At 37.3% G+C, this 72,089-nt stretch overlaps 2 protein-coding genes across 2 annotated transcripts; both read right to left on the bottom strand.

Moving 5' to 3' along the window:
* Positions 1-17,941: 17,941 nt before the first annotated feature.
* On the bottom strand, positions 17,942-18,796 carry LOC128864689 (piggyBac transposable element-derived protein 3-like). The gene has a single exon (XM_054104442.1). The coding sequence runs from the start codon at positions 18,794-18,796 to the stop codon at positions 17,942-17,944; it is 855 nt and encodes a 284-aa protein (XP_053960417.1).
* Positions 18,797-33,740: 14,944 nt separating this feature from the next.
* Positions 33,741-34,529, bottom strand: LOC128864691 (uncharacterized). The gene has a single exon (XM_054104443.1). The coding sequence runs from the start codon at positions 34,476-34,478 to the stop codon at positions 33,741-33,743; it is 738 nt and encodes a 245-aa protein (XP_053960418.1). The 5' UTR covers positions 34,479-34,529.
* Between the last annotated feature and the right edge of the window lie 37,560 nt (positions 34,530-72,089).

The raw sequence follows: 72,089 nt of genomic DNA on the forward strand, positions 1-72,089 counted from the left end.
TGTTTTTTTTTGTTTTCCACTTTTAGGTTTTTCTGTATTTTTATTCCATTTCTAGTGTTTTTTCTTCTCTACTTTTTTAAGCGCTAGTGCTCGTGTCAAACCGCAATTCGATTTTGGTTCGTTTGTGCGATTGCAGATTGATTGGGTGTTACAACACAAATTACAAAATCCCACTTGCCAACCTTTTTTCATCGCACATCTTTTGCCATTTATTTTGTTTTATTTTTGAGTAGCACACAAATCATTTAAACGATTTATTGGCCGAAGCAGGTAAGTGGATTGCACGCCCCCACTATTTGAAGGTCTTTGCTTTGCCGCCTGTCCCCTCCCTCTACGTCAAACAAGCACATGCTCAAAACGCCAATTGGTTCAATTTGTATCGTAAATTCAATTTATTTCCTATGTTTAGCAAATGCGCGCAAAGTAGTTGGATTAACAACTAATTCGAATAATTCAACATTTGCCCCGCACATCAAACATAATGTGTTTTAAATCACTACAGGCCGCACAGTGGTTCAAGAACGAAAATTAATTGAAATTTCTCAAAGCCGCAACAGCAAACTAAATTAAGAGATTTCCTATTAAATAGCTGAGATATAACGAAAAATGTAAATTTTCTTGTACTTCTTGGTATTTTTTCAATATGGCCTCAGCAATTATAAACGCCTTTAATCGCTCGCTACGAATTTGTGTTTACTGGATGTCATTTCTTTATACGATCCTTATAAACCTTACTTTAATAACCACCTTAGTCTTAAAAACTACTTTAGCTGGAAGTCCTGATACTTCTGTTTCATGATCACAAAAAAATTGTATCTAAAATTTTACAAAGATGGCCAAATTGAGACGTGACATTTATCCGTTATAGCCAATTTTCTCAATTTTCGTCAGACGAGACCCTACTGAAACATTCTGGGGAACATTTTTGTGGAACATTTAAACCACCCACCAACCAAAATTAATATTTTACAGATTTTTAAAGTAAGCGTCAAAATGACCCGCACAGGACAGAAATATTGCGTTAAAATGTTATGAAATTTCAGTTCAAATATCAAAAGTCAATATACATATGTAGTTGTATTCAACTTCTTGTCAAATAATTTAGATCAACTTCAAACTTCAAAACTTTAAAGCACAGTAAAAAATTGTGACGATTATTGACAAATCTGTTGGCCTTATCAACGATTCTCAATCAACAGGATTGAGAAAATCCAAAAGGTTATTCTAAAGTATGATTTGCGGTCTTTACGATTTACTGAACCTCTTCCATCAAATAATGCTCGTTTCTCTTTTTAATTGGTACGATAACCGCTTACGCGAGTTTGGCCGAGTTTAACAAAGCGCGGCAGTCGTTTCTCTCTCGTGCTAACCGGCGCCAGTTGGACGCACCCAGTCAAGCCAAGTCCTCCTCCAGCTGATCTTTTCAACGCAGAGGATACCTTCCTCTTCCTCTGCTACCACCAGCTGCTACAGGTCATCGTTCCATCTCCTACGATATTCGCTGTCGCCAACATGCTCGGTTACTTCTTTCAAATCTAACACGTCTAGAAAGTATGTATGTAGAAGATCTGTTCTCTCCTTATTTTTGTATATGTAAGAGTGCTGCTCTTCTGGAAACAAAATAAGTTCTAATGTTCCAAGAAGAGAGCTTTGAAATTTCAACCCATTTTATGCTAATAACAAAACAAATTATACCCGAAACGCGGCAGTTGCTCGCTGTCTTAATGAATTTAAGGAGTACCCATGTAACCCATGTAATGGCTTAAAAAAATTGATTTTGTTTTGGCTTATTAATTTCTACAACATCTCAAGAATATTATTCGAAATTTTCAAATCGATCCGAGATACAGCCTTTGGAAGGTGTGCGCTCCAAGCCACTTTTATTGTTACTCAAAACTTTAAACGCGTTTTTCTCGGAACCGTGTTTTCAAATTCGGTTGTCAAATGTTCTCGAAAACTACTCAACCGATCTTGGTGAAATTTTACACAGGTGTTCGAGATACAATTTACTCGTGCTTGAGTGAAGGATTATTTTTCAATTACAACTATTTAAAAAAAAAACAAAATGTCAGGCAAATTTGACCGAAATTTTCTTTTTTTGGAAAAATGTTTGCCAAAATTTTTACTTTTTGTTCTTTTCTTCGTTCAAACACGTTTATTAATTTATTCAAATATTGCACAATTCTTACAATTAAGTTAACAAGGAAGAGGTTAAAACTAATGGTGGGAGAGAGTGCAAAATGTTGCTGTTGTTACGTAAGAAGAGATTGGTTTAGATAATGTTAAAGATCAGTTAATAAGGGAGCAAATTAAGAAACGTGAAGAAGAGATGTGAGAATATAAGTACGAGAGGTAAGGAGATAATGAGTAAAGAAGTTTGTGTTGTTCGTAGTGGGAGCATTAGTATGTAACTATATACTATAGGAGATGTAGGGTGAAGCGAGACTTATGCGTTCAATCGATAATCACTTATTGTCGATCTTAAGTGAATTTTTCAATGATGCAATGTTGAAAAAGAAGGACTTGATGAACTCCCAAAAACCTCCTGGTTATATTTTCAGTTTTTGATCACAAACCAAATTATTTCTTTCTATACTATATTATTATTTTTGGTTATATGTTCATGTTGGTAAAATAAAAGTCCAATCGTGAGATATTCCACGATCTTGGTGGCCAATTCAGTGGTCCGAGACGAGAGATGAATTGCTCACCGAAGCGACGACGCACTAAATCCATTATTTCACAGGCTGTATGGCAAGTAGCCCTGCCTTGTTGGAACCAAATGTTGGGGAGGTCCTGGGCTTCAAAAACTCCAGTACCAAAAAGTCGTTTATCATGACGCGATAGCGTTCTTCCTTCACTGTTACATTGGCGCCTCGCCTGAAGAAATATGGGCCTACGATTCCTCTACCCCATAGGCTCCATCAAATGGTTGTTTTCAATAGATGTAATGGCTGTTTTTGAATGGCTTCGGTAGCCCAAATATGGCTATTTTGCTTATTGACGTAGACATTAAGCTGAAAATGGGCATCATCGCTGTACACCATAAGTTAGCCTAAGTGCACGACGAACAGTTTTCAGAGAGGATCGATTTTCGTAATACATTTGTACGATTTGTAAACTTTGTTAAGACGTAAGTCTTTCCATTATGAAATACCAATGAATACTGAGAAAAATGTGTATTTAGTTTGACAGTAGTCATGCATGATCTGTCAAAAACACCCTTTTGGAAAAAGTACTTTCAATCTGATCACCCTTTACTAACCCGGGATACAAAAGTAAGTAAGTTCCACATAATGGCATTAGCTGTCATTTTAGCCATTTGAGTTTTGCTGGTACTATAACATCTTCGTTGAGATCTAGCAACCAGCTTGGAAATAGTACAGTTTTATTAAATAATAAAGAAAAACAAAACAGTTGTATATTTGCAAGCAACAAAAATACGAAATACCAGTGCAAGGAAGCCGGTGCACAATTTTTGAAATTTCCCTAGCTTACTTTTGCCAGCAAACATAGCTACAGACCAGCAGTGTGATAGGAGAAAGCCTTCTGGAAGGAAATACGCATCAGCCAAAATAAACCTTTTTATTTATGACGTTCGGATCTGTTTTAACATCGCTAAGTTTCTGCTCTATGCAAATGATATTAAAATTGCCAACACAATCGCTTATGTCTCCGATATTTCCTTATTACAAAGTTATTTAAACAGTCTGTCCGAATGGAGTAACAGAAACAAATTGTCGCTTAATACCAGTAAATGCTTCCAAATGACTTTCGCTACAGTTCAAAATCCAATTGTCTCTACTTATACCATTTCTAATGATCGTCTTTCCGCAGTAAATGAATTTTCGGATCTAGGTGTTGTTTTTGGCACAAGGTTCTCCTTTATTAATCAAATTAATTTCATTATTCTTAAGACCTGTGCCAACTTGGGCTTTCTGCAAAGTTATGCGTGAGGCTTTTAATGGTCCTAGGGTTTTAGGGATTAAGGAAAATGCATTATAATCAGGTCAATGTACGAATAAGCATAAGTAATTTGAAATCAAATTGTTTATGTTTCTTCCCAAAGGATCGAAATAGTTCAACGTGGCTTTGTGCGGTTGCTCTGCAATAACGAGGCACATCCCTCTTAAGGGCCCTCTTTTTTTATATTAAGAAATTTTAAATGACTTTGCTCGGGGCGTACAAAACACTCACTGATGTTTATCTGTGACCCTGCCCGGTGTACAGGATAATCTTTAATAGGTATTCCCCAAAGAGTTTTGCGTTTAGATTTTCCATTGCGGGTTAAAATTTGTAAATCACCTTATTTAATTTGAACATCTTAACATAATTAATATAATTTTTAATGCCTGGCTGGATCTTGATCTAGTCCTTCCTGGGATCTCTATTTTTATCTAAGTAGGAATCAAGTTATTTTTAAGTTTTATCTTTAAATATTATATTTCACAATTTTTTACCTTTAGACCGCCAGATTTGTAACCATAGACTTAGGCCCTCGCCTCATTTGAAATGCTGTTTTTCAGTTGCTTCTTTAAAAGCATGTACAACGGAAGCGAAAAAAGATTTTTTACTTTTGTATTTTATTTTGTGATCCATTTTTAAAAAACGAAATTTTTTTTTTACCATACAGGTTTCGTCCAAAAAGTTGTCAGACTTCAACAACTGGTCTTCACATGGAAAATGGGCATAGATATAGCCGGTTCTACTCAACCGATTTTGATGGAGTAAAATTTAGATGACGTACAATTGTTGCCGTTATCGTGTGAATTACGATTGTTTGGAAAAATATTTTTAGTATTTTTTCCGACCTTTAAGAGGTTAGAAGTTAGAAGGCCGAAAAATGCGAATTTTCCAGAATTTTTTCTGAGAACACTTTTAAATTTATTGGTCTAAACATTTGTACACATATTTTATATCTTTTAGCTGTGTTTTAAGACTTAGTATTAGTAAAAATATTTATTTGGAAAGGAGCTACAGCTGATCTCTGGGAGCTCCTTTCAAAAATGACGTTTTGCGGTGACCACTATATCTCTTAACTGGATCCTCGGAATTTAAAACAAACAAAACAGATTTCGTTAGAGTAATGTTAAATCTGGTAATTATTTGACGAAATAAACAAAATAATTTTTTTGACAAAATGGCGGTTTCTCAAAAAAAAAAACAGTAATTTTTGACCGAAATTTCGACATTAAATTGTTTATAAAAAAAAAAAAAAATTTATCGGTGAGAAAAAATCTTCGATTAGTTACTAAAAACTATATTTAAGAAGCTCGTGTTAAATTTTGAGACTAATCGGTTTAGCTGTTTTCCAGTAATGTTGGTCACCGACCTTGGAATAACCATTTTGAGAAAAACACGCTGCCGCTCCGGCTTTGTATCAGGTCAGTCCATAAGTTGGTGCGTTTTAAAATTAATAAAAAAGATGTTTAAAGTCTTTATTAAATGTTTAGAATATATATTACTATTTATACTATATTTTCCTTCATTATTTACTATGTCTTCCCAACGTTTTTTTACCACTTTTATTAAAAAAAATACAAAATATGCCTCTTATACGCGTTCGAAGATTACATTTTATTTTTAACAACACGTGCTTCTTTCTATCTGCGATTAAAATCACTTGTTGAATGCGCAATATATCAAAGAAAATATAAATAGTTCCGTTATATTCCGCGAATAATTTTTTGTATGCAAAAATCGTACAAAAGTGAAATTATGGGTAAAATACGTACGAACTTATGAACTGACCTGATACCTTCAAGCACTCTGAAACGCCTTTTCTGATTTTCGTGTAACTTCAAATATATTCACCGGAACGATATTAAATTTTCTGTATGTATTCTTAAATATATGTACCTTAAGAAAAAAATTAATAAAGATATCGATTTTTTCAACATTCTAGCTGTAAAGGGTCAAAAAACGGTTTTTCATCCTTGAACGTCCGCCATTTTGTCACATATTTTTTTTTAAGATCGTCGAATGTTTATTTTTTAATAATGTACTAATAATGGTTTAAGAAAATAGAATACTTAAAACAAAAATAAAAAACCTTCTATCAATTTCGTTTTAGACGCTTTTAAAGAAACACCCAAAAAATGCTAAATGCAATGAAATGACATTCAAAAACTACTCTGTCAAAAAGTGCAGTACTACGAAGTTCAAGGTAATGAACTGTGGACACATTTTTCTTCCAGCACCGGTATTTAAAGTTTAAGCTAAAAATTAAGAAAATTAAAATCCAAAGATGAAGATGAGAAAATGAAAGCTTGATGCGTTTCTTGCATTTACTACTAAAACTATGTATATATTGGGAGGTTGAATTAGTTTTAAAGGTGACACACAGATGGCGCTATTTATCACTTTATCGCGTTGGCAATACTGAATATATATTCATGACAAAGCCTCATCCCTAGGCTTTGTTTATCAGTATCTGTAATTTCGCTGAAGTATAAACAACGCAGTGTTTTCGTGCTCCGAGTATGTCAACTTTCGTACCGTCGAAACGCAATTTGCGGGAAGCTTTGCTTTTCTGCTTCACTTTGAAAAAAAATACAGCCCAATCCCGTGAATTGCTGCAGGAGGCCTACCCAGACCATACTCCGTCGATTTCAACATGTGAGTACTGGTTTCGACGATTCAAAAGTGGTGATTTTCACACCGAAGACAAGGAGCGTCTTGGCCAGCCCAAAAAGTTCGAGGACGCGGAATTGGGGGAATTGGTAAACGAGGACTCGTGCCAAACCCAAGAAGAGCTTGCTGAATCATTGGGCGTTGATAAATCAACCGTTTGCAAGCGGCTAAAAGCGATGGGAATGATCCAAAAGCAAGGACATTGGGTCCCGTACGAGTTGAAGCTGCGCGACGTCGAACGGCGATTTTTTACGTGCGAATTGCTGATCGAGCGACAAAATCGGAAGGGTTTTTTGCATCGGGTGGTGACTAGCGACGAAAACTGGATCCACTACGATAACCCAAAACGCAAAAAATCATGGGGTTTGCCCGGCCACGCATCAACGTCGACGGCCAAGCAGAATATTCACGGCAAGAAAATCATGCTCTGCATTTGGTGGGATCAGGTCGGCGTCGTATATTTTGAGCTGCTCCAACCGGGCGAAACAATCACGGGGGATCGTTACCGACTGCAATTGATGCGTTTAAGCCGGGCATTGAAAGAAAAACGGCCGGAAACGGTAAAATCATCTCGAAAACCATAATTTACATTTAACTATGTACAATGTGGCAACTCTGCTAACAATATGAACAAATTATGAAACTTCCAAAATTCCTATATTTGTCAAAAAACTCGAAGTGAAACTACCCTCTTTTTATCGTATATGAATTAATATTACCCAACTATTCATTTGTGTTTACCAAAGTTTGTTATTTTCACACCTCCTACCCTGTACTCCCTCACAGAATAGCAAAAACTGCGCCACGGCAAAATTACTGCAAATTTTCACTTCAATCTGCATATGTAAAATAATTATTATTCCTAGTTATTATTACTGGACAAGCAGATTCGCCAAAGTGTGTGGTATGCCTGTGCCCAGCAGCCAGATGAAGTATTAGTGTTTATATATATTTGGTATAGGGCCTTTCAAAAGTGACGCCTAGATGTGGTGAACAATTTCTAGACGGTACCTTTTTTATGCCACCTGGACAGATGTACAACAAAGCGTTTCGTAAATGTGTAAGTAAGTAAGTATGTAGAAGTGGTAGTCGGTCTTATAACTCTTTTACCGTTGCCAATTCCTTGTGATATCATAGTAGCAGTTCACCTTATAGGTACTCCTCATGAGACCATTTTGCTTTAAGAGCAAACTTTTACCTCTGACACTTATATCTCTAAGGTCATCGTCATCATTTGAGTGCGATGAGTCAAAGTATCCAAACATAGTGGCATGCCACGCAGGATAGTTACAAAGAAAATGTCTGACAGACTTTTCCTCCTCCTCATTCTTGCAATTTCTGTAATAGTCGAAATGACGTACATTCAATCTTTGGGTATGTCGACCAAAGAGACATTTTTTTTTGTTGGCGGTGAGGTTGGGTTAAAAATACTTTCGCATAGTAACCGTCACTACTACGTGTGTGGTGATTCCAATAAAAATATCCCTCCTCTTCTCTTGGATTTTCCCCTCCACCCCGGGACTGCTTCCGCATTCCTTCTAGGTAGAGGGCCAAGACGGCGTTTTAAGAAGGACACTTACTTACTTAGTATCTCCATATATGCAGTTTGGTTGGCTCACTTTTCCCATTCGCCACAAATACTTGCGAAAGCACCCATGTCCGGACAAAAACTGTGTGAGGTAATACATAGTTAACCTCACCGTGCTTTCTTTCTACCCACTTTTTTAGATCGGGTATTAGTCTCACAGTCCATCTACCGTACCGTTCAGAGTTCCATCGTGCCTGTCAAAATGTGAGCGTTTGAATTCTAATATCGGAGAAGCGTGGTACTGGGATTCCTGAGATTCTTGCCTCCCCATCTCCGTTTGCGCTCTTGCGCTAGAATATCTAAAGGGATGGTTTCGCTGATAACTAAAACCGCTGCTTCAGCTACTGTTCTGTATGAAGAAGCCACTCTGAGAGCGCAGGTGCGTTGCATGGATTGCAGAGTTTTCCGCCGGCATTGCACTCTTAGCGAATCTGCTCATATTTCGCATCCGTATAAGAGAATCAAGTTCGTCGTGTCCATTAAAAGTTTTCGCTTGTTCTGCGTTGGACCTGCAAGGTTTGCCATGAGCTTACTTAACATGCCGCTTACTTTGGCAGCTCTTGTGGCAGCATGATTTATGTGCGCCCAGTAAGTTAGCCTTGTGTCTAATTGCACTCCCATGTATTTGACCACTCTTTTTGTCGGTTGGTTAGAAGGTTTAGCTATGTTTTCTCTGTGGCCGGCTTTAATCCATGGGCCTCTATGTCTGAACTCGGATGAAATGATTTACCTTCCTTTTCGCTTAGACAGTGTTTCGAGCGATTATTACAGCTGCAATGTGACTGTGACTTTTCCAGCTGTAATAATCGCTCAAAACCTAAAAGACGATGGCCAGTGATCAAAGCAACTGACATAGAGACGTTTTTCCATGACCGATTAAGTAGCGCCTTTGAGCTCCTGTAGTTCAATTTTGGCCAAATTGATAACGTTACTTGTCAGAATATCAACCCGAGAAGGCAGACTTTTATGCCAGAAAAGGGGCAGGAGAGCTATTTATTGGACCAACCCCATTTTCTACATTAACAAAAATAATATAAAACAGGAATCCAAAAAACAGATCCAAACAAAAATCAGGGAACACTGGAATGGCACAAACGGCCTTAATTACTTCAGAAAGTGTTTGAACTTGAATGCCAACAGAGCAAAATCTGCTCTAACCCTAGATAAAAAAGGCCTTTAATACAATAGGGTTATCTAGTACAAGATCATGCAGGCTCCGCTGTGATGAAGAAGAGTTTATGGAACACTTGTTCACAGACTGTGAGGCGAAATGCCACAGGAGACACAGGAAGACCTACAATTGCTCCCTCCTAAGGAGCTGGTTTGATTCCTCGGTATACTAAATAATTATGATTAAGTAATTAGAGGCATCCAATATATCAATCTGGTCGTAGTGCATAAAGGCCTTAGCCTAACCCGTACAGCCATTACCATTACCATCAACCCACCTCGGCTGAAGCGGCAATGCTAGTTGTGCCACGCAGTTTGTAGATTCAGAGAGTATACCTACAATCTCCATACCAAGGGAGGTCAGTGGTAGTGTACTTTCTCGCTAATTTGTCTGCCTTACACTTCTCTTATGTCACTATGACCAAGCGCCCCTTGTGCACATTTAAGTGATGCCATTTTTTCACATTTTAATTGTTGAGAGCCGGGTTTTGAATAAAAGTACGGAAGACGGAATGGATCTAAATTTTTGCATGTTTCAAAACAGCATATAAGCGTGTCTTTTGAAAGACCCTTTATATTCATAAGCATATAATTGGCATTGGACCCTTTGTTCCGTGTTATTTGTTAAAAAAGTGGTTCAAAATTTGATGATTAATTTTGCGTCACCTGTTGTAATTACGACTGTGTGTTTCTTAGCTAATAAAATAGAGTTGCTTGTGAAAGCCAAGCTGAACTTCCGTAGAATCAGAACCATTCACTTTTCAGATCTATCACAATTATTAATTAAGGAAAGCTACAAATATATTTACAAAAACATTTTTCCTAAAGAAAATATTCTCTATGCAAGTTTGTAGAAACAAGTTTTATATTATTAGGTGTGCAACTAAGTTCTCGCTGTTTGTCAATAGATGCCGCCAGCAGTGTGTGCTAGTCGATTCTAACATAACCTAAACGTCATAAAAGAAGCTTAGACTTATGATAAACAAACTGCTTCGACACATTGGTGATTTTGTTTTGGTATCATATACTTTTGGTTTTGTGAAAATGGCTGATTTTGTGCCGAATAATCGTCATTTGCGGGAAATGTTGATTTTCCTCTTTCATTCGAAAAAAAACGGCAGCTGAAGCGCATCAAGAGCTACAAAAAGTTTATGGAGATGCTGCTTTAAGTGAAACAACGTGCCGAGATTGGTTCCGTCGCTTCAAAGACGGTGATTGATTGATTTTATTGTTGACGACCGATCTTCAAAGACGCTGAATTGGGGGCATTGCTCAATGAGGATCCCTGTCAAACGCAAGAAGAGCTTGTTTCAGTATTAGGAGTTACCCGCCAATCCATTTCCAAGCGATTGCATGCTTTGGGAATGATTCAGAAACAGGGGACTCGAGTTCCTCATGAATAAAACCAAGGGCTGTTGAACGTCGTTTTTTCGCCTATGAACAACTGCTCCAGCGGCAAAAAAGGAAGGGGTTTCTCCATCGCATCGTGGCGTGGCTGAAAAATGGATTCATTACAGCAATCCGAAGAAAAGAAAGTCATGGGGACTGACCGGTCATGCTTCTACGTCGTCACCTGGGCCGAATATTCACGTTGCGAGTAATGAAGCTATGTATTTGGTGGAACCAAGTTGGAGTTATTTATTATGAATTGTTAAAACCAAGCGAAACCATCACTGGGGATCGGTATCAACATCAATTGATGCGATTGAGCCGAGCACTGCGCGGGAAGCGGCCGCAATACGCGGAGAGGCATGAAAAGTGATTCTACAGCATGACAACGCGCGTCCTCACGTTGCCAAACCCGTTAAAATCTACCTGGAAACATTGAAATGGGAAATGCCACCCCAACCGCCATAGTCTCCAGATATTTCGCCGTCCGATTATCACCTGTTCCGTTCGATGGCACATAGTCTAGCTGACCAGCAGTTCCCGTCATGTGAAGACATCAAAAAATGGCTTGATCTGTGGATAGCCTCAAAAGATGAACAGTTTTACCGCGATGGTATACGAGATCTACCAGAAAGATGGGGAAAAAGTAGTAGCCAGGGGTGGGCAATACTTTCAATGATTCACTTGTAACCATTTTTTCAGAATAAAGCTATATTTTCATCAAAAAAACAGCGAGCACTTAGTAGCACACCTAATATAATTTTATTATTTTCATTTAGTGGCAACCCTAAAACACGCGTTAAATAAGCCTTTTGCAAGCAACTTTGGCTTACTTTAACGAAGACTTTACAATTAAGAGTTCACGGAACATTGCATTAGTCCATATTTCCACTTAGGAAATATCAAAAAGGCATAGCCACAAGCATTGCGCTATTCGCAATCTTTCCACATTTGGAATTTATGTTCGTTGAATGTTCACATTAACGCACTGTGCGACGCTGCGGAAGTGATGCAAAAACGCCTGGAGCCCTCTTTCAATTCTCTTTTTCGACATCGACTTGAGGCAGTGCTTAAGTGCATTAATCTCTATGTATGTACGAGTATGTATGTATATGTAGAGGATTGTGTGCATTATTGTACATTTGATAAGTGCAATACAGAGATTTTCACATGATGAATAATTTATTTGTACATATACCTGGGAATTCGCACTAATTTAATATTGATATACAGAATTATTAAATTATTGCTTTGATAAGTTTTGATGGCAAATAGAATCAGCGGGTACATAAGTTAATTCCTTCGCACAAGTACCCGTGCATTAGTAATGGGGAATTTGAGTCGATGAGTTAACTTATAAATTTAGCGACTAAACTTCACTCATCGTTTATTATTTACACAAAATATTACAATGTGGGCATCTAAGAATAGCCATTTAAGCAGCTTTAATCTGCGAATACTCAATAGTTAGATAATAAGATAAAGTGCAATATTCTGATATATGGGGCTTACACAGTTTTGGAATACGATTTTTATAATTTTTCTTGAAGTTTAAGGATTACTAGCAATATCCGCTTTGCTACGCCCAACAGTGGCTGATTCGCGGCATTTGTGGGAAATAAATTAATAACTTCGTTGAAAGAACAAACTTACAGAGATAAAAATCATTTCTAAATGAATTCGAGTTGTTGATTTCAAAATGCAATTTTTCTCTTGGAGCTTTTCATTATAGTTATAGCTCGTTTTTTGAGATAAAAGAAGGGTAATTTTTTTAGTAAATGTTCGTAACTTGGTTACTTTTTTCATTTCAGTTTTCAAATATAATTTCAAATTTTTTTTCTAATATGAGTTTCATTATTTAGCCTGTAAAATACTTTGGAATATCGAAAATCAAATCAACTAAAAGTACAAAAAAGCAAATTCGGTAAAGTATATTTATTTAGTATGTTAAAGAATAGGAGAAAAGCATATAGGGTCATCTAATAAGAGGTGTTATTTTGATATTCAAAGAAAAATTCTATTTTTTAATATAAATGATCGGATGTTTATTTCATTATAAAGCGGAAGGTAAGCCGTTAATAGTGGGACATAACATCAGGCAAATGACCACCACGACCACGCTTACAGCACAATATCCTTTTCAGGAAATTTTCCATAACCCAATTGCAAAGTGGTTGCCCTACCAATTCCATCTTTGAGGTCTTGAATTGACTCTGGGCTGTCCGTAACCCCAAAGAAAAAGTCACAAGATGTTAAATCACAAGATCTCGGTGGCCAATTGTGATCACTTCTTCGAGAGATAGGTAGGTAGGTAGGTATAGTGGTTGTCGGTTGACACACCTAGGCCTGCTGTAGGCCCATTGTGATACCACCAGGGCTGTCCCCTCTCCTCACTCTACATTGTCCTCATTGAACCAACCTGTGGCTTTAATATATTTAACAAGACTTGTTATTTTTACATTGGCTACTTCTGCCAAGTTATTCAGGGAACTTTTTCCTAAAATATTGAACCTTCTTCCATCCAGAGCCATGCACCCGCATAGAAAGTGTTCTATAGTATCTTCTTCTTCAATATCGTTACAGCTTCTACAATAGTCGTTATAGGGCGCTCCCAGCCTACTGGCATGTCTGCCAATCAGACAATGCCCTGTTAGGACCCCGAGTAGATTTCTCATATTTTTCCTGTTTAGTTTTAACAGTCGGTTTGTGCGGCCCATGTTCCATTCCGGCTACGTCATTTTACTAGTTCTACAGGTCAAGGTCTGAGACCACAGCCTGTTGGCAGCACTGATAGTGTGTTTATCTATAAGCATCTTACAAGTTGCTAAGGGTATAGGAATGTTCGCTTTGTCTGGTTGGATCGGTAACGTGCTCCCCAATCTCGCTAATTCATCTGCTTTGCAGTTGCCTTCTATGTCTCTATGACCCGGCACCCAGAGCAGGTTTATTGCAAAGTACTGTGATAGTTCTGTCAAAACGTCGATACATTCTTTTACTGTCTTCGAGTTAATATTGGGCGATTTTAAAGCTTTCAGGGCCGATTGGCTCGAGAGATAACACGGTCCGGAAACTTTTCCCTTAAAATATCAATGGTTTCTTTGCTTGTGTAACAAGTAGCGCCGTCTTGTTGAAAATAAACATTGTCCAGATCAGTACCATCTAATTCCGGCCATAAAACATCATTAATCATCTCTCGATAGCGCAATCCATTCATTCATAACAGGCTCAAAATCACCAAGGTGCAGAATTGGCTTTGCTAGCAATTTAATGTCTTAAATCTTGACTTATTTGAGAAAAAAAAAAATTAATAAATTACTTCAACTAACCTGTTTTGTGTGTACATCAAACAATATAACTAATTAATAAAGCAAATTTTAAATAAAATCAATATACATGCATGGATAATCATTGCGGGAACGCGTTCTAATGTACAATCTTCAGCAACAAGTCCAAAATTTAATATAAAAATTTGAGGTAAGTTACCCATTTCATTACTTAATACACCGTATTTTTTATACAATATTTAATTTTAGAAAGGATACTAAAAGAGTATTTATTTTTAACTATAAAAATATGTAATAGAGTTTGTCCGATACCGCACAAGTAATTTCAGTGAACGTATCGATAATAAATCAAAAATAATTTTAAGTGAATGCAGCCATTCGGTGTCTAACGTCAGTCGAGGAAGAAAACAATAACAAAGTATTTATCGTCAAATAAAATAAATCTAAGTGGTAAGTACCTTTCAATTCATTATTCGTAGAGCGTACATCAATAGTCCGTCAATTCGTGAACGAAATTATTACATTTAATTATTGATGAAATTCTTTTTTACGACACGAAATAACAAAGTAAACTCACATATTTTCCTATTGGCAAACCCAGATCGCATTTAAGATTGCCGCCGTCTAATCAAAGCGCGCGCTTATTTGAAATCGTCATTTCGTGAACGGTCATTTCGGAAACGTTCCCGGACATGATGGCACGTTCCCGAAATGACTGTTGCGTTCTCGGAATGATGATTATTATTTCTAAGGGCGAATAATTTTCAATTTTTTAATAAATTTGTTTTCTTTATAATAACAGCATAATGGAAACTCCTGATAAAGAAAAAAATAAAAAAAAAAACTCTCAAACAAGGCTTAAAAAGGATAGTGCAGCGCAAATAACCAAAGATAAAAGGTGAATGCTAGAAGAAGAAAGTTTTTTGATAAGATGACTGAAGAGCAGAAAGAAATTAAACGGGCTAAGGAGAGAGAATATTATAGAAAAAAAGGCGAGGCTGGTCATGGTAAAGGCCCAATGGATGGTGTAGGAGGATACCTAAAAAGAACAGCTGACAGACATGTCTTGATGGGTAATGATGTTAGAACAGCCTCAGAATTCGCCGATTTGTTCAAAGATGCTGCTATCGAAGTAAAAGTAACCCCAGAAGACAACGTGATTGAGGAGAAAAACCGCGCTCCAAAGTCTCTGGATGCTATTCCAGGTATAATGGACATCACAAAAGTGTACTCGCAAAAAGGACGAGACGTTTTAATACAATTATATCGATACGAACATTTTCATAAAGAGCTAAAACTATCGAAGCTTTCTAGCCTTTGTAATATGAGTGTAGCTGAACCTGAGAAAGTTTTTATGCCTGCAATTGAATCTCCTGTTGACGAAGAGCCCATGATCACAGATAACGATTTGAGATTTAAAAATAGAGTTAGCATTTATAAATCTAAATACTGGTCATCTTCCTCGGACAATGAAGATTTAGAGACAATATTTCGTCGTCAGCAGATTAAAGTTAAACAGATTGATGTTGAAGCAAATACGTCTTATGGCAAAGAAAATACACATCTCGTACCCCTTGGGACATTCTTGCTTGTTAAAGTTCCTACTGGGAAGCCAATTAGTACCATTTTTGAGATCTGTGCGTAACAATATTAGAAAATTTAAGCTGGAATCTAAGGATATATCATATATCGATTTTGAGCAAATAATCAGTATTATTCCAACACCGACGCTAAAAAAAGAAAAAAGTCAAGAATATTATTATTTTGTTATTGGAAAATCCTTTATATGGGAAAGAATTTTAAACTTTAATACTAGTTTTTAGAATCCAAAGGCTCTAACACATAAAGAGGTAAAGAATTGAGAAGATTAGATGCCATTAATTGAATGAATTCTTGACGCTTGTTTTGAATATCTTTTACAAATCCTAAGTGTACATCAACTCCATGCATTAAGATTTTATGGACGCTTGCAGGCATTAAATACCAATATGTGTGTGTATGTAGTTACGTTCTTTCATTTAAAAAAGATAATTATATACAGTCTGCGTCAGAAAAAAGGTACCGTGATTATTCATGAAATATAAAAGATATATATTTAAATTTTTTTTTACATGAAAGTATGTACAAAACTACGAGTCACACTTACTCAATAAGCCGTGTAGTCTTCATCGTTGTCGAGTATAGCCTGGCATCTTCTCGGCATGCTTTGAACCAGCTTTTCTGCGTAGCTCGTCGACAAAGAGGACCAGATTTTGCGAACTTGACGCACGAGTTGCTTTAAATCGTGGTCTGGCCTTCCGGCAAGATGCGTTCTCATATTTTCCCACACATTTTTAATGGGGTTGGCGTCTGAAGACTGGGAAGGCCAGCCCATTACTGTGATGCCATTTTCTTGTTTTGTTGTTTCCCAATGTGTTTTTCTTAGAGCAGTGGTTTTGCTGATGTTTCACGGTAGGATATGAGCAGCGGAGGTTTGCCATTGCCTGCCGAGGGCGACCGCTATTAGAAAAATGTTTTTCTTAATTTTGGTGTTTTCACCGAGATTCGAACCGACGTGCTCTCTGTGAATTCCGAATGGTGGTCGCGCACCAACCCGTTCGGCTACGGCGGCCGCTTAATATTATTACTTAAACTAATATTAGATAGATCTAACGTCTTTTCACTAAATACTTTAAACGAACATTTTTATTTTGTATATTATATTGGTTTTCGGAAACACCCAAGTCACAAAGTGTGCAGGCGGTAGAAAGTGCATTCTTAATAGATCTCATATTTAGGTTAAGAAGGAAGAAAAGGGATGGAAAAGAGCTACGAAACCTAGCCTCAGCACTCTCAAAGTATATATAAATATGTACATGTCATCATCATCATTGTTAGCTCAATGGCCCCGTCTGGGTCTTGACTTGCTGTAACAGTTGTCTCCGGTTCGGTTTACCACTCGCTTAAGTTCTCCAACAATGGATACCAAATAGTTCTGCATCCGGATCTTTGTTATCCAACCAACGGAGTTTTGGTCTTCCTTTGCCTCTATTTCTTCTGCACGTACCCAGTAGGATTTTCTTCGGTGGGTATGCTTCGTCTGCCTTGTAATGTGATTAGCCATCGTAGACGGTAATCGTAATTGAATCGTATTCTCCAAATACCGTTTTCGCAAACTGTACGCATACATAGTCCATAAAATATACATTCAAATGTTAATTTAAACTAATTTTTTGGGCAGTTCGTAGTTTGTTTCCTTTTTTAACTATCAAAATTACCAAAAGATATTTAATTTTTCCACATTGTTCACCCCCTTTAAATAGGACCTTTTGAAAGGGAGTTACAGAACTCATATATCAAAAGTAAGCAAGTCTTTAACCCTCTAGTGCATAGAAAAGATTTTTTATAATAAAATTATGTTTTGTACTAATTAGAGGCCATAAAACATAAATATAATATTATTTTTATTTATACGACCCGAATTCGCTCTGTGGCCCTGGAAATTAGCACCCCGCCTCTGGACGGTCTTATGCAGGTAGCTTAAAAAAAAATTACTAAAAATACAATACCACTTAAACAAGTAAACAGAAAACGTTTATTTATAAAAATTTAAGTAATATATAAAATAGTATACAAATTGTTAAGTTTGGTTCAAAGTCTAAGAAGAACGAATATATGTACATATACATTTACTTAGAAATAACTTCCCACCATATCTTCAAAAATGTCCTTTATTCAGCATGAAATTCCTTAAAACATGATTTTTTGACAGACATGCAAAGTGGTATGTTGCATTTTTCGCAATAAACTTGAGTCTCCGATTTACATGGCTTGTTACGACATTGACGTTTACTACTTTTATCGCAGAAATTTGGCCAATGATAGAGACAATCATACCTTATATTGGGTGGTGGTAGGTACAGTAACTTGCTTCCCTTTGGTACTTCTTCGGCTTGTTTTCTGCAGTAGTGGGGCGACCTAATTTTTTCGTTTCCGATATGAGCAGGAGAGTTTCGGCGATTTCTTCCCGAAATCGTGGAAGCTCGACACGCTGACGTTTTTCACGATTGATACGATGGTATAAAACGTAAGCATTCACTATTGCCAAGTCGATAACATGATGAAATATACGAGATGGCCATTTACGAGTCTTCATGCGAATTTTGTAGTGACCAATTAGACTGTCCATCAAGTCCACTCCGCCCATGTGCCGGTTGTATTCTTTGACAATGTTTGGACAGCTTACATATTCATACTGTTTTCTATTGCGGTTATAGCGACGGGACAATGTGTTTCGGTCGCTCGGATTATTCGAGTTAAATGGCTGCACACCTGCATACGTTGACGCTAAACGAACTGGTTTGCTGTCCTTCCAAACAACAGTAGAAATATCTACTCCAAATGCGGTGGCAACGAAATCCTCCAAATATCCACGAGGAGCTTTTTTCACCACTAGCTGTTCATCGGCAGATAGTTTACAGTTTTTCAAACGGTTGGCTCGAAAAGTTCCAAGCGAATAAATTCCACGGGAAAGAGAAAGATCAGATACAGAAATGTTGTTTGCTGTTTCTTGTAGAAAGGAATCATTTTGATTGGGGACCACAAAATCTGGGTCATTCACGTCGTTGTCACTATCGAAATCATCGCCTTCAATTTCCTCATCACTGTTTTCGCAAAATTCCATAAAGTCGTTGAACTCCTCATCTGACATCTTCGACAAGTCGTATTTGCGTTTGCGTCCCCACCGCGACATTTTTCTAGTGATAAAAAATATAAATCAGCATAATATGTGAACTTGAAGTTCAAAATAACTGAACATTTTTTTTGAACGCACTGCATACGGCCTCCTGTAGACGGTTGCAGCGTGAAGCACACAGTGGCACAATGTACGTAAAAAAAACTTGGAGAGCACTTTATCTCACTCTACACTTCTACGTCTCACAAAAACACCTTCTCAAAAAAATACTTTTTTCGGTTATTTGATCACTTCTTTTAATTCCACTTGCAAAATTTTTGTAATATGAGCTCATGCAGCTTTTACGATCAAGGGTAAACTGAAGAATATGAATCGTGTAAGCTGCATGACAAACAAAAAAGCACTTTGTGTTTTTAGTTTATTTTTTTTTGCTTTTAAGTGTTGCCCGCCTGTAGGCGGTTATATGCACTAGAGGGTTAATCATTCAATCATGACGGAAATATATTTTCAAGCTGTTAACAATATTCTCAGTTCATACGTCATACATAGATAATTTTGAGAAAATATCTCTTACCATTGCGTATGTCTGTGTATATTTTATATATTGGAATATTATGACATGAAAAATACCCAGCTCAATTACATACTTGTATAAAACGTTAAATGAAATTCACTATCGAAAACTAATATTATTATAGCCTATCGCAATAAAAATTTCATATTGGTGATTTTTTACCTGCGGCGTGTCAAATGCATAAACGAGCAGAATCTGCAATGCAATCGAACACAAGCATTAATTAAAATAACATGTGAATGTATGTGTAGGTTTTGTAATACAGATTTGTATGAATAAGATATCAAAAGTGGAATTATTTATACGCATACATATATATATTATTTTTTGTGCTCTATCCTCTATTTCTATATTCTACTGTATATATTTCAACTGTTTTAATTCTCAATAAAATAAATATATAATATCAATTGAAGAATGATAGAATACGGCAGCCCTGAGAGTATTTCTGTAGTGACGTAACAGCTGAATAAACAAAACACAAAAACGGTGAGCCTACAATCACACGCTCGAAGCGCAAGGCATTGACCGAAACAAATAAGAGTTGAAAAGTCTACTATTCGGTCATAAAAATCATCACCACTTTTGGGACATGTGCTTGAACTTTATTAGGGTGAAGGTTAACTTTATTGGGCCTTCGTTCATTTTCTGAAAACTATTTCTCCAGTCCTCGACTCAAATCTGTATTAGTTTCACTCGGTTTTAGTTATAATATTTATATCCATCACACCGAGTTGATTCAACCAAATATAGACCCATAACCTGTGCCTGTCTTTGACATAAAAATCAGCACTCTTGAGGCGTTCATACGAGTACAATTCACGACACGTTCTTTCACTAATTACAGTAACGCTCTAAGTTGTATTTAAGGGGGGCAGCTCCTCCAGTCAAGGAGTTTTTCAACCATTTTTTGCGAAAAATTTAGAGTTATCTTAAAATAAATTACATATTAAGGTGTCCCAGGTTCCAAAGGCCATTCAATGGCTTCTTGCGTCAAGAAACCTGATGGTACTTGAGCCGCTACGGCAGAAGAATCGCTAGAACTTCTGCTAAGCACGTATTTTCCGGGATGCACCGCTCACGAAAGTGGGAGGGGAAATACATATTAGGCGAAACCAATATAATCGACAGCATCTTGCAAAGGAAGCAATTACCAAGGAGAAAGTTGCATGGGCAATCAAATCTTTTTCACCTTTAAAACTTCGGGGCCAGATGGGATCAAGTAATCTTAATCTGGGTCCCGGGACATCCGAACATTGAAGGTAACAAAAAAGCAGATAATTGGAGAACAAGCAGCCAAAATGGGCATCCCTCAGAATCCATACTGTCGGAGTTGTAAACAACCGTAGAAAAGGGAAACAATCTTCCTTTTTCCTCTGTGAATACCTTGCCCTGGAAGGACAGAATGTTAACCCTGGACAAACCGCTGTTCGAGAGTCTCGAGCAACTGTCTGGCTTAGATGTCAACAGGTTCAATAAGGTTCCTAAACCGCACAGACTGGATATAGTCTTGCTGTAAATAACTGGTAAACAAGTTGTTAACGAGGATGTGGCAACAAAATCGTGCGGAAGCGCTAGTTGGATTCTGGCAGAATCACCACTCCAACCAACCAAACAACCAAGGGGTCCCGGTGGTCTAGAGCTCGAAAATTTAATGTATTTTCAGGAGTTTTTTTAGAATAAAAAAATAAAAAGCGATATATAAATGTTTTTTGCGTTTTATTTAACTTCTTTTACATAAAAAAATGATAAAAAATTGTATTTTTTTTATTTAAAAAATGGTGCTGAAGTTGACGCATGATATGCTAAAAATAAAGCTTCAACCGTTAGTCATGCACGAAATAAGGATTCTTCTTCCACCCTTCGATTCTCGTGCTTATGGAAACTAGTGAAACATTTTCAAACCTTTTTGAGATAATCTTTCTTGTGAAGACTCCAGAAGCCCCCACATCGGATGTTTGTCATCGCGTAAGATTTGCGCGAGGATTAGATGAATATTTGTAAATGTTGTTGGTGTCAATACTCGAGCTGGTGCCACTCAGCTGTAAGCCAATCTGATTGCAAGGCGGTTCAGAGCTAAAAGTATGTTTGACTGCAAGGTAAATATCGTCCCCTTAGTATTAAAATAGCCTATAAATTTTTTGATGTTTTGAGAAAATGAATTTCAAACTTTTTGTCGAAAGTAGCTCTCACTCAAATCTCGTTATGTCTGTAAATATTTATTATTTTTTGACTGACGTTTTGACCCACTTTGTGGAACTAGAATTTGACAAAATTTTGACCACATATAAAATCGACGATGGAGAATCCAAAAATTCAATAAAAAAATAATAGCCTATGTGCTCATAGGCTATTGTTATACTAAGGGGACGATATATACATGTATGTTCATAGGTATGTAAATATGAATGGGTGATGGAGTATTACACCATTTATTTTTGCTCCTGTTTTATAAAGGGTGGTTAAATTTCAAGGGCCGATGTTGAATGTGAACCACACCTAAACGTCAACGACACCGTTGGACTTCTTTCTTTGGGGTTATTTGAAATAAAAGGTGTACGTCGATAAGCCAGCAACAATTCAAGAGCTAAAGGATGAGATAATTCGACACATTACCGACATAGAACCTCAATTATGCCTCAGCGTCATCGAAAATTTGGAGCATCGGATGGAGGTGTGCCGCCGAGGCCGCGGCAGCCATTTGGCCAATATTTTACTCCACACGTAATTGAGCCATACCAGTATTATTATAATAAAGAGAAATGACAATAATTTCTTAAAAAAAATTTATTTTATTCAAAATCAGCACCGGCCCTTAAAACTTAACCACATTTTAGATAAGAAACTATTTGCATTTGGTAGTCTTTGGAGGTGTGCCGCCGAGGCCGCGGCAGCCATTTGGCCCATATTTTATTCTGTGCGTAATTGAGCCATACCAGTGTTATAATAATAAAGAGAAATGGTAATAATTTCCTAAAAAAATTTTATTTTATTCAAAATCAACACCGGCCATTGAAAATTAACCTCTCTTTACATCGATTTTCCTTCCATGTTTGCAGCTTGAAAGCTATCATCAATGCAGACATTTATGATTATTTAAAGCCGCTCATCTGTAATAGACTCAAGTAGTTAAAGTTGTTTTCCGTAGTTTGGGTAAATCGTAGCAACTTGCCTGCTGATATATTATATTTAATATTTTTATATCTTTCAAAAACCATTTATTTGTGTGGGGGGAGTATCGGGCAGACTGCATACGAGTAGACACTGCTTTTGATAATCTTTTTTTATATTCTTTAGTGAACAACAACAATATTATCATTTTGCTTGGCAAATTCCTAATCTTTTACTTCCAAACTGAATATTACCGCTACACTTTGTTGTTGTTTGTATTTATGTTTATTTTAGTATTTTTCGTTGGCTAGCTGACTTGGTTGGCTACATCAACTTCCGGCTTCATGGAAATTGCGCAGTTGTTGCTTCACTCATATATTCATTTTAATTTTCATATAGTTTATATTTTTTGGCCAGCATAAAATAAAAATATAAATATAATAAAATTCATGCAGTGAAACGAAAAACCACGAAACCAGCCAAGCGAAACTTACGAAACTGCAAGCAGCCAAGGCAAACTAACCGAAAGCCCATTGCGTCAGTTCCTGCTACGCCACCATTTGATCATGCCGGCTACTGCTTGGATCCTGTTTACATCCGTTGCCTGTATGCTGCGTTAATATTACAATATATTATACATATTTACATGAGTGTGCACGAAAATGAATATGTGTGACGGTCAACTTTAAAAGTCGATGCTTGAAACCACCGCTGGTTGCAGTTGTTGTCGTTGGTGGTGACTTTTGATGTGTTAGTATGAAAACTAACTACACTAAATTAAAACAAAAACTGATTCACTGCGACAAATACACACATACAGTTAGTAACAGAAGTAAGTATACACCGGACACGTTTTCAATTTTCCCCCAATCGATTCCTTCAAACAACCTAAGTTATAACAAAGTTGTGTTTTATTTACATGAATGAAATACAAAAGTCATATTTGATGCAAATAATGACAACATTTTAAAAAGGAACACAATTATAGCTTTTTATATTAAACTTTATAAAAATTCGTGTCTAAAAAGTAAGTATACAGTTCATCATATTATTAATTTCTGAAATCAAAAACATAATTAAAATCAAATCCTAGTATTTGGTAGGATTACCATTAGACTTTATAATCGCTTTAAGTCGCGATGGCATTGTGTTCACCAAGTTTTCAGTTACAGCTGTTGGTATTTTATTCCATTCCTCTTGAAGGACGTTTTTCAGTTGTTCCTTATTTCTAATCGGATGTTGACGTATTTGTCGCTTTAAATGTTCCCATAAATGTTCGATTGGGTTGGTATCCGGGGACTGTGGTGGTGTGTTCAGATGTTTTCGCACATTGTATAACAGCCACTCTCGTACAATGTTGGATGTGTGCATGGAGTCACTGCTGGAAGATAAACGTTCCTCCAAGGCCTAATATCATAGCGCTTTCTTTTAAATTATTTTCCAAAATATTTAAATAACCATATCGGTCCATAATATTTTCGATAAATACCCAGTTTCCAACCCTGTTCGCAGCCATACATCCCCAAACCATCACAGAGCCCCCTCCATGCTTCACAGTGCCAGTCATATTGTTTAGATCCAATCTCGCGTTAACTTTTCTCCAAACTTTTTCACGGCCATTAGATCCACAGATACTGAACTTACACTAATCTGAAAATGTAACTTGGTTCCAAAATGTTTAGTCATATTTTTCATGATCTTTTGCGAATAAAATCCGTTTACTCCGATCGCCGCTACTCACGAAGGGCATTTTCCTAACATTGCGCCCATGATAACCAGCACTATGCAAAACCAGGCGAATAGTTTGGGTGCTAAATTGTTTTCCAGTCTCATTTTCAACTTCAGATTTCAATTTGGAGGCACATATTTTGGGGTTTGTCCTGATTTTCCGTACGACTAAGCTTTTTTCTCTGGGACAAACGGGACGCCCACAACGTTCTTTATTAGTGGTGCTTCCCGCACTTTTATATTTGTTCACAAACTTTTGAACTGTAGTAAAACTCCTATCTATCAAACGATCGATATCTCGCAATGATTTATATTCCTTGTGATATTTTATAATCAGTTTTTTTAAATCATCAGAAAGCTCTTTTCCTCTTGGCGCCATTACTAAAAATGTCGTAAAAATTAATACAAAACGTACTTCCCTAAATTTTTATACTCACTTTGATTATTTCCTCTTAATAGTTTTAACTTTTTTAATCAATGCGTAAAAATAAATGTTATGCTAACTGAACAATCGTTTGCTGTATACTAACTTTTGTGACATAAATTTCGCTGGCATCAAGGTCAAAGCAAAGCGTGGATAACGGTACCTAAAATTTACAGCTAAATAAAGGCGCATATGAAAGCTTATCCCAGTACACAATTACCATGTGTAAAATATTTGGATTACATATTAAGGAAAACGTTAGCGTCAAACAATTCCATAAATCAGGCTCCTGTATACTTATTTATGTTACTAACTGTACGTGTATATTGCATAGGTGTAGTCGTATGTAAGCACGTTTGTGTGCATTTTCTTTTGTACACGAAAACATTCTGTTTCATATATGCACATTTGCATATGTATAAGTATGCATGCATCACTGGTGGACTCAGAAGCCGGCTCAGATTAAAAACTTTCATCAACTCACTCTTAATTTGTAATAGTCTAAATACTGTAAAACTATGTGCATTTATGTATAAGCAGGAATAAAATATATTAGTTTGTGGAAAAAGAAGCCCATTATTTTCTGTAGGTGGCTTTAAAGTTCGATATCTCGTAAAGTGTCGATCAAACAATTTAAAGTTTATGCTCGTTGTCAAGGTGACGTTTCACAGTAATAAAACTCTATTGCTTTCTTTGGTTTGTTCCACTCGTTCGTGAGTGGTGTTGATGGAAGTCAGCAAAGAGAAAATTCAGTACATATTACAGTTTTTCTCTGATAAAGGCGAATATGCAAGCCAGGCCGCTGAAATTGTGAATGATGTTTATGGTGCGCATACTGTAACCTTTTATTAACACGTTGACTGCCAACTATGAGAAAACTCGTAGTATGATTTCCCATCCAGGAAGCCAACCACGAGTTATCTCGTACTACCTAAAACTACCACTTTTTGTGTAGCTACGAGTAAAACCGTATTATAATAATGTTAGTATCGATAAATGGCTTCTGGGAAAAGAAAAAAATTTTGGGTTTGGCTTCCGTGAGCTTTTTTTTTATTAAAAAAAAAGTCATTCAATATAATGCAAAAATTCGTTCAATGTAATGGAAAAATTAGCTCAAATAGAAGAAATAAAGTAATATATTATTGTTTGTGGAAGTTTTTAAAACCATTTTCCACACAAAGGGCTGGCTTCTCTGGACAGGCTGGACAGAAGTAACGCGTTTCTCGGCGTTTTTTTTCTTCGGTACATACACGACATGGCTTTGTCGGACGCTGTTTTTTTTCCGCCACACTCTAAATAATGGAGCTCTTTAGATCTATTTTTTTTTTAACTGGTTGAAAATCTCCAATCAACGCCAAGACGAATTCTTCTCTGAACTTTATCAGTTTTATTTTAGATGAAATTACTTTTTGGTAATTTCTGTGAGCATTTTGTATATACATATATCTCTATTATATGAAGTGAAACCTTTTTGTGCCATCTAATAGTCTTTCTTAGAGATGAGTAGTACGAAATCATTTGATCTGATCGGTCAATGCCAGACATTCCATTATTGTAATCTCGAATTATATTCGGTTTCATAGAAATTCTTCCATTGCGATTGGGCACCTCTACCATTTCAACAGCGTGCATGTTTGAAATGGAACGGACTTCTCGTTTGTCTTTCCATTTGCATACAGTAACAGGACCATTTGTCTGCCAAAAACACTCCCCTCTTTTTAGTTTACGATTTACCACATCTTTGGGGTTTCCTTTTCTGTTACTTCGCAGGGTTCCACACACATAAGTTTTTCGTGTATTTAACAGTTTTGTAAGACTAACTGAATTATAAAAATTATCCATGTAAAGCGCGTAGCCTTTATCGAAATAGTCCTCAAGTAAATGTAAAACAACGTCAGCAGTGTGACCTACATTATGGGTAGCAGATTTTCCGATGTAAATTATTATTTTAATTACAAGACCGTCGGACCAGCGTTTGTACTGTAAAATTTGATGTATCTAATTTCACACCAACATTTTCTTCGAAAAGAAATAATTCAGGATTGTGTTGAACTTCTGTCCACAAATCATCATTCTCATTTGACGTTGTTGCTTGAAAATCATCGTCATTATTATCAGATTCGGAGACGTCTTCAGGTTCGGAGATGACTTCATCTTCACTATCACTTGTATTCTCAGAAGGCTCATAAATGTCGTTACCACTATCGTTGAAATCATCTTCTGAATCACTTAGATTTGCGTTGTACTCAATTTCACTTTGATTCAGTGACCTTTTCTTATCCATATTGGGTTCTTGATAATTATAACAGTAATTTTAGAGAATGTTTATAAATCTAAAAAGAAAGAAAATAATAATAAAATTATGATAATTATAATAAATAATAATAACTATAAAACAAAATACTATAGAAAGCAAAAATGATGTTTTTTTAGGAAAAAAGACCTACCTACTACGAGATAATTCATAGCGAGTTCTTTCCCAGACGCCAACTACGAGATAACTCGTAGGTCCTTTTTCCCTTTAAAAAACATCATTTTTGAAAAAATCAAAGTGTCATTTCTCAAAGTAGTGGCCTTGGCAGTCAACGTCTTAAAAAGTGCAATTTTGGTTTCGTAGATTCAGTTCAGGCATTTTTGATGTTAAAGGTGCACCTCACCGCATGCGCAGGCCCTTGATTTCATCTAAAAAACTTGTTTATTCTAATGCGGAATTCACAGAATTTGATAAATCTTATATTAGTATTGATATTTTTGTGGAAGTTTCCATACAATTATTAGTTCGTTTATTTATTGGAGAAATATAAAATATTGCACTAACATTTATAGCACAGCAGACCTCAAATCTGCACCTCATATGGGCCAATTTTTTACCACTTTCACTATACCAAGAATGTTTCAACCTTGAGAACAATAGACTGCACTTTAGATTAGCTTTAGACTAGTACGTGAATCATTTGTTGCTGCTTACTTCGTTAAAAAACATCTCCTACAAAATTTCAAAAATACACCTAGGACCTACTAATAAATGCACCAAATTACAAATATTTTTGCGTACAATGTAACGAAATTGTCCCAAACGCAATGAGTTCAAAACTAGTTCTGAAGCTCTGTCGTTAAATGTTGATAGTTGAAAGTAAATCACTTGGGATCTATTATTAAAAAAAAAAGAATTAAATGTTTTAAACATAAAAACAAAATTATAGTCAGAGAAATAAAAAAAATATTCAACGCAGTAATAACCGAAATAAATCAAAATGGGCCTATGTACAACAAGCTGAATTAAAGAGAGAACGAAGTTTATTATCCGATGCAGCTTCGGTTTAACCTATGCATGAACGACCGGAGACTATGCATTCGAAAGTGTACAAGAATTTACCTATCTGAATATCAAAATATCAGCCAATAGGATACATCATTCTTAAGTCTAAATTATTATCTCGCGACCAAAAGTTATGGTTATACAAAACCTTGATCCGCCCTGTGCTTACCTATGGTTGCGAACTATGGATGCCAAAAACACTGACATTAATCATTAAAGAAAAATATATGGACCTGTAAGACTGCAAGACGATACCTATCGTGAGCAGGAGCTATTAGCAAAAAACGAAACTGTGATAAGATTTATAAAATAAGAATAAGATGGCTTGGAGACGTGTTTAGAATGCCCAGGGAGACAACAACTCGGAAGGCATTTGAATTTCGCCCTGTTTGAGGCCGAAGAAGAGGTCGCCCCAGAAGAAGATGGCTCTAAGACGTGGAAGTTGATCTTGAAAGGTTAACGTGTGCCGGTTGAAGGAGGCAACCTTAGATAGAGACAGATGGCACAAGGTTGTGAATGAGGCAAGGGTTCACCAAAGAAAAAAAAATTGTTTGAAATACCTATATTCTACGGCACTCGATTTGGTTGGGGCGAAAGCAAGCGCTTATTTTCGAAAAAAAAGTCAAATTATGATGCCAAATTAAAATCTGCACTAAGCTGTCACTCGCTGGTAATGTATTATTTGTTAACACAACCCTTGAGGTGAAAATAAACTTTATCTGAATGCACGATTTTCGGAAAAAATGCTTATCTACAGCCATGTGGCCTGCAGTCCATTAGGCGAACCTCGAAAAGTGGCCGATTTTGGAAATGTTGATTCATAAACAGTTTTCTAAAACATCATAGATGTAATTTTAGCTGTCGAAGTCAAAAAATCTATAGTTCAAACATTAAATGAGCTTTGAAACTTTTCCCAGAACCAAAATGAACAATACGAGAAGATTTCCTATTGCTTCACGGAAAATAACTACACCTCGCCGTTTCTTTGAGCCAAATTTGCGAGTTTTTGCACACTTGCAGTAACATTTTCCTTTTCTCTCGATCAGATATTTTGCATGACAAACGACTAAAGCCGTCTGCTCCATTCCATTTCCGGATTTTTTAAATTTCGAATTTTTTCAATAATTTTACTCATGACATTTAATATTTTTTGACGACAAACGCTTTCTTCACAAACTCTACACGGTTGCATATGCGTGTGTGTGTGTGTAGTAAGTACGCCCTTCGACAGCACAACATCACATTACGTATACGTCACGTTGTACTCAGTGCAATAAAGTAGCGAAAGCGTTCACTACGCACTTTATATTGACAAGTTAACAGCCAATTTGTCGTGCTATAAACTTGGTGACATGATGCACGTTGTAATCACTGCGATATTCCGTCTTATTGCTCGATAAATATATAGCTACACTGTATTTCTTTTTATTCAGGAATCCTACATTTATCGAAATTGCTCACTCTCTTTTTTATGTCCTTAGAGACCTAATCGAATTAAAACTGTTTTGTTAAACTAAGTAAATTAGTCGGACAAACAAGTGCCCGCACCTCGCAGAAATACAAATTTTACGAAACTTTGATTTATTACAATATATAATATTTAAGCGGCTGCCGTAGTCGAATGAGTTGGTGGTGTGACTATCATTTGGGAGTGCGTGCATGAAACAGCAAAATGATAGAAAAGAGTTGTTCTAATAGCGGTCGCTCTTCGGCAGGGAGTCGCAAGCCTCCGAGTGTATTCTGCCACGAAAAATCTCCTAATCAAATCTGGCATTCGGAATCGACTTGAAACTGAAGGTAACTCAATGTGGAGAAATATCAAGACGCAAGGCCACAAATGGGAGGAGAGGATCGGCCAAGCCTCTAACAGAAGTGTAAGCGTGTACTATAGGTAACTCTCTTACAACGCGGTTCGCAAAATGCGAAAAATTTTCTCTAACGCGGTACTCTTACAACGCGGTTTTCACACTAATGGCAAAGTTACAAAGCAATTTTTTTCTAACACTTACACACGCATTTTTACAGGTCAGCCCATAAGTTTGTGCGTTTTTTAAAGGTGGTTTTAAAGTTAATAAAAAGGATGTTTAAAGTATTTACTAATTAATATTGTAATATATTTTCCTTTATTATTTACAATGTCTCCCCATCGTTTGGGCAAATTTTTAATTTACTGCTCAAAAAATTTGTTGTCCTTGGAGCCAAAATACGCTTTGATATCCCTTTTTACAGCTTCATTTGAGGAGTAGTTCTTGTTACTCACATGGAATTAAAGTCCACGGAAAAGGTGGTAATTACAAGGTGCAAAATCCGGATATCCGGTATGATGGATGCGGCATTAGCTCCCATCCGAGCTCGTTCAGCTTGCCTAATGTTTGCCTTGCGGTATGAGGTCTTGCGTTGTCGTGGTGAAACAAAACTTTGCGTCTATTCACTACAGACGGTCGATTTTTGTTAAGTGCCTCATTCAGGTTTGATAGCTGATGGGAATAATAATCAGAAGTTATGGTCTGGTTTGGTTCCAGAAGTTCATAATAAACAAAACGGGCCATATCCCACCAAATAGACAGGAGAATCTTCTTGGAGTGAAGGGCATCTCTACGGGTTGGTTCTGGTGTTTCATCTTTATCTAACCATTGGCGTTTGCGAACAGGATTATTGCCAAGGACCCATTTTTCATCACCAGTAACGATACGGTTCAAACAACTTTCATTTTCAAACCGTTGCAGCAGCTGAGAACACACATTCACTCTCTGCTGAAGGTTGGCGACGGAAAGTCTATGCGGAACCCATTTTCCCAGCTTTGAAACCTTTCCCAACTGAACCAGGTGCCTGTGAACTGTTCTATGCCATGAATTTAACCTCTGAGCTATCATATCGACTGTCAAATTTGGCTCAGCTTCCACGAGTTCGAAGAAGGCGTCGGTCGACCAGCGCTCCGGGCATCCTCCACGTCGCAGTTACCACTTCGGAATTTGAAGACCACTTTTGCGCAGTCCTTACACGCACGGTATCCTCTCCGTGGACAGTGTTTATTTCTGCAACAGCAGTTGTTGCATTTTTACCACTTTTACAAAAATGCCTTTATACAAAATATGCCTCTTATACGCGTTCGAAGATTCCATTTTATTTTTTAACGACACGTGCTTTTTTCTATCCGCGATTAAAGTCAAAGAATATATAAATACATAGTTCCGCTATATTCCGCGAATAAGTTTTAGTATGCAAAAATCGTACAAAAGTGAAATTATGGGAAAAATACGCACGAACTTATGGACTCACCTGATACATAGATCGCCAAAACTGCAGACATTTCAAATTGATAAGTAGGCACCTAGAATAGCTTATGGGTATGGGGTCATGAAGACAAAGGGAAAGTAGAGCAACGCCAATGAAAACTTTTTAAATATGTTCAATTCAAAATATGTGACAGACATGATAAAGTCTCCAGATGAAGTATTACATATATGGTAATACTATGCAAAATGAATTGGAAAACTTGAATAAAATTTTGTTGGGCTTTCAATCGTCTTACAATCGTATGATTAAAGCTTTCCACTCAGTAGTTTCATATTTTTTTTGTCAAACGAACAACATTTCAATATTTTTTACTCTAGTCAGTATTTGACTGCCTATTTTGCTTCTTCTTATATTGGGTTAATGCTAATCGCTATTTTTTCTGCAATTATAAAGTAGTTATCACCTAGAAGTTTGCCGAATTCGATGGATAGAATTTGATTAGGATTATTTGCACTTTACTTATAGTTGTACTATGACTTGGATAAATCATCATATTGGTTTATTTTTATACAGGGCAATTCAACAACGTTTAGATTTCAATTTAATTTGAGTAAAAATAAAACACGGACTTAGTCTGTGCATTTTTTACTGATAAGATTAAACCTTCAATTTAAAAATGTGATTCCAAGTCAACCAATCCAAATATTTTGGACCATGTCGCAATATTTTCTGAAAGTTGGCTTATTTGTAGGCTTTCGTATAATAAGAAGTGAACTGCAACAATTTTGTACCAAAAATAATAATTTTGAGATTCATACGATGTTGAAAATTTTAGTTAGAGTTTGTTAAAGAGAAATATATTCGGCTCTTTTAACAAGTAATTTTTTTTTTAGTTTTTTAGGATATAATATATTTGAAAAATTATGTTGTTTTTATTTAAAAAAAAAAGTTTTAAATGTTTTGAACACAAAAACAAAATTATAGTCAAAACAGTGTTCAACGCAGTAATAACCGAAATAAGAGCTATAGGAAAGTTTTTCAAAACAACCCTAGTAAAATTCAGAAAAATGCACGCACTTTTTATTTAAATCGATAGTACAGTCCATTTAATTTAATGTTTCAAGACTATTTCATGCAAATATTGACCGCGACTGCGCTTCAAATGGTCCATCCGCTTAGTCCAATTTTGGCATACTCTTTCCAATGTTTCGGCCGGTATCTCACATATAAATGCTTTAATGCTGTCTTCCAATGCGTTAATTAAAGCAGGCTTGTCTGAATAGACATGAGCCCTAACATAGCCCCACAAAAATTAATCTAAAGGCGTTATATCGCACGATCGGGGTGGCTAATTGACAGGTCCCGAACGTGAAATAAAATGTTCACCGAACCCGCCGTGCTGTGTGGCATGTGGCACCGTCTTGCTGGAACCACATGTCATGCAAGTCAAGCTCTTGCATTTTGGGCAAAAAAAGTTGGATATCATTTCACGGTAGCGCTCACCATTCACAGTTACGTTACGATTCGCAGCATCTTTGAAGAACTACGGTCCAATGATACCTCCAGCCCATAAACCGCACCAAACTGTGACCTTTTCTGGATACATTTTTAGCTCTTGCAATTCTTCTGGCTGATCTTCACTCCAAAATCGACAATTCTGCTTATTTACGTACCCATTGATCCAAAAATAAGCTTCGTCGCTGAACACAATTTTTCGATAAAAAAGTGGATCTTCGGCCAACTTACCAAGAGCCCTTTCACCAAAAATTCTGGGTTGCAGTAGGACGTTCGGGTTCAATTCTTGCACCAGCTGTATTTTGAAAGGCTTCGCTCCTAAATCCTTTCGCAAAATTTTCCACGTTTTTGAGTGACAGAGGCCCAATTGCTGCGAACGGCGACGAATCGATGATTGATGGTCATCATTAACACTGTCCGATACAGCTGCGATATTTTGTTCAGTTCGCACTCTACGTAAGCGTGTTGGTGGCTTGACGTCCAATAATGAAAATTTGGTTCTAAATTTAGTCACAATAGCTCAAATAGCCGCTTCAGTGGGTCGATTAAAGTGGCCATAAAATGGAAGAAGCGCGCGATAAACTTTCTTAACAGAACTTGCATTTTTATAATAAAATTCAATGATTTGCAAGCGTTGTTCGTTTGTAAGACGATTCGTGGTTAAATTATAGACCAAACTGAAGATTATCTGAAATATTTGCATCTATCAGATGTGCAAAAATTTTTTCAAACACAACTTAACCCGGCGAGCGTAAGGTTAATATTTATTACATTGAGCGTAAGCTGGGTGTAACAAACCCATATATTGAGCTAGATATTTTAATGTGTTCATAATATTTTTATATGTTTTTATTTACTAGTACAATTATGTAATAACCCATGAACTGATTGGGAAGGAAAAATAAAGCAAACAAATATTTTTAAATCTTTATTTATGAAATTAACAAAAATATTTTCTTTCATTTAAACAAAGTGTAACACTTAGTATTATAATTTTATAAAAAAAAGAAACTAAAAAAAAACAAAACGAATAGCTTTTACTTCTAGCTTATAAAATTAGGAAACATATGAGATCAAAACTTTTACTATATAGTTATTCAGAGTTCTCGTAATCATCTTCAGTTTGAGCGCAATCTTGACACGTGAAAACAGCATGTTCCATACATAAATAGCGATTGCATTTAAAACAAGTGTGTTTAGTCTTGCGATCTTTTTTAGTAGGGCATATTTGACATCTCCTGATAGGCTTAGGAACTTTATTTGGAGGTCGTTGTGAGTGTGAGGGTTCATCCACTTGGTCCAGAATTCGTTTGCGAAGCTCTCGGGGTAAATGCTGATTTTCCTTTCTGTTTTGTAAATGTTCTGAAACCAATCCAATACCCAGGTCTCTAAGAAAATTTCGGCGTGACAAATTGCTACTATTATTGGACTTGTAAACTATTATGCTATTTATACCAGCCATGTTCAAAACTGCATAGAAAATCACCATTGGCCAGCGCTTTGTATTTCGCGAAACATCGTAGTTGGTGCACAGCTCATCTACAACATCAACGCCTCCCTTGGTCTGATTATAAAAAATAATCATTTCTGGTTTTTGTGTGCCATTAGTATCAGCAACAACGCTATCATCGTGATGTAATGTTGACATCAACAAAACAACCTTGTTTTTTTTTGGCACATGGGACAATAAAGATATATCCTTTTGAAATCCAAACACTGTGCTGGGGATCTCTCGGTTACGCGTTTGGAGCATCTGACTTGGAATCTCGGGCTTATTTTTTCGAACAGTGCCTGTGCTTGTCAAACGATGTTCTTTCAATAAGTGTAACATCAACGGATAACTGGTAAACCAGTTATCAAAGGTGACATTGCGATTGGTTTTGGAAATTGGAGCCACAAGTCTGTCCACAACATCATAGGCTTTGTTACTGAGAGCGTAAGGGCCTGTTGGTTGTTTTCCTGGGTAAATTTCAAGATTGATGACGTAAAACGACTTTGCATCAACCAAGGCATATATTTTCAAGCCATATTTGTTTGGCTTATTGGGCATATACTGGCGAAAACTGCAACGGCCTCGAAACGATGGAAGTTGTTCATCTATAGTTGTATACTCAGATGGTGTATAAACAATTTGGCAATTTGCTACGAACTTCTCGAAAAAAGAACGAATGGCAGCCAAATTATCAGTAGCTTTTCTTTCGCTCCGAGTATTCTTATCATCAAACCGTAAACAGTTTTGAATAAATTGAAATCTCTTCAAAGTCATCGTTGTCCTAAAAATCTCAACCCCTGATCCATCACTTATCCACAGATCCTTCAAATTCAGCTTATTTGCTTTGAACTGTTCTGCAAGATACAAGAGACCGATAAAAGCCTTTAATTCTGACGATGACAAGTCTGCCATGATATATTTCTTTACGTGACTATTTTCACAAGCAGTTCTCTTCAGATTTATTTGACTATTTGTATGTAACAATATTTCTTGCAAAATCTCATCAGTAAGAAAGAGTTTCCAACATTCAACAGCTGTCTTTGCATTTTTGCCAATATCTTTTACGCCCTGCCTTTCCCTTATAATGTTTTCTGATCTCGTACGCACGTTAGACCTTTCTGGTACACTAAACCACTTTGTACCATTCTTTCCAGTAAAATATGGTCTGTTATCATTGCTTTCACGTTCTTCAGATCCCTCAGCTTCGTTTTCTTCCTCATTCGGTAATCCTACCTCTTGTTCCGAATCACTTTCAGAGCTTCTTTGGCCAACATTATCAATTTCGAAGTCACTACCAGAATCATCACAAGAATCATCCTGATCAGCTGCTTCGAAAACCCTCAATAATCTTCTTTGGGTTTCTTCGTATGACATATTAATTATTTAGCTGAAAAAAAAAAATAAAAACTAAAATATAACGAATATAAAACAAAAAGTATTTACTCGAATTTGTAACACGAAGCGTAAGGTGGGTGAAACTTACCCGGCCGCAACTTTGACAACATCTAAACACCTCGCCAATCGGCGGTCAACTGCGGCATGAAACACAACGAATGCCTACCTCCCCCCGCGCAGCTACTCAGACGCACAACTTATTTTGACGTACGGAATAGAAAATATCAAACGGTTTATTACAGGCTGGGTGAATTTCACCCAACCTTACGCTCGCCGGGTTAAACTGCCCAATGACACTACGCGTATCACTTCGACAACCTTCAACTTTGTCAATGGTAAAAGGTTTTATCACATCCTTGCCACTCACTCTGCTATCAGCCTAAGTATGTTACTATGTTTTTCTTTTTTGATATGTAAACTTTGTTTGGGTATGTATGTGTGTGTGCATGTTTATGTGCACTTATAATGTCACCAAGCTACAAGTCATAAAAGTGGCAATCCACTCCAAGCGAGAAATTACGTTACAAAATGAAAAAATGCGTGTCCTTCCCGCGATTGATAATAAAAAATACATTAAAATCAACTGAAACTCGCTCAATCTGTGGCACATCACACACGACACAACTGAACGAGCGAATGAGCGCACGAACGAACGAATGAAAGCACGGCAGGAAGTTCAGTTTTGAAGTAGCTATGAAAATTGGTAGAGACTGTAGTTGTGAGTAGCTGACGGAGTGAGTAGCAACAAGGTTGGCTTTGAGCCATGCGATTGTCAGCGTTGTCATGCTTACATCGCAGTCAAGGGCAGGCGGCTGGCAATGATCTGCACGCACTGGACATAAAACGAAATAACTAACAATAAAAATTCAATTTCAATTTAAATTTGTCGTCAACATACAAATACAAACAAATATAAACTGCGAAATGTCACCAAACTGCAACACACACAAAAATGAATTTGGGCCCACCCTCGCATACTTCACTCCTCTTATATTTGTATTCATACGAGTTTTGTGGCCAGTACTTTAATATGATTTTCGACTTACATTTAGTTAGTTGGATGACTGGCTGGCACTTTTATTATTTATTGTGGAAATATGCAAAGTATTTGGACTGAAAAACAAATATATGCCAAATGTATGTGAGAGTGTGGGTGTGAGCGCACATCAATTTACAGCCTAAAATGTCAAAATCCATGCGTACATAAACATACACAAACAAATACACAAACGCATGCACATACATATACATATCCATCAGGTCGGGTCGATTTAAAATCGTATTCTAGGGATCAAAATAAGAAACTTTGCCGAAGGAACCATACCTCTAAAACGAGTTCTGATGTCCCCCAATTTGGGTCGATCGAAAAATCCCACTTTGACCCATTTAGAGTGCTCCAATCGAGTCCAAATGTATGACCGACCCCGACTAACTTTGGGCGGCCGATCCACCCATGCCAGTGGCACACCCCCTGGAACTCTCCATACAATCATTTCAAAATATCACCAATTTTAGCCTTTACATGAGAAAAGAAACTAAAAAGTTCGACTCAAATTGGGGGACATCAGAATTCGTTTTAGAGGTATGGTTCCTTCGGCAAAGTTTCTTATTTTGATCCCTAGAATATGATTTTCACAGAGCAATGGGCGATTTTTTTGCCTCCCCCCAAATCGACCCGGCCTAATATCCATACACCCATATGTACATACAAGTAATCGACTTTGGCAGCAACATTATTTATTTGGATTTTGGCAATTTTTTCCGGCTTTGACTATTTGAATTTCTAATCAAAATAAATGCCAGCAAGTAAGCCAAAAGCACAAACAGGATTTTGAGAAGGGGTCGAGCAGTAAAGGAAAGTAGCAAAACGCTGATTTTCGGTTCCATATTATCTATGAAAGGATTGTGGAAATTTATTCCAACTGCGGGATTGAAGTAAAAAATTTTATGGGGTCATCAAAAATGTTCACGAAATTTCGGACGTCAGGAAATTAAATATTGCTATATAATTTAATTTAATGCACCGATGCTGCGCACTGAAAGTTTTAAGCGCTTATCGCTTAAGGGGTTAGGGGTAGTCAGAGGCCCGAAAAAATGATGATTTTCAATAATTTTTTTTTGCTAGTCAGTGGCTTTATTCTACAAAAACGAAAACATAGCAGTAATACTTCATATTACAACTAACTTCGAAAAGCAAAATTTACAAAGACATTGAAGCTATTGTGTGCTGTGCACCGATAACAGTTTGTAACGCATTAACATATAAATTCCAACCTGAAACACGAGGACGGCGTTCCACGCTGACTGCTAAGTTTTGCGTTTGATTAGGTATTTAAAGAATAATCATTTCGCACCTACTACTCGTACTGCTACCTGAAGGAGCAACTATTATGATTTCGGCGTGTTTTCTGTGGGCAAAAAGTAAGGTGAATTTGGTTGTAAAATGAAAAATCTTTATTTATTCTTGTAAATCAATTTCATCCCCTTCAAAATAATCCCCTCTCGATGAAATACTCGCACACTTATGCCAACGATTTTTCCAATCCCCGAAACATGCCAGTATATAGCCATCCGGTATAGCCATCAGCAGCTTCGTCGATTCAGCTGTTATCTCCTCAATCGACTCGAAACGCGTTCCCCGGAGTGGTCTCTTGAGTTTTGGGAATAGCCAGAAGTCACACGGAGCCAAATCAGGCGAATACGGTGGTTGCGGAACCATATGCGTGGAATTTTTGGCGAAATGGTCACAAAGAACGAGTGCAGTGTGAGACGGTGCATTATCGTGATGCAAAAACCAAGAGTTGTTGGCCCATAATTCTGGTCCTTTTAGACGAATTGCTTCACGTAAACGACGCATCAAATAATATTCCTTATTAACAGTTGGCCAGGTGGAAGGAATTCATAGTGCACCACACCACGAAAATCGAAAGAAACTGTCATCATGACCTTTATTTTTGAACGACTTTGACGTGCTCTTTTCGGTCTGGCCTCGCCTTTAGCACGATATTCGCTTGATTGGTCGGTTGTTGCAGGGTCGGAAGCATAAACCCAAGTCTCGTCTTCCGTAATGATGCATTTGAGCTTGTCCTGATAGTCTGAAAGCATTGTTTCACACACATCAACGCGACGACTTTTTTCCAAGAAATTGAGAGTTTTCGGTACCAAACGAGATTTGACTTTTTGTAGGCTCAAATGGTCTTTCAAAATGGTTTTCATAGATCCTTCTAATATTCCTATCATATCAGTAAGGTCTTTAACAGTCAACCGACGATTTTCGAGCACTAACTCCTTCACTTTATTGACGTGTTGGTCATCTGTTGACGTCGATGGTCGTCCGGAGCGCTCCAAGTCATCTACACGTTCTCGACCCTCTTTGAAGTCTTTGTACCACTTATAAACATTTTTCTGCGACATGGTCGAATCACCAAATACCTTCGCCAACATGCTAAACGTTTCCGCAGCCGAAATTTCATTCCGCAAACAAAATTTGATGGCACTTCTCTGCTCAATCAAATCAGACATTGTAAAATCGAAAAATGCACTCTTGGTCGTTTGGTAAACACAAGCGTAAATATATTACTGATAATGACATTCACATGAAAGTTGGCCCAGATGTTACTAACAGTGTGCCAACTCATGAAAAAAATAACTAGAGCGAAATTTTAATCCCGCGAAGTTTGACAAATAAATTCACCTTACTTTTTGCCCACAGTATATGATATTTTATGGTGTTGAACCGATAAGTGGATAGAGGTAACCATGGCACGCACTCTATATGTTCGAACAGCTTTCGGCCCCAGGACAATGACCTAGAACAAACAAGTTGGCGCAGCAGTGGTTTTAGAGAAATAAGATTGCCGTTATGGAAAAGCCTGCACAGTCTCCAGACCTCAATTCAATGTAGAATTTGTGGTACGAAATTGAAAATCTCGTTAAATTAAATGAAATCTCGTAGATTCGAAAGTTCAAGATTAGGATGATTTGTATTTCTAGTGTATTCCAATCCTGGGCAGGTATCGAGGAGGTGTGTTGTCGTGTAGTCGTCTGAGTTGCAAAAAGGTCAGTCTGGTTTGACTGTGCCCTTTAGGATGTGAACATGGGTGGCTATAGTGTGACCGATCCGAAGGCGTGTAAATATCTTGAGGTTCTGAGAAGACGTGTGTGTAGGATATATGGACTTGATGGGATTGTGCTTTTTGTAGTGGTGTTGGTAATTAATCCATTGACTATTGTACGTATCCTGAAGAGATTTTAGTGTAATTTTCCGAATATCTTTGATAGTAAAATGTGAACTGAAGTGAAGGGGTTCTTGACCGCCTTCTTTGGCTCTGGCATCAGCGCACTCGTTGCCTTGTATTCCGGCATGACCCGGAACCCACATGATCCTTATGGAATTTTTATTTGATAAAATATTATTTCGAATTTCGGTGATTAATGGAGTCTCGTTAGAATGGTTCAATAGAACGTCCATTACAGATTTACTACCGCTACAAATAATGAATTTGCCACCTTTATCGGAGGCATAAACTACCGCTTCAAGCAATGCAGCTGCTTCCGCTGTAAATACTGTGCAGTAGGAAGGTAAAGCACCACCGACTGAGATTGTGACACCAAGCGGGTTTGTGACTGCAAACGATCTACTGGTGTCTGTTTTAGGACCATCTGCATAAACGAACTCCCATTCGTTTCTTAAAGGAGCAACAAATTCATTGAAATGTTGAACGTATTCATTAGAGGAGGTGGACTCTTTGGGAAATTTTGGCAAATCTGCGATGAAAATAGGTTTTGGATTCAAGCCTGGTGGGAAAACTGGAATTGGTGGCAAAATCGCTATCTTTAAAATATGACGAGAGCACCACGCAGTATTGTGTTGGCAGCATGAACTTGGGCTTTTGGAAGAGCTCTTAGCGCCAAACTTTCTCGAAAGCTTTCGATATATGAAGAGAAACGGCTAAACGCGCTTTTTAGCGTGCGTACAATTCTTCGTATTTGATCGTGCGTTAAATGATCTTTTCTGAAACATAATTGGAGAATGGGAATCAGACGTTTGTTTTCAATGACTAACTGTAGACGTTTTAAAAGTATTTTTTCAAAAACCTTTGCCATTGCTGGTAATAGAGATATTGGTATGAAAGAGAACACTTTGTTTGGTGATTTATCAGACTTAGGTATCACAGTAACTTCGGTGGATTTCCAACATATAAGTACTTATATCAAACTAAGGCGTTTGTTATTCTGTAGGCTTGTCATTCTGGCAAGTGCTACAATGGGAAATTTTTTTTGAAAAATAACAAAATGGTGGTCTTTTGAAAAAAGGGTATGTTTTTCGGGTGCAAATCAGACTGTAGTATGTCCCATTGTAGCACCTGCCAGAAAGACAAGCCTACAGAATAATAATCCGTCTAACTTTTTCATTTCAGATGTTCCGAAGAGCCAAAATCCTGTTGACAAGCCACCTATCTTTGTTTTAGACGCTTACTTTGGTGGCACAATATTACAAAAAAATATATCAAAAAAATAATGTGTTTGTATATTATTTGACTGACATCAACATACTATAAAATCAATATAATTGTATTTTATTTTATTAAAAAAAAAATTCCTAAAAAAATTAAAAAAAAATGAGTATTTGACCAGACTACTACCTTAAGTTTCATTTTGTTTATTCCCTTACCTTTCTTCTAGTGTAACTGAAATAATATAGTCATCTTACGCAGGACAGTGTCCAATAGGTTCTACTTCATCAGTCTCTTCATAAGGTTTTTTTCCAAATGTTCACCAATAGATTCGCTTGGCCCAGTTTCGCTAGTCAATTTTAACAGGATTGCTGTGTTGAATTGGTCCATTAAAAATTTAGTCGCTTTCCACAAGGAATATTCTGTGCTTTTGTCAGCAGTGCTCACTGCCAAGGAAAATATTGAATACATAATTTTCAAATTTCTGAAGTGAAAATGTGGTGTAGCAAAAAATTCGCTCACGATTTCAACTTAGAAACTAAAGTTTTTAGTTCAATCTTTAAGTATTTATTATACAAAAATCTGCATAATGCAGTTAACTTTTGCTCATCTTTCGGGCTGTTTTCGGATTAATTTTTCGTAAAAAATGTTTGTTTTTGATGTAATCCATGAAATGGTAAAATTTTCACTTTTACCAAAAGAGCGAAAGCGGTGGCCAACTATTGCTCCACCAGCAATTTGGTGGATGCAGCTGGGATAAGGCCTCTACCAGGTATATACCTACCTATGAAATGAGACTTTCAGCTATTAGTCCATAGATGTCGCTAAGAGTATTTTTAAACCTTCCCAAATGTCTTGTTTTTTTCGTCTGTCATCTGTCAACAATATTCAGTTCATTGTTTGTTACGTTTCATACAACAATGCATTTTTGTCGCTCTTAAAAATGTCGAATTTCGTGCCTTCAAACTACGATTTGCGGACATCGTTGATTTTCTGTTATCAATTGACGAAAAAGGCTACTCAAGCTCATCAAATGTTTATAGAAGCTTATGGTGGACATGCTCTAAGTAGAGTACAGTGCGTCAGGTGGTTTGAAAAATTTCGAAGTGGTGATTTTAGCGTGACCGGCCACCGAAAAAGTTTGAAGACGCCGAATTGCAAGCGTTGTTGGATGAAGATGAAGGCCAAACGCAAGAAATGATGGCAGAGCAGTTGGGAGTGACCCAAAAAACCATTTCTAAACGTTTGAAAGACATGGGCATGATTTTAAAGGTCGAAAGATGGTTACCGCATGAACTGACAACGTGACAATGCACCGCCACATCGAACAAGAGCGACCCGGGAATTGGTGGAGACGTACGTTTGGGAACTGCTGGTGCATGCGGTTTACTCACCAGACTTGGCGCCTTCCAATTATCATTTGTTTGCATCGATGGGCCACGCTTTTCCGAGCAGTGATTCAATTCTCACGAAGAAGCCAAAAAATGGGCCGCTGATTGGTTTGTGGCCAAAGACGGCCAATTTTTTTGGCGCGGCATCCAGAAATTACCTGAGAGATGGAAAAAAATGTGTAGCTAGCGATGGTTATTATTTTGAAGGTAATTCGCATATTTTTAAATATATGGTAGTTGACAGCATTCACAATAAATGGACGAGCATTGTCATACTGAAATATTAGTCGGTCTTGGCTTTTCTCGGTCTCCTTACATTTTCTTTTAATCGATGAGCACCTCACCATGAGAAAGTTGGTGTATAAATGTTAGCATGACACATATTTACATAATATAAAATAACAAATAGTCGGACACTAAAGTTTACATATTCTATATATTAATACGGAGATCAAAATTTTGTCGTACCTTTTTTTAGTATTTATAGTCAGAGAAAAAAAAAAACACCAGTCTAACGGTTAGACGCGATAGAAGTGAAACCTTCCGTAAAACAAACTGAGAGAGAATAAGACGAAAGCAGCATTAGGAGCAAGATAATTATAGGTTTATTATAATATTGCTATAAAGTTCATATTTTATTTTTTTCATTTTATTATTATTCATCCTCAATGTTTTCAATTTCAACAAATGATACGAGTGGCTTATGATAGCTAAAATATGATACAAATGCTTTGGTTTCGATGTTGTCAACATGTCTTTGAAATACCGCGTCAATGGTTGTTTTTGATCGTGTTGTCGACTCAGTGCGATTGTTACACATTTTTAAATTGAATGTTGTATTGAGAAAGTCAATTAAAGGAACCGCTGTGTCCAATGCAACTTTTACGTTAAAATCGCCACTTAAAATCATTGGAACTTTATCGTAATCTTTTCTAAGTATCCGCGATACTTCTGGTGTATACTTTATTAAATTTTCGTGAATGAATTCCGTGATGCTATTTATTGATTTTTTTTTCTGTCGATATTCACGACACTTTTCTGCATTATTTTTCGGCATAATTGCGGTAAATATTTAAAAATGAAAATATTTACGAATATAAAAATACACACGCGGTTGTTATTATGAGCGTCCCCAGCAAAACCTGCGTGACCGAAACTCTAACACAATTACATTTTTTTGAATGTTACAAACACATATGCACGCAGGTTTTGCTGGGGCGTGACCGAAACTCTAACACAATTACACATATGCACTCGTATTTGTTTGAAAATCGACTTTTTTTTTTTGGTTCTCCGTCACCTTTGGAAAATGTGTAAACAGTAAGCAAACTTTATTCATATATTTTTCCTCATTTTTGCATCAGTAAAATTAAACAAACGCCGTAGCCGAATGGGTTGGTGCGTGACTACTATTCAGAATTCACAGAGAGAACGTCAGTTCGAATCTCGGTGAAAACACCAAAATTAAGGAAAACTATTTTTCTAATAGCGCTCACCCCTCAGCAGGCAATGGCAAAACACCGAGTGTATTTCTGCCATGAAAAAAAGCTCCTCATAAACATATCATAAAATAAAATAAAATAACTGTATAAAAAAATTTTTTTTCTTTTGATTCGAACCAAGGATTTTGGATCGGAAGCTCACATTGCTAGCCGCTCGGCTATCGCGCCATGCTGTCGGCGCTGGCCTAAAAGTTATTTAGTTCGTCGCTACGTGTATATGTAATATTCGTAGCCAAGAGTGTCGCTTTTTTCGTTTCACTTTTTGTCAAATCACTCCCAACGATTCTAAAGAAGTTTTCACTTCAAAAAGTCGAAACATATACCCATGGATACCATATGTGGAGACGGTTTGCACAATGTATTAAAATAGATACATAAGTGAATAGGTTGCAGGTAAAATTAATCACACCATTTTACCTGTATTATAATATATCATGCTATTATATGTATCATGATATTATATATTTGTGAAACAACTTATATATTGTGAATCAATACTATTATAAATCTGATTCAGAAATTATGATGGTTATGGATTAATTATAGATCGCTTTTTCAAACAAAATTAATTTCTTTCGGAATACATGAAATTAAATGTTTCCAATTCATGAATGAAAAAAAAAATTTGATATTTGAAATACACAAATATAGGATCGCTGTAGGTAAAATGGGATATTTTTTACATTTAATTTTACTACATCTATTCCATTTACCTATATATGTTTCAACTATTTTCTATGACTATAAATAATAAAAAAAGGTATGACTAAATTTTGCTCTCCGTATTATATAACGTCGAAATTTCGACGTATGGGCGATCCTAGTATAATATAAATACTCCAGACATAACAAAGTGACAAAATCGCTGAGGTTGCAACGCGTGTGAGTCAAACCGTGTGAACCGTAAGCTTAAAATAGAAGTCACGTTGAAATAAACAACTTCACTTGTGTGAAACGAACCGTCAGCAGTTTTCACCGTTGCGGCAGTAAGGCAAACGTAGGTTAGATCGTAAGAATTATGATTGTAAAAAGTTAGTTCTAAGTTTTGTTTGAATAAAGGAGCACGGCTCCCGGAAAAAATATATTTTTTTAAGCTTTTCAATATTAATGAGTTTAGCTTACATAGTATCAAATCAAAAGAAAATAAGGAATCTATGTAGAACCTATGTATCTACATTTCATTCAAGCCAGCCGCGATTGAGCTTTCCCCAAACCCTATTCAAATATTAAAGGCAAATATCTCTCCAACGAAGTAATTTTTTTGTGATCGATATCACAACTTCAATGTGTTTCTTTTCGCTTTATCAGCGTTTTATGTGCAGGATGTTTTGTTGGCATATTTTAATTGCACGAATGAATGATGGGCAAGTCAACAGATTCGGTTTAAATAATAATAAAAATAAATAATGTGCTGCACTCATCCCTAAAAGGACTTTCAAAAGAGCTTCCGCTTCAGTGTGTGTTGTTACCGTTATCCAATTAATGAAGTGTCATACGAAAATACCTTCGGATATTGGCTCATATTTGAAACCATGTGCTCTGGATTAGCAGCAAATATTTCATGCGCAAACGCACTAGGCTGGACGGACTTATAATAACTATATCCTTTCTATGTGTCAATCTAAACTCAATATTTATGTATAAATACATAGTCACCCGAATTCAACATTTACAAAAAGTTCAATTGCCAAATTAATCAAAAAATTGAGTTGCCACAAGCGGACTCCACTTGCATGGCTTGGGTTTTGTGCTCAACGGCGTAACTTCTTCAAATTGAATACCCGTTTATCTTTATGGGCCTGGGTTATGAACTTCCGTACTTCTACTCTGCAAATAAAACCCGACGTTTGCTATGTAATCATCAGAGGTTGAATGCGGGGAGGGTCAAAGGCAAAATCGCAAACAAACAAACAACGAAAAACAAAAACATAATTAAGAGATAAAATCGTAATGCCATTGTGTCAAATCACCAAACACGCGAGCGGGTGGGTGGGTGAGCGGTTGAACGCACACATCAGGCCACCAACAATAACAATTGGGGAATCGCATTGGCAACAACAATCATCACCACCGCAACAACACCAATGGCAGCAATAAAATACAACAAAACTGGATCGAAGCAAAAGTGAAGGCAATACTCGTACACAGACAAAGCGGATGTTGCCAATAACAACAACAACAGCAACTATGGAAAGGGGCTACGAATACAGCAACAATACGGGGCAAGACTCACAACACAATGACAATAAAAATGTGTTGGATTTAACGGAGCACGTAAAGTTCAATCTGTGGCAGTGTCATCGTTTGCGAAACTGATTGCGTGCGAAAATGTTGACTTCCAGAAATACAAAACGAACAAAATAGCTAGGAAGAAATCCCAAGTATATAAAAACAAAACAAAAAAAAAAACAAAAAGAATTATGAAAGGATAGGAACAATGAAAATTGGAAAGAGAAAATCAGCAACGGCGCACGACAAACAATTGAATCGAGTGGTTGGGAGCAACGAATTGCTGTGGATTGAAGAATGGGGATTTTGGCGGCAGCAAGTGACCCTTTGCTTACTCAACCGATTTATCGAATATACCAAATCTTTTCTCATCCTCAACCGGCGACAGTCCAACCAATGAACGATGAAATGCGTACAAACTGCGTTTTTCTATAGCAGAAACGTCGCTGATGCCGCTCCAGGCATTGTGCTTTTGCTAGGAGTGGAGGCAAGGCAGAAACGTTTTCGTTTAAATCTCAAACAGGCAACACGCAACAAATAACTGCCTAAAGTATGCGTTGTGCGAGCAACAGTCTACCCAATGAACATTTTGGTACGAACTTAAGTGCATAGAAAAATTAAAATTGACGCTCAAAGTGCATCTAATGGCAAATTCGAGCAGTATCGTAAGAAACAGATCTTTCTTTGAATGACCAAATATTCTATTAAACAGAAAATTGTAATTCTCGATTAAAATTCAAATATTATTGTACAAGGTGGCGCAATTGTTTGTAACCCAATTTGTTTTTGAATTCTTTTTTTTAAATTCCGATCTTTGTTGTTGCACGCTCCCTTGTTTGTCAGTTCCTATACTGCAGCTGTCCAGTTCACAAGTGCCAATTATGATTGACGTACAACGTCATTTGCAAAAATTATAAATCTTGGATAGAATCGACTCGAAGAGACTGGAACCACACGAGACCTCGCAAGGCGTGGCCGCCACCCGACTGATCGTTCGGACGAGAATATAGCGGATGTGGCTGGCGATGTCGCTGAGAACGAAACAGCCATCAACCAGACGACGGCCCACGCAAATGGGTATCACCAGACGGACACTACATCCGGTTTTAGTCAAAGACTTACGCATACAAATTACAAACAGTACCTCAGTTAATGCTTGTTGACCGTCAGTCGCATATAAATTACTGCTAAGCCATCTTCAATCTAAACAACGAAGAGGGCGATTTTGTAGCAAAATTTATCATGCGCAACGAAGCGCATTTCCATTTAAGTGGTTACAGCCATAAGCAAAATCTTCGTTTTTGGGGCATTGAAAATCCACGTTTGATGCATGAGGAGCCATTACATCCACTGAAAGTCTCTGTGTGGTGTGGCGTTCAGGTAGGAGAAGTGATTGAACCATATTATTCGGTACCGGAACAAGTTTCCGCCCTCGTAAAAGAGGTGTCGCTGCTGATACTATTTCTGTGCTCGCTCAAGTAATATACTGGTGATTTGAAGGTGTATATGTGAGGTCTCGATAAACCTTTGCGAGCGATGGGAATGCTCCAGAAAGCAGGTAACTGGGTGCCACATCAATTGAAGGAGAGGGATATCCAGAGACGTTTGGTGACGAGTGAGATGCTTCTTGAACGGCTGAAAGGAAATGGGTTTTTTGCATGGTCACTGGCAATGAAATATTGATTTATTATGATAACCCTTAGCGTCGAGAATGTTGAACCAAGTCCATCGACAGCGAAAAAAATATTCATGCTTCAAAGGTTACGTTGTGCATCTGGTGGGATCAGAAGCGTGTCATCTAATATGAACTCCATCACTAGCGATCGTTACCGACTGCAGCTAATGCGTTTAAATCGAGCTCTCAAAGAAAAACGGCCGGAATGGTACGGTAGACATGGCAAACTGATTTTGCTGCATGACAACGCCAGGCCACTTGTTGCTAAAAGAGTCCAGAAATATTTAGAAGGACTGAATTGGCAAATCTTGCCTTATTGGAAAGCAGTTCACTTCTTACAAGAGCATCGCAAACTGGCTCAATGAATGGATCAAGCCGAAAGAACTAAAATTTTTCGTCAGAGGAATCCCTATACTGGCTGGAAGATGGAGTAAAGTTGTAGCTTCCAATGGCACATACTTCACGTAATATTAATTGTTTAAATAATTCGTAACTTTGGCCAAGAAAGGACTGAAACTTATTACCATATCCAATATTATTATAATTCTTTTGTTTACGAACGTAATCGGCAGTACGGTCACTATTACGAACGCTACAGGGCCATGATAAACTACTTCTTACTGCGGGATTCGGATGAGCGGGTCTTGGTGAATATATAGTTTCAACAAGATGGAGCAAGACACACACATCACGGCCATAATGGATATTGTGAAGGAAGCGTTTCCCGTGCATGTCTCCTGTTTTGGCTAATTGGAATGGTCAGCAAGATCGGCCAATTTAAGGAGCGATTATCATATAAACATTTAGAATTTTCAAAAAATAGATTTTTTTTATATTGTTTTTTTTTTCTTAATGTATATATTTTTAAGAATACACACAGAAAATTAAATATCAATCTGAGGAATACTTTCGAAGTAACACGCAAATTTGGAAAGTGTGCTTGAAAGTAAAAACCGCGTTTTTCTCAAAATGGTGTTTTCATAGTCGGTGACCAACATTACTGAAACACGGCTAAACCGTTTAGGCTCAAATTTTAATACGAGCTTCTTTAATATATAATATTTTTTAGTAATTAATCGAAGATTTTTTCTCACCGATAAATATTGTTTTTTTTTATGTTTTTCAAGCAATTTAATGCCGAAATTTCGGACAAAAATCGATTTTTTTTTGAGCAACCGCCATTTTGTCAAAAAAATTTATTTTGCTTATTTTTTCAATAAATTACTAGAGTTGACATTACTTTAACGAAATCTGTTTTATTTTTTACCATTTTCATTTTCGAAAAAAAATAGCCCGATGATGCCGCCAGACCAAAAACTGCACCAAACAGTTGTGAAAATCAGAAAAGAAGAAGAAGACTCACCACTTTGGAAATAGGTTTTCAATATTTCCCAATTTTGTTCAAGCGCATAGCGTCCCATTTCGTAAATGTCAAACCTTTAAGTAAATTATGAACACATTTGACATGTCATTTGTGTTACTATTCTCAAAAAAATAGGTGTTTCAAAAAGCAAACGCTATATGGTCCACCCTGTATGTGTACAAATTTCTAGATCAATAAATTTAAAAGTTTTTTCAGAAAAAATCCTTGAAAATTCGCTTTTTACGACCATCTAACTGGTAACGAGTATAAGCCTTTAATCAACACACAAATATTTCTTGGAGGATATTTAAAGACGCGTATTTAAAATATTATAAAGATCCAAAATTCAAAAAAAAAATTTTTTGTTTAGTTCACACTTTTGGATTTAAGAAACTTTCGACAAGATGCAACTGTGAAATATCCAACATTTTAATGCAGAGAAGTTAGAATCTATTCGAAAACATTTGTGTTGCTTTGGAGGTAATAGAATTTGGGGTTCTCTATGCACATTGCCTCTGTTGAAACCATGTGAAATTAATTATGAATTAAAAGAACAATTTTCATGCCTAAGCCAAGTTTTTAGTTCTCATCTACTCTTTAAACATGACGAAAACCAACTATTATATTTCAGTATTCCTTCTAAAACGAGCTCTTTAATTCTTACATTTATCATCCGAATTATGAAAGAATTTACAAGCAGTTATCCACTGGAAAATTATGAATTTCTTAATCATCCAAAATGTTGCTTACGGTACTACTCGGCTAAATACTTATACATCAAACAAAGAGGCTGAACCGATAGACTCCCAAAACGGTTCCTCTCAATCCTCATCATCCTCCGGCACATATTGAGTGTTCAACATAAGTATGTATGTGTATGCATACACACGCGCTATTTCTGCTTGTTTGCCATTTATGCTTACTTCATAACGCAGCTATTGTTGTTTCTCTCATTTTTCGCCTGACAACCACCACCATGCCATTTATCCGCACTTCACTCTCATTCGTTGCTCCTTGGATTTTGATGGTTCGCGCATTTATGGTCTTGAGGATTTATTGCTATCGATGTTAATATTTTTGCTGAGTCAAATATATTCCGTGTGCGAAATATTCATGAATGAGTTGCAGGAGCATACAAAGAACAACAGCGAGAAAACTTGGGTCATAAACACCAACAACAACTTTTACCAACATCGCTGCTACTCATCTGATCCCATTTCCTGCTTTCGCCTGACCCCGCCAGCTCAGTTTTTGAGTGTGCTTCTGATAAGGATTTTTTTTTTTTTTTTTTTTTTTGGTTTGTTGTTTTTGTATTGTACATTGAGTGTACGCCAGTGCTTATTTGATGCTCACTTTTTTGCCAACTCATGCTGATATATGAAATGAACGATAGCAGCCGTTGTTGCGCGCGGACGAAAGGATAATCGCAGATATGCACCGAAACACTCGGGCGTAAAGGCAGGTCTTTGTGCGAAGCAGACATTTGGTTTGATGCGGCACTGACGGCGGCTGAGTGCCAGATTATGAGCAGCTTTTTCACACTAAAGCTCTCCAATTTCACCAAAACTGTGGTGTGATGATTACGTTGAATTATTGTTCATATTTTATTTACTCTTTCCTAGTCACTTTGTTTAACAATTTATACGTTAAAATCTGCAACAATAGGTTTAAACCTGGTTGATCGGTTATACAGCTGTCTAAGCGCCTTGCCTAGCATGCAAATCGACAGCAGGTTGTTAGTGCGATACCGCTTGCGGAGGGGAAATATCGAAAATATTTTTCTAAAAGCAGTCGTCTCTCGACGGTCAATAGCAAGCATACGAGTATAATTCTCGAGTATAATTTCCAAAAAATTATGTTAGTTTCGACCAGATTGGTCATTGGTGTAAGATGTTAGATCGATCGGGCAAAAAAACTGCAAAATGAGCGGTTGCAAGTCTGAAGTTCAAAATGTACCTCATTTATCTGGTGGCTACATGGAATCAAGCGGGAGAAAACGGCACTTTGCTCTGGGAATGCACGCATCTGTATTTCAAGCGGAGGTGTATGCTGTTCAAGAAGCCATGAACTTTGTTGTGGAAAATACGTAGGGAGGCAGATCTGTATGTGTTTACAGCGACAGCAAAGCTATGCTAATGGTCTTCGACAGCCTTTCAACCACTTCAAAGGTAGCTGTGTACTGTAAATCCAGGTGAACTATGTTGGTACACATAATATCTTGATGCTAACATGGGCCTCGGGACACGTGCGAATCGTGGGTAACGAGATCTCAAAGTCCTTAGCTAGGAAGGGCTCACAGGCCAACTTCTTTGACCCGGAGACCGTTCTTCCACTTCCTTCTGCAGCCATTAAAGCCACGGTTAGAAAACGGGTTACTTTAACTCACAAGCGAGCCTGCAAGGCTGAAAGAGGCTGCAGATGGACTAAACTGATATTACCTGTCATGTCCGACCGAGTGTCGCAAATCCTCTTATCATTAAGGAGAAGGGTCTGTAGGCAGCTGGTTGGACTGATGACGGGCCACTTTCTGTGGGCGAAGCACGTGGAAAAGGTAGGCGTCTCAGACAATGCACTCTGCCCAGCATGTGGAGAGGAGGATGAGACGGCGGACAACTTTCTGTACGTCTGCCCGGCCTTCGCTCGAATCAGGCTTGAGGTTTTTGGCACTGATGTGTTAAGAAGCGACCTCCTTGGCTCGTTGGCACCACAAGATCTACACAGATTTCTTCGAAGGTCGAGTAGACTTAAAGAAAATTAAAAAGGGAATCTGAGTGCAGCACAATGAAGTTAATTGCGTCTGAGTTCCGTACTTTCTCGTTGTCGCGACAAAAAAAAACATTGATTTATGCAATTCAAGTACAAACAGTTGCTTTTTCGAGTACCAGAACCAAAATAAAGAGTAAAATAAGAATTAATACGAGTATCCAATGAAAGGAATTATTCATTTGAAAAATTTAAACGTAAATGTCCAATCACGCCAAAACGCTGGATAGGTATTTTTACTTGTACAAGGTAAGGAAAGGGTCTAATTTTTTATTAGACTTCAAATTTGTTCATTTTGACCAAAAATTAGTCTAAAATAATTTTTTGCGCACAATAAAGAAGTCAGGCATTTGAGGGTTAACCTTAAATTTTCGTTCGTTCCTTTGAAATTATAAGCATATTCCGTGAACTTGTTTAGGTCCTAAAATCCAACGCCAATTTTAATTAAAAATTTTACTAAGTTATGCCATAACCGCGTTGAGTTCGGTTCGGATCAAATTTACACTTTGCTACTTATTTTCATTTCAAATTTATTTTTAATTACACATATCGCTTAAAAACTTTCATCCACAATCAAACTATCTGATGTGATTCCATGATTTTTGTTTTATGATGAAAAGCGCTCACCCCAGAAATCGGTATTAAAAGTTATAATACTGAAAGCTGCCGCTTCAAACTGCAGTCGAGTCTACGTATCTGAGTGACTCGGCCAAGGACTGTCACTTCAGCAGCATTCACCAAAAACATATTGGAAAGGTTTAATGCTCTTACGACAACAACAACTGCACTTACATACCTACATATACGAGGTGTGTTAAAAAAATATCGCGAATTTTGAATTTTGGCAGGTCACGTATATCCAAATTTCAATTTTTATGTGGCGATATGTTGGTACTTATGTCTCTCACTCATGCCGACGAGTTCGGCTATTTTGAATGTTCAGTTAATTGTTGACAGCTGCTTTGCTTGCACGTGTTTCGGTTCGTCTTCGATTTTTACCTATTCAAAAAGATGGATCAAAGATCCTGTATCAAATTTTGTGTGAAAAACGAAATTAAGTGCGCGGATGCATTCCGAATGTTGACGAAGAAGCTACTTTGGACCAAAGCAACGTTTACCGGTGGTACAAAATGTTATCAGAAGGCCGAGAAGATGTGAACGACGAAAAGCGTGCCGGCGTGTCGGACACCCGACCACTTCACGAACAGACGAAAAAATTGATGAAGTGAAGAAAATGGTATTATCCAATTGTCGAATCACCGTTAGAGAAGTTGCTGAGGACCTAGATATATCGATTGGATTGTGCCATTCGAGTTTTTTTTTCAATGATTAGGGCATGAGACGGGTCGCCGCACAATTCGTACCAATGCTGCTCAGTTTCGACCAAAAGCAGCATCGCCTGAGCATTGCTAATGAGATGTTGGGCTCTGTCCGCGACGACCCAAATTTGCTCCAGAGGGTCATAAATGGTGCCGAATAGTGGGCTTATGGTTATGACGTGGAAACCAAATATCAATCATCTCAATGGAAGCTGCCGCACGAACCAAGAGCGAAAAAAGCGCGCCAAGTTCGGTCGAATGTAAAAGTTTTGCTTACCGTTTTCTTCGATTGCAGGGGCGTTGTGCATCACGAGTTCGTGCCACAGGATAAAACGGTCAATAAGGAATATTACCCGCAATTTGCGCGAAGCAGTCCGCCAGAAGACGGCATCGAATGAGGAGATGAACAAGATAAAAAAATGATTTTTGAAGAGCTTCGAAGATTGGAAAAAACTTTGGCACAAGTGCATAATATCTCATGGGGATTACTTTGAAGGGCACAAAATAGATATTAATGAATAAATAAATCATTTTTGAAAAAACAGAAAGTTTGCTATAATTTTTGAACACACCTCGTATATCAGTTAGCCAGAAATCTTACGAGCTCTACAATCATGACTTCAATGTAAAAGTGGCACAAAATTAATCACCAAATTGTGCTTTGAATATATTAACTTTATTACTAAATCCAAAAAAAATTAATGAAAATCTCTATTTTGACTTTTAGGTGCTTCATTGCTTATATGTTTGTGTACTAGAGCTGTTTAGTTCACAAGTGTCAAATATGGGTAAAGTACGACACCATTTGCAAAAATTATAAATCTTCTGGTAGGGTGATTAATTTTGCGCCACCCTAGTTCATGATCGCCTTCGTGCTCTATACTTTCAGGAAGGAAAACTGGGGCGCTTGGAGAAATGTGCTACAAGGTCAGTATTTTACGGTCCGTCCCCTTTTTTCAGTAAAGCAAGGCACACTTAAGGTGTACCACTATTTAGTAATATTTCCAGACCAAACGTGGACTAGACAATTTGCGCTCTCATCAAAGGAAAAGACGGAGTGACCATTTAGATTATAGAATACCATATATATATAATTGGCGCGTTCACGCTTTTTGGGTGTTTGGCCGAGCTCCTCCTCCTATTTGTGGTGTGCCCCGTAATGTTGTTCCACAAGTGGAGAGACCTACAGCTTCAAGCCGATTCCGAACGGCAGATATTTTTATGAGGAGCTTTTTCATGGCAGAAATACACGCGTAGGTGTGCTATTGCCTGCCGAGGGGCGACCGCTATTAGAAAAAACTTTTTCTTAATTTTGCTGTTTTCACCGAGATTCGAACCGACGTTCTCTCTCTGAAATCCGAATGGTAGTGACGCACCAACCCATTCGGCTACGGCGGCCGCTTATAGAATATTTAAGTTTAATATCATACTTCTTAAATGGAATATATAACTTTGACTTTGGTAATCGGAATAACTTTTTTGAATGTGAACCCTACTGTATAAGCCACAATACGACGCATTGTGCGTGAGTTAACACCAAGCAATTTGCTAGTGCCGCGTTCGTTTAGTACCGAAAACTCACCTGGCAGAGGCGTTGACATGAGCTGCTACATATTCGACGAGTTTGTGAATTGCCAACGACTTATGTACAAATATGGGTGCAAATGTATATCCCAGTCATGTGTATGTGCATATGCACGCACACTTCGTGCAACCAGAAATCTGTGAAATGGTTGGCTATGTCTTTTGTATTAAACGAAATTTAATACATAGAAATGCTGCTAACAGTTTTCTACTGATACTCTTCTCGATGACAAAGATGTGGAGTCCACAGAAACTTTTTAGTAAAAAAAAAATTAAGGCCTTCGCTGGCTTAACATTTAATGCGCGGCGAAATCAACTTCGATGAGTTGGATTGGAAATTCTTGTGTTCTGCTCTTTTCGCAATCGAGTGGCTCACGAATTTGAATGCCAGCAAATATACAAATCTGGGAAATGAGAAAAAACGTATGTGGCAAGAACTTTGTTGGCTTTAAGCGAGTGAACATTGATTAAAATCTCTCTTCTAGATGGAAATTCTTGGCAACATTTATGAATAATTCCAAAGGTAACGGAACATGTGTGTGCGGACAGAGAAGTGAACGTTTTGTGCTTGTGAATTTATAATGGAAAAATATTTTCCGTACCTATATATACGAGGTGTGTTCAAAAAGTATCGCGAATTTTGTGTTTTTTTTTTCAAAAATTATTTATTTATTCATTAATATCTATTTTGTCCCCTTCAAAGTAATCCCTATGAGATATTATGTACTTGTGCCAATCTTTTAACCAATCTTCGAAGCACTTCAAAAACTCATTTTTTTCATTCTGGCGGATTGCTTGGCGCAAATTGCGGGTAATATTCCTTATTGACCGTTTTATCCTGTGGCACGAACTCGTGATGCACAACGCCCCTGCAATCGAAAAAACGGTAAGTAAAACTTTTACATTCGACCGAACTTGGCGCGCTTTTTTCGCTCTTGGTTCGTGCGGCAGCTTCCATTGAGATGATTGATTTTTGGTTTCCACGTCATAACCATAAGCCCACTATTCGGCACCATTTATGACCCTCTGGAGCAAATTTGGGTCGTCCCGGACAGAGCCCAACATCTCATTAGCAATGATCAGGTGATGCTGCTGTTGGTTGAAATGGAGCAGTTTGACTACGAATTTTGCGGCGACCCGTCTCATGCCCAACTCCAGATATCTTCGCTTTTCCGTTCATTTTGGCTGATTGCTTTTGACACAAATTCATTTTGTTTCATTTATTTTATTGTGTTCTGCTGATTTTTTCATTACTTCTTCTTCTAAAACCCATTCACTGCTAAATCACAAACATGCATTGCTCGTTAAGCATTCCTTTCAATTCTTTTATACATATTTCTTAGTTGTATCTCTGCATCTCATTTTAATTCAGTGCAATTCTATCCATTACTCACCTTGGTCTCTAATTTAAACACCACTGGGTGCTATTTCCGCATGCCAGGTGTGCGATGTCAAGAATGTATTTTGAATTCAAATTCAAATCCTTCCATTTCCATTATTTTGCAGCTTCACTACCAAATTTTACCATTGTTGGCGCTTTCGTTATTTTTCTTTGCCCCTCAATCACAGGTTTTTCGCCTTTATTTTTCACTTTTTTTACGTTTTTATATTCGTCGCATTCGTTTCTGGTGGCTATAGACCTTTCGCAGGCGGATTACACATTGGTATAAAAAAACCAACGAGGTGTGAAAGGTGTTGTCTAAAATGTGCTTTAAACCTTATTGGAATGTGTTTCAAATTGTCAAATTTTTTGTATCTGTTTCCGTGTACTTTCGCTTACGAATTTTATTCCGCTTGCCTTCTGTTGGTTAAATCCATTTTTTAGCTCGTTGTTTTGGGTTAACCTCAACATTTGACAATTTTGTAAGCTTTTAAGGATTAAAGCTTTATTTGTGCAGACATTTTTCACAAACACAACAGCTCATTCAATCCCTCGCCATTTTAGCCTTTTTCGTTCGTTCGTGTATGTTCCGGCTTCCTTCAAATCCACTCAACACAAACGTCCCACAATTCAAGTGCTGCGTCAACGAACAGCCGCGATTTTTATGTCGCGTCTGCTACCAGCTCATTCAGCGTCTACTTGAAGTCCTTAATTCCTATTCAGCGTAGTACTCAAACATTTTAATAAATATATTTGCTACATTTTTTAGTAAATTTATTTCAACATTTGGTAAGTTAGATTTATTATTTACTTTATTGTCACCTTGAAGCCGCCCCAAGTACGTTCAAGTAAAATACCCCCATACACAGGAATTTTAAAGTTCTGTTGCTCAATGCTGAGTGGTAAAATGTATGCGCTTGCCTTTCCATTTTCTTTTATTTTTAAGACAGCAGCATTTGCTTCCTCTCTGTAGTTGAGCTGTTTGTGCGAAGATTTGTAGCCACTTCAATAACTCCCTGCTGCATGGGAGCTGCTTAAATGCTTTGAATGCAATGGACTGTTTAACATTTCGCAAACGAGACGTGACAATTCCACTTTTCAACGCGATATTTATGCACTCATCCATTCAGGCGTTTACTTACTTACTTACTTGCACTCTCACTAAAGCAGTCGCTCGCTAGTAAAAGGTTTATTCGCCTTGCTGCGCATACCTACTCGTATATAATTATTTACACTGTAGATCTAAATCACAACAAGATAAGGGGAACTGTGCTCTTATTTTTAAACTTCTTAACATTTCTCTGCTCAATGCCTGTTAGCTCAATGGTGCGAGGGTTTATTAAAAGTATACTTACGTACATAAATGTAAATGTATGCCCTTTATTTATGTGTTTAATACAATTTGCTAGCAGCCCCGGTGGTCCAATCACTTAACCCTCTCTATATGTAAATTTGGTATTGGTAAGAAGTAACAGATTATTACTGTATTATTGTTTTAAACTCCAAAACTAGGGCAAAGTATTTTCATCCCTATCGGCAATGAAATCATCTATATGTTTATTATTTTTCTTTCCAGGTCAGTTCCTTTAGAATGACGTAATTAAATAATAAAGCTGTGTTGGGGAGAGAGCACAGCAATCTTAATGGATTATTCTGCCGTTGGGGCTAAAAAAAATATTTATTTATGTAAGGCTTTTTCTCTTTTAAACAATGATATTTATTTTATAAGCAACAAATTTTCACACGGGAAATAATTTTACGCAAATACATATATAAATGTAAGTTCAAACGTCTGCTATGGTTGGTGCCATTTTACCGACCGACTCTTAGGCTATTATACTTCGTTTCAGTCCTCTGTTCGTTCTTGTACTCCTGCGTTCGTCAGTTCGCTGTGTTGCATTTCATTACGTTAAGTTGTTAAAAGGTGTGCCCGCTTCTAGTCGTCTTACTTCCGTCTGTCACTCCTACATTTATATTATTTTTTATTATATTTATTTTATTATTATTATTTTTTTTTTGCTTTTTTCTAACCTAGAAGGTATTAGATATCTAGCTGGTAAAGGGTTCCCCGGATACGCATTAGTGTTCGGGTGTTCGAGAGTCTTAAAACCCACAGGTCGCCGTTCCTTACTGTGTTTTCGTGACTGTTTTAAATGCAAATGCTTGGCATGAATCGATTGTCTTTCACTCTTCCAAAACTCACACACAAACTTTATAAGAAAATTTACTTTTTTTTAATTGGATTAGAGTATTTTTTCTCCAAAAAGTAAAAAAATATATATAATTTCGAACCCCGACCACTTGGCGATTTGTTTTTTTAAATCTGCAGGAAACTAATGTGTCAAAAATTAATATTTTTAAATTTTTTGTGGAAAACTTTGGGGACGGAGCCTCTCGACGGGCGAGCGTCGCTGAGGACGAGAGGTATTGGAGTGCGCAGTAAAGAAAATAAATACGTTGAACTTTAGTAAAACGAAGAAGAAATTTTTCATAATATCAAAAAATAATTATAAACAAACTGCTATCACTGCTTATGTTGAAATCCCATGGTGGATTACTTATTGCTCGGACCTCACTTCCATGCCGCCGTCTACCGTTTTACCAGATTCAAAGTAATATTCGTCAGAACTGTCACTATCTAACGTATCATCTCTAGATCGCTTAGCCATCGTGTGCCGGATAAAATATATAAAAAGCCTGCTGGCTTCTCTGGCAGTGACACTGAGAGACGGAATCGAAGCACTGAAATTCATTCTGACTCTACCGTCGCCTCACATCGTAAGTTTACTTTATAAAAAAGATTAGACTTCATCGCTAATGGCCCTTAATGTATTTGAATGAAAACGTGACTCTTTTACTGTACCAATGCGTATATTTTCTCTCGGAACGACAGACGTCGCGAGCTTTGCAGCTACCAACTAATTTGGACGGCTATATGCTGACACTCGTCCGGAACGGTAAAACGGCTTTTTTTAATTTTTGTGCAAAGTGAGGATACTTTTTAAAAACAAAAAAAAACCTTGCTTGCAAAAATGTTTAACAAAAAGAAAATATTTTTTCTCTAAATAATTTTTTCAAAATAAATTTTTTTGCCAAAAAATTAAAAAAAAAAGTTTTAAAATTAAAAAAAAAGAAAAAATGTTTTCACTTTAAAAAACTCTATCTCAAATTTTTCAGCACTGAATAAATCTGAAACTATAAATTTTTTTCAAAAATTTTTTACTTTACTCTTTCTTATACTCAAGCATACAAGGAAATCAACTTTTAGAAGAAATGGCGAAAATATGCAAAATACTTGGATCATTTCACATGGAACCGCGCAGCTATGCTAAGTATTATATAATATTACACATTGTTGATGCAATCGTTCACAGAAAATTGTAGTCTGCAGGCTTTCGTATCCGATGTCGTAATTTGGGCTTAAAATATATAGCGTGTTTCTTTGGGTTATCCAGCTCAATATCACAATCAATTTATAATATCAATAAAACTTCTATTCCAGTAGTGCTATGAAGAAAAACATCAACAATTTATTGCATTCTTCCACAAAAATTGTTGTCGAATATCCTTCAATAAAAGCTTTTCTAATCTACTTCATATAACTTCATGCTTATGTACAGTGCTGTGCTGCCAAACCATAGGTGAAAAACAAAACGAATAGAATGGATCACAAATTGAACCCGATCTCTATCAGGATCACATCGTTGTTGTTGCATCTCCATTCACAATTTTTATGCGGATCCCGATTATTGCCCATTGGAACAAGGATATTGACCTCCGGATTAAAGCCGCCTTCTACATCAGTTTAGTGCCTACATCTCCGTGTTTCGCACATGGGTAATTTTATGTCTTGAGTTCGCTAGTGGGCAAGTCATCCTCTTTGTTTGGTTTGTTTACGCACTGGAAGGCAATACGAAAAAGATAGTTTAAGGAAAGCTTTGCATTGATTGTGAATTTCATTTGATAAAAGGCTTTGAATTAGGGACGAGTTTTATTAGCCGATCTCAACGAATTGGTGTTGGAATCTGAGTTGGAATTCATAACCGCTTACGACGACTAACATCAAACACATTTTTGGTAGTTGACCGGTTAGGTACTACTGGTATTATATAGAATTATACAGAAAACTTATGGATAGTTTCGTAGACATGGCTTGCAAATAATGTTTTAATTTCCACGTTAAAAAAAAAATATTCCTGAGATTACTTGCACGAGGTAGCCTCCTTTTCAAATTGTTTAAGAATAAAATAAAATATCACAACATTGGTTTTAAATTAATCATCCAATTTTGATGTATATAACTTAGTAAATAAAAAAATGGAGTTTGAGTGAAGAAAATCTTCTGCAGCTGTCTAGTTCGCATGTGTCAAAGAGGATTTACATACGAAGCCATTTGCAAAAATTATAAATTTTCCGATAATAGGGCAAATTTTGCGCCACTTTGTAGTTACCAGCTTTAAGTCAGATAGGGTTGATGATGATGATTTTTAATGTAAAATTTTTTTAATTTTTTTTTTTAATTATTACATTTCGCTTTAAATAAATACTTGTATAGTAAATTCTTTTAAATTTTAAGAGTTAAATACTCAAAACAAAAGAAGATATTTAGAAAAGAGTTGTCCCACACCAATGACCCTATGTTTCTCAGCAATAGTGCTGGCAGCTTTCTTAACAGTAGCGTAAGTAGAACGGTGTAAAATGGCCTACATTTGGACGTCTTCATTATCTTCACAACCCTTTGAACTCTATGCTTTCCACATCGTATTTGTGAGCTGCACGGAATTTGAATTAATTGAGACGTAATATCATAGAATGGCGATTAGTCCCCGAAATGTACTCGTGAATGCTTGGTTTTCATTAAGAGAAATCGATTTACGACAAATCGTTTTAAAGTTCTGAAAGCATGCAACCCGCAAACAGAAAACAAATCGAAGAAATCAAATTCCTCAATCGATGAAGTCTGCGAATTTAGCCAAAACAAAAAATATTTTTCACGTTCTATGGATTTTACCATTTGTGCTGTTACTAAGAGGACACCCTTTTTTGGAATAAAATAAAGCAGCAACTCAGTGTGAATGACGAGTGTGATGCGATAATATTCTTAAGTAACCATATTACATATGGAAAGGAAATAAATACGACATTTGTTTCATGCGATTTCTGTTGAAAAGATATCGGGAATTTCACATTTTAACGAACTATGCTTGAAATATGATCGACTATTTTTCTGGTTTGGTAAAGTGTGTGTAATAAACATCCATCATTTTGCAAACTTCTCCATGTCGTATTTACTTAACCTAAAATAAAGTTAAAAATGACAGCTCTTTGGTTTTTTTTTTACAATATATTCTTTTATTCCACGTGTACATACCAAGCCGAATTATTTCGGTTTTTTATTTCATCTTTACATAATTTTTTGTTTTAATTTATTGGATCATAAGCAAATATTTCATAACGAAAAATAGAAAATCAAAATTCGTTACAGTTAGTTGCTTTGACCTTCACCCATTACTTTTATTGGAACGCATTTTTCGCAAATATTGTCGCAAATACGCATAATATCTTTATTAGCGCTACCATTAGAGATTTTCTGCTTGTTGTTGTTGTACTAGCTTACTACACTCTATCAGTACACTGTATCTAGAGACTTCATCTGGACCTTCATTTCCCTTTGGTGTGCTTTTGCTTCGGCATACTTCTTTAAAACGGAACTATATATGTATATAATCATTCAAAGCCAGAATATCTAGAATGTTTGATAGAACCGCCATAAGACACCGATGCGCTTTTCATTTACAGCTGTAACTGCATTCCATTTTATCCGCCCTGTCTACGCCGTGGCCTTTTAGAACTTCTATCACATAGTGAACTACCTGCTCTCCTTAATTTTTTTCTGGGTTTCCACTTACTCCTTTTCTCTAAACCGGCTAATTCAAAATAAATGACATGTTTCAGGCGATAGATGAAGTTAAGTTAGGTTGCTACTCTCCAAGACAATGTAGAAGGGCCCGCTTATTCTAATTCCCTATGTGGGGAAACCATATAATCTCTCTGGTAAAAGCTGAAAAATGATGGATGGATGCAGATGTCAAGTCGCCTAGATCTCCAAAGAAGAAAGAGTGCAGACAGCGATGTCGCAGTTTAGCAAGAGCAGGACAGTGGCAGAGAAAGTTTTCAAAACGAAGTGTCAAAGTGTTCAAAAAAAGGCCTTCTTTATTTTTTATTTCTTTACCGTATTCAAGTCAATGGTAAAAACCGTACTTACTAGATTTGCAAGGATAGGAAATAGATAGTTTATTTGAAAAATAATAAGACTCCATAAGTGACTTAGGCAGAGATCTGGGTATCGTAAAATCAAAGTAGAACTATCGTAGGTATACTGCCAGGCCACAATTTGTTAGCGGCGCACGCATACAAGATGGAAATTGCAAACAATGGCAGCTGCAGATTTTGCAATAAACTAGAAGAGAGGGAAACTCTTGAACACCTTCTATGTTCTTGCCCTGCATTAGCTAGAACCCCAATGAAATGTTTAGGAGCTCTACAATATGAGAGGTTAGAATGTCTCTCGGGGTTAGAGCTTCAGAGCTTATTTGGATTCGCAAAAGGCGCAGGCTTATTACAAGAAGTCTACTACAAGGAAACGGTCAAGGTCAAGCTCCTTCTGGTACCACTAAGGACCAATAGGTTTATGTGATGGCTTTCAGCCAGCCTGGTCAACCTAACTTAACCTAAAATCAAGATCAAGGCTTTTAGACAAACGATTAAACTCTTCAAGTACTCTTGTAGGAGTGGCAAAATTAAGGTAATTAAACAAAACACTCTAAAATAGATTACGAAATGAACCTTTTCTTTAAATTCCGTTGCATGACCCACTGAGAATTCCTTCAATCAGTAAATAGGGAATGTAAAATTAGCGTATTAAAGCAAATGAGGCAGAATGTTGATATCGGCAGACCGGAATTATTGAGAAACTACTCATCGTTTTTTCGTCATGACAATGCATCGGCTCAAATCCCTCACCTTATACGCGACTGTTTGAACAAAAATAACTTTAAAACCGGCTCGCCGCCCTATACTCAGTTGGCCTTTGTGACATTTCTGGGTTTCCAAGAGCCAAATTACCAATTCGTACAAAGATTACCTTCGAAGGATTCTGAAAAGAAATGAGGAGAGTTCAAAAATCGGCATTTGGCAATTGTTTTAAAAAGCCTAGAAAACGTTGAAATATACGAATTATTATATTTCCGATAAAAAATCGTTTATTAATATTTTGTGAGGTTTAACCATACGCAATATAGAGAACACTATTTACCTCCTTTACCATACTTCATTTTCAATATGTTATCATAAATATAAATACGAGCAAATATGTGCCATATCAGCAGTCCGTCAGCTGGCTGCGTAACGCAGCGAAGCAGCAGTTAAATAAAAAATGCGTTGTTGTCAAGTTGTAATTTAATAATAACGTTGGCCCGTTGGCACAACTTGTTTGCAGGAAGTTGTAGTCACGGCATTGTCCACAGGGACTACAAATGGCAGAGCACAACACGAATGAAGGAAAGCAACAATGGATGGCGGCAGTTACAAGCATCAGCCAACAGCAAATTGTCAACAAGCAATTGCCTCGGCATTTGCCGTTGTTTCACTCACATGCACATACCTGCATACATACATTTGTATAGATAGATGGAGGCAGTTATGTACAGAGAAACCCTGAACTATTGAAATAAAATTATGATTCGGTAATAACTTATACTAATTCATCAAATGCACACTAGTTCCTAACCACTTCAGAAGCGATCTAAATTTGGGATTTTAACAGACAAATAAGTCCGAGCGTTTTTATCCGAGTACCCACAAATGCCACCAGAGAATTTAGTTACCGTCATGCTAAGGTGCGACAATGGCAAATCAGCTGATTATTTAACACCTACTTCTTCTTAATTGGCACGATAACCGCTTACGCGATTTTGGCCGAGTCTAACAAATCGCACCAATCGTTTCTTTCTCGTGCTAACCGGCGCCAGTTGGACACACCAAGTGAAACCAAGTCCTTCTCCTCCTGATCTTTCTTACGCAGAGGAGGCCTTCCTCTTCCTCTGCTACCACCAGCTGGTACCGCATCGAATACTTATAAAGCCGGAACGTTTGTATCCATTCGGACAACATGACCCAGCCAACGTAGCCGCTGGATCTTAATTCGCTGCGCTATGTCTAAGTCGTCGTAAAGCTCATACAGTGCAAAGGTTCAAAGATCTTCCGCAGAATCTTTCTTTTAAATACTCCAAGCGTCGCTTCATCGGATGTAGTCATCGTCCACGCTTCTGCGTCATACTTTAGGATGGGCATGATGAGAGCCTTGGAGAGAGTTAGTTTTTTTAAACTGTTTTTCAGAATAATACCGGACATCCGGTATTACCAAAAGAACATGTTTGGTTCTTACGTGAATTCAAATCGTTATTACAGCACCAATAGTGCGTTTCAAACAAAAAAACTTCAAACTCCATTCAAAGTTTCTTTCACATAAATTGCACTACAAAAGTAAAACAATTTGTCCCCACTATCTATTGTGTGTCTCAGGCTGTGCTGTGTATTCTTCGAAACTTAGAGTTCATCTCCATGGGGCTTGATCAATGTACACCCAAGCTGGGCCCGAGCAGTACTTTTTCCATTCATATTCCCTCGAGGGAGGAGTGGAAATGGGTCCAACAACTGGAGATAGGGCATGGCAAGCATGTTTACGGATGGCTTAAAGTTGGACGGACGAGTTGGTGGGTGAGTATTCCGCTTGAAGTTCCACATTAAACTCAAATTTAGGCTACTGGACCACTGTAGCGCTTTCCAAGCGGAGGTAACAACAATTATAGAAGCTGTGAATTGGTTGCTTACTTCTGCAATTACTGTAAGGGAGGTAAATATCTACTCCGAAAGCCAGGTGGCAATGAGCTCGTTGTTTGTGCGTTCGAAATTAGTCAACGAATGCCTAATTTCTCTCTCCACTATATTCCAGTACTTCGATATTAAGCTCATCTGGGTACCCGTTCACACTGGCATTGGAGGAAACTACTAGGCTGATGACGTGCCTGGACAGGAGATCCTCGAGACGGTTTCACCGCAAAATGAGTGAATCGTGGTTTCCTTGAGAACCTGAATATGCTCCTGGAGAGATGGACCTCCCGTCAACTCAGTGAGCGCTGGGCTAGTGCGCAAACGAGCAAAGTCACGAGATCCTTTTGGGCACGAGAACTTTGAGGGCGCTCGAGGGACCTTCTGAGACTAACAAAACCGCAGCAGTCGAATTTGGTGGGTGTGCTTACCGGGCAATGTTGGTTAGGTATCCATACGGTGAGACTAGTTATTACCTGAAGTCCTTTTTCTACAGAAGCTGTCTAGAAAATGTGGTAGAATCATCTCAGGACTTTCTCCTCAGCTACCTTGCTCTCGTTTGACTAAGATACAACTGGGCTCTAATTTTTTTGCTGTCCATACTATGATTTAAACATTACACACGAGATGAATTTCATCAGCAATTTGGTCGTCATTCTCTAATCCAACGCCCTTTCTGCGTTTTTCCCGCTTGACGGGTTTTTCTTCTGTATGGCATCACAATGGACGAATTTGATTCTTTGTCCAAGTGGGCCATTGCTTGGACAGTCATTTAACCTAACCTAACATTAGTTGTTGTTCACAGGTAGTAGGCACATTTTTATAAGAGAGTCGAAGGCCTTGGCTGCTAGCACTCCTGTTAGTTATTAAGTATAATAATTGTATTATTGTACCTAATCATAATAAATAAAAAAATAAAAAAATAAGTTTTTATATACATATGTATCACTCGTAAGCCCACCCAGGCTTCGCTTCGGCTCAATCAATTTTGGAATAAAATATTTCCCTACGTGGAGCTACATAGTGTGTACGCATGTTTCGAATTAAAGCCAAAACGGGCCATAATTACGACCACATCACCACCTATAGGAAAATCTTGCGACTTTCTGTATGTACTGGCCATGTCTTCTGGCGCAGTAAAGTTCGAACCGGGCTGGACGGTAAGCTGATGCACCTATTTTGTTAACACATTCAATAGCTTACTACCCAAGAAACCATAGAAAACCTGTTCTAGTCGCTATGACCTATCGTGAGATTGAGACAATCTTAGGCATTAGTGGCACCAGCATACATTCAATATTGCATAAACATTTTACTGTCAAAAAAATTTGTTCGCGTTGGATCCCACACAATTTGTCAATCGCTCAAACACAGGCTCGTGTCGATTGGTCGAAGGAAATGCTCAAAAAATACTATCGCGGGGCTTCGAAACACGTCTATGACATCGTGACAGGTGATGAATCATGGATTTACGCGTATGAGCCCGAAAGTAAACAGCAGTCGACTGTATGGGTGTTCCAAGATGAGCCAAATCCAACAAAAGTTGTTCGCGCACGAAGCACTTCCAAGCAAATGGTCGCCTGTTTTTTCGGAAAAACTGGGCATGTCGCAACCGTACCACTAGAACAACGCAGAACAGTAAATTCTGAGTGGTACACAACCATTTGTTTGCCAGTTGTCTTCCAAGAAATTAGGAAAACCAATCGCCAAAGACGGATCAATCTTCACCCGGACAATGCGAGCTCTCACACATCGGCTCAAACAACAGCATTTTTGAGCACCCAAAACGTCGAATTAATGGGTCATCCGCCGTATAGTCCTGACTTGGCACCGAATGACTTCTTTTTATTCCCGTACGTAAAAAACAAACTGAGAGGTCAACGTTTTTCGACACCTGAAGAAGCGGTTACGGCATTCAGAATGCATGTTTAGGAGGTACCTCATTCAGAGTGGCAAAAGTGCTTCGACAATTGGTTCAAACGCATGCAAAAGTGTATAGATCTTCATGGAGAATATTTTGAAAAACATTAAAGTGATTTTCGATGATTAAAATTTGTTTTTGTTCTCCAATCCCGACATATAAAAGGCACCCCTCGTATTTGTTTCGTAGCCAATTCTACTCCTACTGATGGGCAAACTCTGCGGACGCTATGAAGCTTTTAGACGTCCATAGAAAATTTTAGTTATCTGTATATTTCTGGTTTTACTTCAATTTATTATCTTAAACAAATTCTTCTCTAATAGTTTTGTGAATTTTATATTAATATTTTCGAACACATCCAAAACAAAAGGAACTGGTGATTTACTAGCTCCGAAGTTGTAGGTTTGACTGCAGTGCACTCCCAATATTTACATATGTATATGTATGTGTATGTATACAATATACACATACACATACAGCAAACAAGCAAATTTGAGCTGTCGTTCATTTAATTTGTGCCACAGCTAAACATTTCATAACAACTGATCGGATGTGAGAGCTCCCGCGGTTATTTCAACAACTTTTTGTACAAGTGAATGTATCCATATTTTAACCTTGCGGATGAAGGTCTGCTAAAAACCCAATGTAAAATGAATGCAGAGGCATAACAGCGATAAATATAATATGTCTCTAGGCAGCAACCTCTCGGCAAAACCGCCCTCCATCCGGATAAAGCATAAACTGAAAGGGGGTGCTTGTGTGGAAAAAGCCTCTTCAAAAACCAAAGAAGAAACTCATTCAGAATCTTTCCTGTACAAAGAACTGCAACCATTTTTCAAGCAAACAAATTCCACCAACGATATTTTCGTACTCCGTCTGTATTTTTTTATTTTGCAAAGCCTAATAAATTTTCTATTGGGTTTAGGTCTGCGCTTCTCGCCGGTCATTCGAGTTCTTTTATGTAATTATCACTAATTAGGCAGCCGCGAGCAGTGCTTCCCATGACAAATAGCAAAGGAAAATTGTCAGTACAGCCTTCTTCGGAATTATTCTCCTATAATTCTGTAGTACATATTGCCCCTCATTTTATATTTGAATTGCACTAACGCATCTACCCTTGACGTAGTAAAGTATTTTAATTCAAAGCTACAGTAAAGGGATTCTTTATGAGTTACAAAACTCTTGCAAGGTGCAAGTAAAGTTTTAATGCGTGCAATGACATAACAATAAAACACACGCAAGAAAAAACTCTACACTTACTCGTACACTCATGTAGCATACATTTCCGTTCAAAGTAGGTAGGTAGGTAGAAGGGGCAACCAGCCTTCAAGCCAACTTACTTAGACCGATGCCGATCCATTGTAATACCACAGTAGCAGTTTTCTTACTACTCCTGGTTAAACCATTTTGTTTTAATTGCAGACCCATTGATCCGGTTGACACTTACATAAATATATCCCTAAGGTCATCGGTATCCTTCAAGAACGATGAGCCAAAGTATCTAAACCTAGTGACATGTCACGCAGGACAAGGGTAAAGAAGATTTCTGACATACTCTTACTCCTCTTCATTCTTGCAGCTTCTGCGATTGTCGAAATGGGGTACGTTCAATCATTTGAGCATGTCGACCTAGGAGGTAGTGGCCTGTGATCCAAGCAACTAACATAGAGACGTTTTTCCACGACCTATTAAATGCCTTTGAGCGCCTGACATCCCATTTTGACAAATTCTCTTTTTGTAGCGGTGCATGCCAAACATCAACCCATTTCCAATTGGCTAAAGTGACAATGTTACTTGTTTCACAGAGTTTGTAGGTTGTTAAGGGTACCCCTACAATCTCCATACCAAGAGGGAGGCGAGTGGTAGTGCCCTCTCTCACTAATTTGCCTGCCTTACAATTCCCTGGTATGTCACTATGTCCTGGCACCCATATCAAATGGATGCAGAAATATTTCGCCATCTCGTTCAGAGATGCCCGGAATTTGCGAACAATCATTGAGATAGTGACAACTTCACCAAGAGATTTAATCACCGCGTAAATATAAACTTCTCTAAAAATAGTCACATTGTGCCTTTGCGCTAACTATTGTATTTTCAGTTGTAAGAAAGCTAGCAAGTACCATAATCATTATGAGTTTGTTACTTTACATATTTTCTTATTATTTTGAGATATTTAAAAATTTATGTACACACACTGACAAAATTATTCACACAACAACTAATTTTGGAGTCAAGAAAAAATTAATGTAATTAAAAGCTCCATATGAACCCGTCTTAATGAAATGTAATTAAAAATGTTATTCTAAAAAAATACTCAAATTTATTGTTTATTTAAAACTACAATAACATAAACTTAACAACACTTTACTCCATAAATAAAATATTGACGAAAACATGCGACAAAATTATTCACACAAAGTACGAATGTTAGATTTTATTGTAACTGATTTCATTTTTCTAACAAAGCAACCTATGCTTTCAAATAAGTCCCGTTATGAATACGATCGTTCAAAACTCAACTTATTTGGTCATTTCAAGTCTTGCTTTCGCGTTGTTATTACATCATACTTAGGTCGGAAACAATCAGACACAACTGAAGATGAAAGAAAAATTATTTTACATATGCATAATGAGCGCAAATCATGTGCAGAATTCGGTCAAATGGTGAATCGATGTCGGTTTACAATTTACAGCATAATAAAACGTTTTAAAGGGGAAACAAATCTTAAGAGATAACCTCATACTGGAAGACCTTGCAAATTGACTCTCAGTGATGAACGTCATATAATGGTTGGTTGGTTGGTTGGTTTAAGGGTGACCCCGCATCGTAGTGCCACATAGACCGCAAGTTGGGTCCGTTGTGTTGCCCTAGAGCTCATTATGTTATTTGATTTTCCCACCTAACCGAGATTTTTATTCTAGATTTTGGCCAAAGATATTAATTCGTTTCGAGGATTTGATGAGAGATTCAATTTTCAGATTCGAGAGTACTGAAAGATTGTCAATTGTTGGAAAGCCTAGAAGAGCGAGTCGACTTCTGGCTAGACCGGGACAACTGCGCAGCAAATGCCTGCTCGATACTTCTTCATCATCGTCCTCGCAGTATCTGCACAGGTCGTTTTGAGGAACCCCGAGCCGACGTGCGTGAGTGCCCAAAAGGCAGTGGCCAGTGATAAGAGATATTATATGCCTTAGTTCGTGTTTCGAAAGACTTATAAGGGTTTTTGTCTGTTTCAGATTGTAGGATGGCTAGATTTGTCTGGTCGTAACGCAAGTAATTTCCACTCGCCACCTCCGATCAGCAATGCTGTGAAATTCTCGATCAATGAGCATTTTACATGTTGAGAGCGGAATGTGGATTGTGGGTAAGTTACTAACATTTGATTGCGCAGCTCCAGCTCTTGCGAGCTCATCATGTTTAATTTCCAACTCAACTTCCTATCTAGAATAGCTCCTAGATATTTAGCTGAATCAGATAGAAGTAATGATTCCCCTTTTAAAGTTATTGTTTGCAGTGGAGGAGATTGTTGTTTCCTATTAAAGAGAACAAGATCTGTCTTTGCTGCCTTTGCACCATTTTGACAGAATATTGATTGAGAGAGAGCAATATCATCTGCATAGGCTAGAACCTTGCAGCCTGCTTTTTCGAGATTTCGAAGCAAACTGTTTACGTCATATAATAAGAAAAATAAAAAAGTATCTAAAAGTTATATCAACGCAAGTGGTAAAGGAAGTTCTTGAAGAGATTAGTAAATTAGTCGCTCCGAAAAAAGGTCGCAGGGCATTGAAACGTGCCGGGTAAAGCTCGCGACTGGCTCGAAGCAAACCACTCATCAGCAAAGCCAATAAAAATAAAAGGATAGAGTTCGCAAATATATATAAAAATAAGCCACTTAATTTCTGGAGCAACGTCATTTTAAGCGACGAGTGTGAGTTAAACATTTTTCTAACGGACGGAAGGATTCGTATCTGGAGAAAACCCAATACTGAATTCAATAAAAGCAATACAGTAAGTACAGTGTGTCATGGTGGTGAGAGTGTAATCATGTGGATATGTATGTTAACGGCAAGCGTGGTAATCTCGTATTTATTGATGGTATTATGGATAAAAAAATTCAGCTTAATATTTAAAAGAAAACTTCCCTGAAAGTACGCAAAAAATGTATTTTCAACAAGTTAATGAGCCCAAGCATACTGCCCACGATGTGCGTAGGATCATACATGATGTGCCTCACATTCTTTCCACACCACTACAGTCAGCGGACTTGAATCCTATCGAACATTTGTGGGATGAAGTCGGTGGGTGTGTCACTAAAATTAACATAACTAGCAAAACCGAATTCGAGGAGGTACTCCAATAGGAATGGCGAAAATTGAGTCCAAATGTGACTAAAAAATTAGTTAACTCTATGCCAAATAGATTTAATGAAGTCATCAGGCAAAAAGGACTGCCTACTAAATACTATATTAAAATTTCATTGAAATTAATATTCTATTTGTGACATTGAATTGTGTGAATAATTTTGTGGCGCGGCCTAAGATAATTTCGGCTGTTTCGAATGCGCGCATAAAAATACCGCCTCTAAACGTTTCGTGTACTTCTCACTCATTTTTGTTTGGTTGCGTTTACGGGAAAGTTTCGAACGACACTAACCTGAGTTAGCACTGGCGTCGTAGCCTTTGCGTGGAGCTATTACGCAGAAAAAAACAGAACGAAATATATCTTAAAGTTACAAGAGAAAAACCGGTTATTTTCTTCTGACAGGGACTGTACATATACATATGTATGTAGGTATGTGTATACATTAGGGCGGGTCGATTTAAAAATCGTTCATTGCTCTGTGAAAATCATATTCCAGGGATCAAAATAAGAAACTTTGCCGAAGGAACCATACCTCTAAAACGAATTCTGATGTCCTCCAATTTGGGTCGAACGAAAAATCCCACTTTGACCCATTTAGAGTGCTCCAATCGAGTCCAAATGTATGACCGACCCCCACTAACTTTGGACGGCCGATCCACTCATGCCAGTGGCACACCCCCTGGAACTCCCCTGGGGGTTCCCCATACAATCATTTCAAA

Source organism: Anastrepha ludens, chromosome 5 (genome assembly GCF_028408465.1).
Source record: "Anastrepha ludens isolate Willacy chromosome 5, idAnaLude1.1, whole genome shotgun sequence".
NCBI lineage: Eukaryota > Metazoa > Arthropoda > Insecta > Diptera > Tephritidae > Anastrepha > Anastrepha ludens.

Bases quoted from the DNA above. Each gene is read 5' to 3' on its own strand.
- LOC128864689 (XM_054104442.1), bottom strand. From the start codon at position 18,796: ATGTCGCGGTGGGGACGCAAACGCAAATACGACTTGTCGAAGATGTCA.
- LOC128864691 (XM_054104443.1), bottom strand. From the start codon at position 34,478: ATGTTACACTTATTGAAAGAACATCGTTTGACAAGCACAGGCACTGTT.